Genomic DNA, 72,089 nt, shown 5'->3' on the forward strand with positions numbered 1-72,089 from the left:
TTTTCCTGGCAGTGGGCACCACTGATAATACTATGGCTCTTTGCAACTTTCCTTTGCATATTAAGAATTATAAAATGCTCTCCCCATAGTACTTACAATCTTTCTTGTGTAGTACTTAGGATCTGATCATCCTTTTGAAGATAACATTTCACTTAGGCTAAAATTTTTGTTTGTTTGCTTTCTTTATATATATCCATGTGTACTGGGTCTGGCTGGGATGAAGTTAACTTTCCCTCCAGCAGCCCATACAGTGCTGTGTTCTGCACTTGTAGCATTGGTATCACACCAGTGTTTTTTCTATTGCTGAGCAATACTGGAATAGCATCAGGACTCCCTCCAAGAGCCAGCAGGCTGGGTGTGGGCAAGAGGTGAGAAGGGGACATCAACATGGCAGTTGACCTAAACCTTACCAAATGGTGTCACACTCAGCAATTGTTGTGGTTTAACCTGGCTGGCAGACAAGCGCCACACAGGCATTTGCTCATCCTCCCCACTCCCTCTCTGGGATGGGGGAGAGAATCAGAAAAAATGAAGCCTGTGGATTGAGACAGAGACAGTTTATTAGGACAGAAAAGAAATACTACTACTACTACTACTACTACTACTACTAATAGCACTACTACTAATAATGTGTACAACACAAATGATGTACAATGCATTTGCTCACCACCTGCTGACCGATGCCCAGCATATCCCCAAGAAGCTGGTCCCCCCACCCTGGATAGCCACCTTATATTAATTGTTCAGCATGACACCATGTGGTATGGAATACCCCTTTGGCCAGTTTGGGCCAGCTGTCCTGGGTCTGTTCCCTCCCAGCTTCTGCTGCACCCTCAGCTTGCTTTCTGACAGGACAGAGTGAGAAGCTGAAAAGTCCTTGGCTTAGCACTGTTCTGCAACAACTAAAACATAGTATCAACATTATTCACATCCTAAATCCCAAACACAGCACCATACCAGATAGTAGGAGGAAAATTAGCTCTATTCTATCTGCAGTCAGGACAGCAATAAAAGGTGGGAAAGGGGAAGGAGAGGGGGAGCTCTTGTTATGATGATATCTGTCCTCACAAACCACTGCTACATGTATTGAAGCCCTGCTTCTTGGGACATGGCTGAATGTCGCTCATTGATGGGAAGTAGAGAGCAATGTCTTTTCTCTCTATTCTTGTGTGTGTCTTTTTTTTTTTTTTTTCTTCCCCTCTTCTTTTCTTCCTTCTCCCTTTAATGGAATTATCCTTCACCTTCCCAGTAAGGTAAAACCACCACAGTCCTTGTCCTTTTTGGCACCCAACGTGGGGATCAAGGGTTAAAGAACTGGTGTGGTTTATTCATCTGGGACTCTGAGCTCTTCCACAACCTCTCTCTCACTCCCCCTCCTTAGAAGTAGAGGGGAAGAAGAAAGTATTTTGGGGGGGAGGGGGGGAAAGGAGAGAGAGAAAACCTCACAGGCTGAGATAGGGATATTTAATTAAAAGGAAAAGCAGGGCTTCAATACACATAGTGGTTGTTTGGAAGGACAGATAACTTCATAACGAGACACACACACACACCCTTCTCTTTTCCCACCTTTTATTGCTGAGTGTGACATCATATGGTATGGAATAGCCCTTTGGTTGGTTTAGGTCAGTTGCCATGGTGAAGTCCCTTCCTTACCTCTTACCCACATCCAGCCTGCTGGTTCTTGGGGTTTTGGAGGGAGTCCTGATGTTCTGCCAGTATTGCTCACCAGTAGATACACAACACTGGTGCAATACCAAGTGGTTGACATGCCAGAAGGCTGTACTGCCATCCAACACAACCTCGACTGGTCAGGGAGAAATTTAATGAAAAGGCAAGTATAGAGTCCTGCATTGCAACACTGGTGCAATACCAGTGTTGTTCCAATGTACGGAACCAATGTGTTCTTCCAATGTGTGTTCCAATATGTGATACCAATGTTCTAGCTGCAAGTGCAGAGCACAGCACTGTATGGGCTGCTGCAGGGAAAGTTAACTCCATCCCAGCCAGACCCAGTACACCATGTTATATTATATATGATTACATAATTATATATATATATTATCTATTACATAATATATATATATTATAATATATTATATACTATATAATATTATATATTTTTATATAATATATATACAATATATATAATATATAATATATAATATATACGTATTATATATGTCAGGGAATATTCTTTGTTACTAGACCATTTCATTGTTAAACTGGATCATTGCAGTTAAACTGTAAGAGCTATTGTGATACAGTTTTGGCCACTGCTAATTGTCATTCAGCAGTTTCTGTGTATGTTTCTAAGGCTCACAGAGGCGAAGGATGATTTCCAAAAGGCGCTTGCTAAGTAATCACCCTGTTTTGTGCGTAAAAAGATCCAATATTACTATCACAGCTCCTTCTGCATCAGCTAGACTTAGTGCTATGGAACAGTTACAATATGCTAAATTTATTAATAAGGATTCTGGATTCAGTAGAATCCTTGGAACCTGGATTCAACCAAACTCATATGAAAGATGTATCCGTTTCATAAAATATATATAGAAATATCTGTATATATCTATATATATATAGATAGATATATTTTGGCATCATCTGGTATCACCAGGTAAGGTGATGGAACAGCTTATCCTTGGCATTATCTCTAGTAATATCAAAGATAAGAGGGTCATTAGGGGCAGTCAACCCCAAGGGAAAGTCGTGCTTGACCAACCTGATAACCTTTTATGAGGAAATAATGGAGGAAAAGAGTGGATAGATGCAGTGGATAGAAGGCAGTAGACATATATTGATTCTGACAGATGCTTCTGACACCTTCTCCCATAGCATCCTTGCAGCTAAAATTAGGAAGTGTGGTTTGGACGATTGGGTAGAGACATGGACTATAAACTGGCTGAAAGGAAGAAGCCAGAAGGTTGTGGTCAATGGCACTGAGTTGAGTTGGAGTCCTAGTGGAGTCCCTCAAGGGTCAGTACTAGGACCAGTGTTGTTCAGTGTATTCATCAATGACTTGGATGAGGGAATGGAGTGCACTGTCAGCAAGTTTGCTGGTGACACTAAACTGGGAGGAGTGGTTGACATGCCAGAAGGCTGTACTGCCATCCAACACAACCTCGACTGGTCAGGGAGAAATTTAATGAAAAGGCAAGTATAGAGTCCTGCATCTGGGCAAGAACAACTCCAGACACCAGTATAAGTTGGGGACTGCCCTGCTGGAGAGCAGTGAAGGGGAGAGGGACCTGAGGGTCTTGGTGAACAACAGGGTGACCATGAGCCAGCACTGTGCCCTTATGGCCAAGAAGGCCAATGGCACCCTGGGGTGTATCAGAAGGGGTGTGGTTAGTAGGTCGAGAGAGGTTCTCCTCCCTCTTTACTCTGCCCTGGTGAGACCACATCCAAAATATTGCATCCAGTTCTGGGACCCTCAGTTCAGGAAGGACGGAGAACTGCCTGAGATTGCTCTATGCAGAGCCAAGAGGGTGACTGAGGGAGTGGAACATCTCCCTTATGAGGAAAGGCTGAGGGAGCCGGGTCTCTAGCTTGGAGGAGACTGATGGGTGACCTTATTAATGTTTATAAATATGTAAAGAGCGAGTGTCAGGAGGAAGGAGCCAGCCTCTTCTCAGTAATACCCAATGACAGGACAAGGGGCAATGGGTGCAAGTTGGAACACAGAACGTTCCACTTAAATATGAGACAAAACTTTTTCATGGAGAGGGTGACAGAATATTGGAACAGGTTGCCCAGTGAGGTTGTGGGGTCTCCTTCTCTGGAGACATTCAAAACCGGTCTGTACGCATTCCTGTGTGATATGATTTAGGTATTCCTGCTCCAGCAGGGGGATTGGACTAGATGATCTTTCAAGGTTTTTTTCCAATCCTTAACATTCTTTCATTCTGTGATTCTGTGATATATATATGTATGTATATATATATATATATATGTATATGTAAATATACATATATACATATTCATATCCAGGACAATGTGATGTTTCTGATGACTGCTAATATAAAACCCAGCGAAGCAGAAATGATCAGAGATTTCAAAATCTATCCTGTGAGGCAAGTCTGAAAGATTTGGGTTAATTTAACAGAAGGAGGAGAGAGTCTAAAAAATCTTACCTATAAGCCTTTGTTGCAAAGAGAGAGGAAATTCATCTTTCAAGCCCAACAAGGTTAAGACAAGTAATGGACTTATACAACATTGAGGGAGATTTATATTAGATATTTGGAAAGCAACTGAATTAGATATGTGGAAAAGAAAATACTTACATGGAAGGATTTCAGCAGCACTTAAAATATATCCCTTAGGTTGCTGAGTATTGTAAGTTGTTAGGAAATGCTGCAGAAAACATTAAGAATGATTTAATTGATAGAAGCAATGTGTATGGCACTGAAAGTGCTTTCTAACTTGTTTTCATTAGAGTTCTATTATCACAATAATTTAATGTAACAGAAAATATATATATATATTAAATATCTGACAGTCTTTTTTTTTTTTTTTGTCTTTTTTTTTTTTTTCCTGAAAAGATACAACAGAATCAAAACACACTTATTGTCACTTACTATCTGTAAGTATACTTTTGTTCTTGTATTAGACCATGGTTGATGAGGTATGTAGAATTAAAAGCAATTAATTATTTAAATTATTTCTTATACCGCATTGTAGCACATAATTAAAATGTGAGCATTTATGATGTTTTTTTACAAGTAGGATAAAAATTATATATATATTTTTTATTCCCTTCCTTCTGAATACTGGGTAGTTTAAACGTGTTCTGTCATTATTGGTCTAATTACTTTCAAATGAATTTCTTTTCCATATCTTAATACGCGAAGAAAAGGTCTCCTCTTTCATTACTGTATTTTCTTGCATGATTTCTTCAGTTATGTGACTACTTCAGGGAGAAGGGCTAGAAATTCCACAGCTTGCAGCTTCTTGTTCCCTTAATTCCATAAGCATTTAAAGAGATTATTATATCACATGATGTCTGTTGTCATATAAGGGAAAGCTACCTTATTTTTTCCCTCTCTGTCTAGATTTTTACTTCATTACACTAAATATGTCATGGCTGTTTATAACAGCTTTTCTTCAAGTACTGCAATCTATAAAGCTTCATTCTAGGCTCTTAATGAAGTCAATCATTTAGCTAATAAAAGAAAGAAGACTGATGCTTCATATAGGTAGTCGTGACAGTATAACAGGATTACTAAAAGATGTCTGAACAAACAACTGGAATACCTGGAATCAGATATATTTCAGTAGAAGACACTAGGACACATACAGGAAAAGAACCACAACAATATGAAAAAAAGCAAGAAGTTTTGCCTCAGGCTATGTCGGGGCATTTGAAGTAATGTAGTTCTACCAGGACTAACATGGTGAAGTGTGTATTGCAAAATTAACTGCGAATAAAATAGCTGTAGAGATGGAATGTCTTCTAAATACTTAAATCTAATTGGAATGAGATTAGCCTAAAGTCATAAAAGTATGCCTAATGTTTTTTTTAATTTATTTTAATAGTTTAATAAATACAGAAAATACAGAATAAATACAGAAAATATTTAATGAGAATTTCATAATAACATTTAAAGAGTTAACTTATTTTTTTCCTGTAGTAAAAAAGCTACTGTACTGAAGTTATGACTGAAGGTAGTATAAAAATTAGTTTTAATTCACTAACTCACACTTGATTGAAGCTGAATGCTGAAGGTATAGATTCAAATGAATATTTTGGTATAAATACAGAATATTTGCCAAACAAAATAGATGTAATGTCAAATAGTGGCAAATATATATACATAACATACATGTATCTATAGTTGAGAGAATATTCTCTTTTCAATTACATGGATAGATATGATTTCTTAATAGAACACTATCTGAATAAATGGACTTTAATTATTTAAGAAATAACTCCCCCTCTCCTCTTCCCCATCCCACCAACAAATAAATAAATAAATTGGTTCTATAGTTCTTATCTTTGAAAGAAAAAAAAAAAAAAAAAGTAGAATACCACTTTTGTCTTCCCAGTAATAAATGAGCCACGGTGACCTAAGCACTAAAGTAAGCTCTTGCGCTGTCGTTTTTTTTGGATTTCCTTGCATGTTTTACATAAGCTATGTAATTCACATGACATCATAAACCAAAAACAATCAAGATGGAACAACTAGCTTTATAAATTAAGATTTAATTTATTAATACATATATAACATATATATATTTTTCTCATCTCTAATATCAATATAGACTTTAGTACTTTGTCTGGCGTGTACTTGTGAAACTCTTGATACACATGAAGATTCTATTTTTCAGACAGTTTGTCTGTGATAATATTAAACTCAAAGATTGAAACCATGTGCTGTGTGCAACTAGAGGAACATTCTATGTTCTTTCCACACAGTATACAACCAGGCCTAGTCTGGTTTCTAAAAAATAATATGCAGTTGTGATTGCTATCTAGAAATATTACATGAATTCATGCAGAGCCATGAAAATTTACTCTTTATGCTTTTTTCTTGAAAACGCAGTTCCTGTTCCTCAAAACAGACTCTCTAGTTGTTAGGCCAATTTCTATCTAATGGACAGAAATAAAGAAGAGAGTAAAATGGTTCTTGTTTTAGAACAGTAATTATCACAACAAATATGCCTTTACGTTGTTTTTTTTTCTTTCTTTCTTTTAGGGAAGTAAGGGACTTAATTGTTAATTTTTCTTTAATGGTTGAAACCTTTGTGGATCTGAAATATCAGCATAACATGGACTAAGGTTCCATGACAACCTTCACCCCTAATGGTTTTCTTTGAGAATTCATCAACAAGTTCCTTCTTCAGTCTTTCAGTCTAGTCTTCTTCCTTCCTTCCTTCCTTCCTTCCTTCCTTCCTTCCTTCCTTCCTTCCTTCCTTCCTTCCTTCCTTCCTTCCTTCCTTCCTTCCTTTCTTTCTTTTTCATTTTTTATTTTTTTATTGTTGGTTAGTTGATTACTGTTATTGCTGTTATTTTTGTTTATTTTTGTTTGTTTTGGACATATATGCTTGAATTTATTTCTAGTCCCCTCTGAATACACAGACATATTTTAATGTAAACAGACTGTGAGTTCACTTAACTTCATTTCACACCTGTGCTATCACTAATTACTGTTTTACCTCCCTGGCTGTAAACAGAGTCTACAATTACTCTGTGCACTAATTATCTTGAATAGCTGGTTTGGGGCAAGGGAAGAAGTCAATGGGAATACATATATTCTCATTTTCTAGCATTGAAAATAAAGAAACTTCTAGTGATACCGAGAATTTTTATTTATTTATTTATTTATCTATTTATTTATTTTTGCCTTCTTAGACTTATCTTTTTTGTTGGTTGGTTGGTTATTTTTAAGCTAGCCCATGCAGGTAAGCAAGGTCTTGCATGAAAGATATTTTGTTTGTAATTTGCATAGCCTATAATAGTGAAAATTTAACAGAAATCAGTACAAAATTTTTATTAGAATTCCCCAAACTAGAAATTCTAATCCTTGACTGAACTAAGTGGCAGAGTGGGAGAGTTTCAGCTATGAAGTTCAATAAGGTTTTCAAAACTATTGCTTCAATTGTAATTGTAAAATATTAATATCTCTGTAATTGACATTAAGACTAAGATATACTCTTATGGATCTTAAAACCTCCTCTGATTTGAGAAAGAGGATATTTAAGCTTCTGTAACTTTACCTTGGACTCATTTATCTTTGTTTCATTTTATTCCTTAAACTACTTAAAATAAATCAATCAATCAATCAATCCTTCAGTCACCCTAGACATGTTGGAACGCCTGTTCAGACTGTCAATGTGATGCTGTTTTGGTAAGATGCCTGAAGTAGAACCTGAAGGTAATGGCTTGAAATCTCTGTCATATGCTCCATACTGTAAGGATCAAACCTGCATCTTCCTTGCATTTTTTTTTTTTTTCAGACTGCTTATTAAGTTTAATAAGCTGTAAAGATCATGACTTACTCTGTAGATTGTACTAAACTAACCTTAGTTTGATAAACTCTCCAGTTTTATTCTTCTCCATGCTTTTTCTCCTGATTTTTTATTTTTCTTTCTTTCCTTTTTCTCCAAGCAGCAACAGAATGTAAGAATTAAATGCACTGAAAACTGAAACAACAGCTCCATAGATTTTATGTGAAGTCCTGTTATTATTTGGAAATGATATGAATATATTTGCTAGGAGGAAAGCTTTTTTTTTTTTTTTTTTTAAATCTGAATTTATTCCTAGTGTAGACTTCATTTTTTAACTCACCTCTTTAATAACGCAGTGAACTTTTTGTGATGTTTTTATTCAAATTATATTCTGTGCTTTTTTCTGGATGACTTTGTCCACACCATTTGTTCTATTGTTCTTCTATCATAGCACCCAAATTTGTTCTTCTTTAACATTTCCTCCTATATTTTTCATTCATGAATTGTGCCTTTCTGGCATTTCTAAATAGATCTGTGGAAACTTTTAGAAGGGATTGGTGATCAAATAAGGATTCATTACATCATGAAATTTCCTGAAACTCATTTTTTACAAAGAATTTACTTTCTTCTCCTGCGTACCCAGTTGGGTTGTAATACATGATGGATATGCCTACCTATGCAAACTTGTGCTTTATTTGGGATTAGCAATTTTTTTTTTTTTTTTTTTTTTTTGTGTAATAGTTTATGTAACATAATTATTTGTAAGTGTAACTTTTACCACTTTGGACTTAATCAACATTTTCTCTATGGTTATAACAAAATATTATAAATCTTTCTACAGACAGAAAAAACATAGTAAGTTAGTGTGATATTGACCAAAAATTATTTCAGGCATGTTTGCAAAAACATGAATTCAGTCATGAACAGCCATTAAAATACAAATCTACAATTAGTGGAAACAATAATAAACAGAAAAGCACTTGCAAAATAATCAAATGTTTAATATTCTCTTTTTCAGTTTCTGCAGTTTTCACCTCTCACAAGTATCTATGTATCCTTCAAACTTGGCTAAATTTGTTAAAGACAAAGCATCTCTGTTTTGTTAGTATTCTTTATTGTATTGAAGGATTTCAAGTTAATTTACATTGTAAAATAAATATGACTAGTGGTTCCACTTCATGAGACATAAATATTGGCACAAATGTTTACATTTTGCTTGGATACCCAGATCAGCCACTAAGGAATTAAAAATATATTAATCTTATAGCATGCTTTCACTAGATAACTTTTCAGAGCAAACTACCCTTAGCTCTATATTGTTATTACCTATTTAGATGTAGTATTTTTATTACAATCAATTGTAAAATACATACAAATAAATGGTTTTTTTCTTTGTAACATTGAATTTTTTGGCAGATGAAAAATTAAAATACATCAAAGTGTTTAATGGTGCTGTATCACATAAAGTATTTTTTTTTCTTAGCTGTAAAGGACAAAAGAAATATCATTATAGTTTAAAAATAAATAAATAAAATAATCTAAGCTAAATCTAAAAATAAAAGAATCTAAATAAATAAAACAATTTAGAGCTGCTAAAATGAAATAACTACAAATATTTTTTGACAATGAATTTTCATGTTCTTTAGTGTGACACTTTATTTCCATTAAATGGAATAAGAAAACACTGAGACAATAATTACCTTGATACCATCAGATCTTTAAAAATTTTACTGTACTCCTGCACGATCCTGTACAATATTGAACGGGTAATCTAACTGAATAAAAAAGTAAGTTTTTTTTCTTTTTTTTTTTTTTTTTCCCCTCAACATTAATTACCCAGAAAATTTCTATTCCTGTGAGGATTCTTTTTTTGTTTCAAAAAGGGGAAAAAAAAAAAAAAAAGACTAAGTTATCTTGACCATGATGAACAACAACATAAGCATTACATGAACTATGCAGGAATTCAGGAATGATTAGGAAATTGAGGAATGATTAGGAAAGTTCAGAGGAAATGTAAAAATGAGAGTTTCAACAGAGTTGCAACACAAAACCATTGTTTATTTATGTTTATTTAGGTTCAGATGATACATAAACGAAGTCCTGAACCTGAACTGTAACAGTTGCTGTTATTGAGGATATTTAGTATGAAATTTTGCACTAACCAGAATAGTATTTTTTGTACTAACCAATACGAAATCATTTAGTATAATCTAGCAAAATGCCAAATGCAGTTAGTGATTACTGTTAATACACGTGGTTCATTAAGATTTATGGGATTCATATGTGCCTATTCAAGGCTTAGAAAAAACAAACAAAAACAATGCTGGGGATCAACAGCACCCTGGTCATATGTCTGTGTTAGCACTGTAAAGGTACAATTCATACTAAAGATTCATCTTAGTAGTATTCTTGTTATTTTATTTCTTCCTGATTTGCTGGGAGTATCTGCAGTACATGTTATAGATTTGGTAATTTGAGATTAAAAATATATTTTTAGTCATGTTTTTCAAAAAGAATAACAAGAATTACTGAATGTGATGTTCATCTGCCTAACTTTACATCAGAGAAAGAAACCAGGAAACCTGCATACATCCTAAACTACATAGCCAGTTATTGTTTTAATAATATGTCACTTCTTCTGCAGTTTTTAGCTCATCAGCTATCGCATTATTGATAGAAATGTCACACAGTTTATTCAAAATTTGAAAGAAACAATACTTAAAGTGATATTTTTCTCTGTTAACAAAACTGTTCTCAGCACTGAAGAGATGGATGATAATTGCAACAATTTATTAAGAAATTAAACCATTGATAATTCAAGGTCATGAAAGTTCACTCCAATTTGTAAATAATATAAAAATAACATTTTTTAAAAAAATATAGATTCATATGTGTATTAAGATGTGATTATATTTCTGAATATTTACTCATATATATATATATATATGAGCACATATTACTTTAGCCAGCTTCCATTTATTATTAAAAGTGGTTTGGAATTGAAAGTTCTCTTTTTCTTTGTTCTGAGTTCTATAGTGCCTTCAATTGATTAGGTAGAAAATATATAATATTGCTAATTATATTTCACCTGGAGTACTGCATTCACCTCTGTGCTCCCTAGCAAAAGAAGCACATGGACCTACTATAGCAAATCCAGAGGAGGGTGATGAGAATGATCTGGAATGAGGCTGGAACACCTCTCCTATGAAGACAGGCTGAAAGACTTCAGGTTGTCTTTCTTCTGGAGGATGGAAGGCTCCGGGAAGACCTTAGCAGACTTCCAGTAACTAAAAGGGGCCTACAGAAAAGCTAGGGAGGGACTTTTTGTCGGGGAGTGTAGTGACAAGACAAGGGGGTGATGGCTTAAAGATTAACTAAAAGATTAACTAAAGTTAATTAACTTAAAATTAACTAAAAGAGTATAGATTTGCATAAAATATAAGGGGGACAAAAATATTTGAGGCACTGGAATAGGTTGCCCAGAGAAGCTGTGGATGCCTAGAAGTCTTTGAGGTCAGATGGGGCTTTGGGCAACCTGATCTAGTAGAAGGTGTCCCTGCCCATGGCAGGGGAGTTGGAACTAGATGGTCTTTAATGTCCTTTCCAACCCAAACCATGCTATGATTTTATGATTCTATGGTTCCATGATTGATTACATCAATAGGAATAGAAAACAAGTAATTGATAATTTATTAGACCAAGACCAAAAATTTTGAAAATATTATTGTTGTCACCAGATAAAACTGCACATGATATATAAATCTATGGCAGAAGGCACAGAGTTCTGTTGTTATTATACCACAGCTGTTATTTCTTTTGCAGCTCTTTCACTTGCATCATTACCCTTGGGTTCCAGGACCTTCATGGTCCATTTTGTGTTGATGCTTAACACTACTTAAAGAAATTGGAAAGATGAAGAGACATTCAGAAGAGATCAACAAGCAGGCAGAAGCAAGTAAATTCTTTATGATGTAAGTAACTTGAAAAGATTTATGGCAATGTGTTTTATATTATATTAGAAAACCTCACTCAGCTCTGCCTAGAGTTTCATTTCATATATTTTACAAGGCTTGCAGTTTATCTGTTCATATCAGTAGAAACTTTTATTTAATTTTCTTGGACACTTTGACAGTTAATAGAACTGAATAACGAGAGCTTCCCACAATGGATATCCTGTGGTTATTCTCTGTAAATACAGAGTATTAGCTATTAAAATATTCTTCGAAGCAACCTCAACGTGCATGACAGGCATCCACAATTATGGTTTTCTTCACCTTTAATTAATTAATTAATTTATATATTTATTTGTCCTGATCTGAATTACAAGGAGACTGTTCTTCTTTTAAGAATGGCCAAATCCCATTCTCAGCCAGATTTTCAAGAATTGTAATGAAATGCTAATACTCCTGTAATTTTCTTTACAAATCTTCATCAGTTTTAAATGTGTAGGATTCTCATGAAATTTCCATTGACATAATAAAGCCTTCTCCACCACCAAATTTTTCAAAGCAGTGTTCTACACAACTATTAAATAGCCAAATATCATTAGTGACCCAAAAAATATAGCAGGATATTCATTTAACATCAGTAATTTACTGCCAAAGCTTTACAATAGTAAACACTTGAAAACACTGGTGTGTGTATATATATGTACATGAGCATATATAAATATATGGAAAGGTATATCTCTCTACATAGTTATATTTATATATACACAGATGTCTTTGTGTGTGTCTGTGCATGTAAATAAATCATACAAATCAATATATATATATACATATATATATAATTGTCAAAATAATCAACTATAGTCTTAGTTAAAATTTACAAGGGCAAATGGTGATAGGACAATAGGGAGTATTCATAAAAAAATGGAGAATATTTTTAAACTAAAAGAGGGGAGATTTAGATTACATGTTAGGAAGAAATTCTTTACTTAGAGGGTGCTAAGTCACTGGAACAGGTTGCCCAGTGAAGCTGTGGATGCCTTCATCCCTAGAGGTGTTCAAGGACAAGCTGGATGGGAATTTGAGTAACTCGGTCCTGTGGAAGGTGCCCCTGTCCATGGCATGAGCGTTAAAGCTAGATAATATTTATGGACATGATTTTCCTCGCCTAGACCTCACCTCGCCTCCCCCAAAAACAAACACACACCAAAAAAAATAATAAAATAAAATAAAAAATATTTCAACTATCTACTATGGGTTAAGTTTTGCTATTCAAATACCATTAAATGCTTTTCTCACTAAAATGTGTTTTCATAGAGCAGAGATGCTATTAATCACATGTAAGTATAATACTGTCTATGCTTATGACAGATTAACATTAATCAAGCTTAGAGTTTAGGTTTCTGAACTCATTTAATGTTGTTTATGTAGTACCTAATTCTCCAAAATCTAGTACTTTGTAAAGTTTCTCTTTGAGATTTTGAATTTAATCGTATGTGTATTCAAAAGGTAATTATATGCAGCTACCTGATTAAATGTTCATTCACAAAATGATTAAAAGTGTGTTATAATGACAGTTGTAGTATGTCAGGTTCAGGACTGAATGATTATCACCTGCTGATTCTACAAGTGAATGTCTGTAATGGGAGTAATTTTACAGCAACACTGATAAACTAATACTGATCATATATTACAGTGATTATTTTGTTGTGTCAGATACCTATTTGAAAAGAAAAAGAATCACTTTGAAAGCTATATAAAGAGATCCTATTAAAGCTTTAACAATGGGAACGGGTTATGTAGGATTCTTGCTACTACAGAGAAACAGCAACCGAAAAGATCAATTCCCCTAGAATCCCTATATATTTTTATATATTTAAAGACTAAAAATTCTAGTTTGCCCCCAAGACTTCCTAACTAGTCAGGGAGAATTAGGGCCCTTTAAAAAAGACTTTAAAATTCGAGTCAGTTGACAAAAAACATATGTAATCCAGGAAAGAAATACAATTATAAAACATTGTGTTATGTTTTAAATAAGCATTATAAGAAAATAGATGATAATTTATTTTGTTCCACATGGATCCAAATTAAATCTGGGAAAACAGAACAAAAATAAAATAAACAAAACCATCATACTGGAATCCTTGTTTTTCAGACAGCTTTGAATGTAACCACTTTATTTCAGATTACGGTTCCCAATTATTACATATTTGTGCATGGTGACCGTGGCTGCATAAATTATTCATCAAATTTTGTCAGAAGTCAATGTGACATTTGCTGAAACATAATTATGTTTCTAAAACCATACTTTCAGGATGTATCAATTTATAAGATAATAGGTGATAAGCTTCCTGGCATTTCAACATCAAATGCCTTGTCTGAAGAGCAGTGAAAAGTCATTTGATACTGCAATATTGCTAAGGTTATATAAAAATATTTCTAAATATTTCCTTCCTTCCTTCCTTCCTTTCTTCCTTCCTTCCTTCCTTCCTTCCTTCCTTCCTTCCTTCCTTCCTTCCTTCCTTCCTTCCTTCCTTCCTTCCTTCCTTCCTTCCTTCCTTCCTTCCTTCCTTCCTTTGTTGTAGAACTTGAGATGAACTGTGTTTTTTGTTGTTTTTAGGTGTTTTTTTTTCTTTTTTTCAGAAAAATAATATCTGCACTCTAGACAATTGTGTATTTTTTGTTTTGTTTTCAAATTAAGGACTCACACTTCATATCAAATAATATCTAAAATGTTCAGACTTCCTTTATGAAAAATTTAACATATTTTCAAAGTAACATATCGCAAATGGACTGTGCTGGGTCATATTTTTTTAATGTATTGAAATGTTATATTATAGATTTTAAAATGGATAAAATGTTTCCTATCAGTTTGAATAGTGCTTAATCACCTAAAATGTTCAGCATTTCTCTGAATTAGAATTAACGACACATTTCTGAAAGAAAAGTTTTTCCCTGTTTTCTAGTTAAAGATTAATAAGGACTTTTTGCAAAAGCATTTAACTTTTGTTTTTATATACTGCTTGTTATTATAAGATACAAAAATTCTGAAATCATTTCCATTAATGATTCATCTGTCATCAGAAAATAGGAGTCATTTGCTACAGGAACTTAAAAATAAAATTTTGATAAAATGCTTTTGAGACAGCTGTGAGTGAATTTGTTGACTGAACAAATATTTAATAGGGTAAAATTCCTACTGGAAATCAAACTGCAGACATTGTCCAACTTAAACTGAGACTCTACATTCTATACTCTGTGCAGACAGAAGAGTTTTATTTTTGTTTGGAACACGTAGTTTAGTATACAATAATTGAAAATGAAATGTCCACAGAGGAAAAAATACGTAAAAACACGTACAATATATTAGATATGAGAGACTGCAAAGTACATTATTCTGTCTTGATATTGCTGTATTAATTTATAGCAGAAAGTTCAGATAAGGAAGAAAGATGAAGTGATCAGGTGTCTAGTGATCAGATGTCTAGTAGTCATTAATGGGAGCTATAGGGAAGCGACCACTTGTGAGCAGCTGCAAGTTGCTAACTGAAGGGTTTGGGTGAGTGAGAAGAACAATGAACAGCAATGGAATACAGATTAGAGGAATACATGTACATGTATAACGTTAGTACTTTTGGGCTAATTTTACTTTAACATAAGGCTATCTGGAACCTTTTCAAAACACCTGTTAAATAATCTAATGACCTGGAAATACAGAATGAATTATCAAGTTCATGTTATGAGCCTAAGTCTGTTTCAATACATTCCGTACCCTGAATATACTGTTATAAGTATGGGAGAATGTAAAGAGTTTCTCTAAAATGGGCTTGACATTTCTGAAATATGATTGAGAAAAACAAACTTTTATGAATATTATAACATGCATTCTTACACTGCTTGTATGGAAACATGTTATTTTCAAATTGAAGAGAAATTGTAGTTATTCAATGAGGTGTGACAGTGTAACAATATAATAAAATGTATAATTATACTTTCAATTTTCTGCATAACCATTTTCTACTGTTGCTTTTCCGCATTGGTATTGTCACTTTAGAAACAGATAAAACTAGCATTTTCAAAGCAATATTTATTTAATTTCTTACATGTATATCTTCCTGTACTATGTGCATGTATACATAAATCCATAAAGAGAGAAATTTGAAGAAATAAAAATATCTACATCTATTTCTAAATACATCTATTAATGTGTTCTGCTCCTGATTTTGCTTATTGTGTTAAAGATCTTACAGATTTTGATGAAAAGCTGCAGAAGCAGGATGACAGAATAAGGAGAGTATGACATGATCCAGAACAACATCCATACATTGCTTATTGTGCATAATTTACTGGATTTGTAATGTATTAAAAAAAAAAAATAATATTTAAAAACAAAAACAAACAAAGAAACAAACCAAAAAAAAACATTGTATGTGTCTTTTCATCCTTTTTAGACACATCTTTATACAAATATCAAATAAAAGCAGAAAAAGATATGATATTTTTATCTCACCTCTACCTTGGGTGGCTCTACATGTATATAGGTCATTCTTGTTGTTATGGTTTAATTTGGCAGACAGCTGTGCATCACAGAACCATTTACTCACCCTCCCCCCACAGTGGGATGGGGGAGAGAATAGAGGAAAAAAAAAAGACAGGTTATTAGGACAGAAAAGAAATAATAATAATAATAATAGTAATGTGTACAAAGCAAGTAATGCACAATGCGATTGCTCACCACCTGCTGACTGATGTCAAGCCCAGCCCTGAGCAGTGGTGTCCTTCACCCTGGCCAGTCATTAATTGTTCAACATGACATCATATGCTATGGAATATCCCTTTGGCATATTCTCATCCTAAATTCAAAACCAACACTATACCAGCTAAGAGGGGGAACATTAGTTCTATCCTAGCTGAAACCAGGACACTTGTACCAAACATAAGTTAGATAATAACTGATTCTTCTATAGAGAAATGAGAAGATTAAATAATTTTTTAGGGAGCATCATCAGCAACAATATTGCTAGTTCTTATAAATATCACATTAAATACCATAGTTCTGTTATCTAAAAACACTTTGATCATACAGAACTTAAGCTGGGTCACATTGTCTTACTTGCTAACAGATAATTGTGCCCCCTGTACAAGAAAATAGTATGTACTCTAAATACCACTTAGAGTGTTGAATACTTCAATATAACTTTGAAAAATGAAAGGGTAAAAATATTTTTCTGATTGCATATTGCTTCCCCCAGAAATCACAGAAATAGACAAATAAGGTGGTAGACCACCTTACTTCCATTAACAATGTAGAATTTCTTAATGAAAACTGAAAGCTTTACTAAACTTTAAAGACAGCTTGAAATACAAGGATCCAGTCTGCATCCTTACGCACAGTTTAGAATCCAACTACAAAAAAATCAGTTCAGCAATAATAAAGATAATAAAGAAACAAAACAAAACAAAACAAAACAAAACAAAACAAAACAAAAAAAAAACACACACACACTACCACCAACCATCTAACCAACCGAACAACAACATCTGTATTTCTGTTGTTCACATAATTAATTATACAAATATTGAATGATTAGAAAGCTGCCTGGCAGAGAAGGATCTGGGAGTATTGGTTGATAGTCAGCTGAATATGAGCCAGCAGTGCGCTCAGGTGGCCAGGAAGGCCAAGAGCATCTTGGCTTGTATCAGAAACAGTGTGGCCAGCAGAACTAGGGAAGTGATTGTCCCCCTGTACGCGGCTCTGGTGAGGCCACACCTCGAGTACTGTGTTCAGTTTTGGGCCCCTCGCTACAAGAAGGACATCGAGGTGCTGGAACATGTCCAGAGAAGGGCCAGAGAGCTGGTGAGGGGTCTGGAGAACAGGTCTTATGAGGAGCAGCTGAGGGAGCTGAGGTTGTTCAGCCTGGCTCAGGGGCAACCTTATCACACTCTATAGATACCTTAAAGGAAGCTATAGTGAGGTGGGGGTTGGTTTATTCTCCCACGTGCCTGGTGACAGGACAAGGGAGAATGGGATAAAGTTGCGCCAGGGGAGGTTTAGGTTGGATATTAGGAAGAACTTCTTTACTGAAAGGGTTGTTAGGCATTGGAATGAGCTGCCCAGGGAAGTGGTGGAGTCACCATCCCTGGAGGCCTTTAAAAGATGTTTAGATGTAGAGCTTAGTGATATGGTTTAATGGAGGACTTGTTAGTGTTAGGTCAGAGGTTGGATTAGGTGATCTTGAGGTCTCTTCCAACCTGGATGATTCTGTGATTCTGATCTCAGAATCACAAAACTGATATTTTGGCATTATATTTCCATTTGTAATTGGAACTCAGCCAAGTTTGGATGCTAGCTGTATAAACCAACATATTATTTCATAATTAGTCATGAGTATGTGTCTTCAAAGATAAAGCTTGTTAGAGGTAGAGTCATCAACAACACAGACTGCTAACCCAATGCTTTCTGTTCTAGTATCCCTTTGCAACTACTAGACATATATCAAAAATTCTAAGGTACGAAGCATCTCTGTACTATACCAGGGAGACAGTATGTAATTTTAATTTTATTTTATTTTTTCCTCAAACAACTTCTCTGGCTTTCCCCCCCCCAAAAAAAAAAAACACATGAGGACATGAAGATAAAGTGCTAACTCTTAATTTTTTTTCAGGCACTCAGATTGTGTCTAAAATACAGGTAGCATCACATTATATTCAACTATACCCTTCATGTGATCTTCTGGCATGCTTGAAACCAGTATGATTTAGCTTATACAGAGAGAAACTTTTTTTTTTTTTTTTTTGTCCTGGCAAAACCATGTGTTAACCATGTTGGCCTGTCAACACCTAGTATGCTAAAATAGTATGCTAGTTTTATTCTAAAGCATTCTGGTGTAACCTGGGCAACTTTCCCAAGCTGCCAGGTGGAAGAGGTGGAGAAATGTAGGTGTTGGAAGACTATAAGCCAAATACTGTATTTTTATTTTTATTTTTATTTTATTTTTATCTTACTGTATTTTTATTTTTATTTATTTATTTATTTATTTACTTTAACTGAGGAACTGTAACATTGAAATGGAACTTTCTTGTTTTAAAAATAAATAAAGAGATGTTCAACACTTTTTTTTTCTCTCAGGAAGTGTAGGTGAAGAAATTTAAACCTACCAAATGTCCTGTCAGGGAACTGAGAACAGATATAGCAGTTCCTGGTGTTTAAACAGTTTTTTATTGTTTTTTGTTTGTTTGTTTGTTTGTTTTTTTAAGTGACGAGTAGCAAAATCTTGGTACTTCTCTTTCCTCCATCTAATTCTCAGTCATCACAAAGTTCTAGTTCATCTGTATTACTTTTACATATATTACTTTTCTATCCGATATTCAAAACAGAAAAATGAAAAAGATTGTTGTGATAGTATTTCTGTGTTAGCTTTATTTGTGCAGCATTACAGTCATTCTAGCTTCTGGCCAAAGAGAGGCTGATATTAGAGGGCATATGTGAAAGTTATCAACCCCTTTGGAATTTCAAGTATCTCCCTAGATCATTTCTCTAGAGATGAATTAAACTTCTCTATTGATTCTAATAATTCTATAGTTCTATATTTGTTAAAAAATATTTTAACTGCCGTGTAATTTTTACTAAGCAATTAACAAAGTGGAAGATGTACAGCAGACAGAAAAATCATAGTGTAATATTCTAATAATCTCTTTTATCTAATATTTCACTGTGGTATTACATAAGAAAAAAAAAAAAGAATTTGTTCAATAAAATATATATATATATAAAAAAAAAAATAAGCAAAGTAATAAATGTAACAAGATTAAAAGTACAATGTAATAAAATAAATTTGTCAGTCCCTAGCTGGAGAGATGAAACAGACAGTAAAAAGAATATCTACGATTATAATACATTTAGTGTCCTAAATATAATAGTGAATGTCTATGCAGTATGGTTTTGTCAGAGTCTAGACCTACAGCCTCTTTATTAAATCATGTTATGCATCCTGAAGTACACACCCACTCACATATAATCTTGTTTTACATCATATTCAGAAGAGATCTTAACAAAACAAAACAAAACAAAACAAAACAAAAAAGGTAAAAAGTACATTAACAAAAACATTAGTATTGAAAGTAAATCTTGATTAGACAGAAAAGTTCAAACATTAATAAAAATCCTTATATGAAGAATGCATTACAACAGACTAACATGGACATAAACCATGCTAGTCTAGGAAATACACGTTGGAGTTAATGACATGGATATTGTGGAGGTGTAATTTCAAGGTTACTGTGATTCATAACACCTTCATTCATCAGAACATTTTGACAGTTGAATATATTCCTTTGGACCATGTAAATTTTGGTTTAAAATCCCTAAAAGAAATGAGATCTGTATTCATGAGAACAGTATTCAATGAAAACAGTGCTGACTACTCAGAGAATAAGTGGGACATCTCTTTAAACTATTATCAGCCTTGTGAACATCTCCTGTACATTTCTAGGCAAAGTCAAATTCATTAACTTAAACCACCCTCAATAATATTATTTAGTTTATTTTACTTTTTTGATAATGGGCTACTGTTTTTCAAGTTATTGCTTCTGTACCTGTAGGATAAACTGATAGCTGAGTACATGTCAGTCTCATCTATTCCCTTGTATTACTTAAAACATACCATAATGTGTGATGTTGGGATGCATAGTCTGAGGTTGTGGGGGCAACTGAGACCACATAACTGAATAAATGATAACTAAAGCAAACACGTCTATAAATATAATTTATATAAATATAATTTCTAATTCATTGGGGGAGGAGGGGTAGGAATGATTAACCATGTTGCTCTATAATGCTCACTAAATCTCTGACCTATTGAAGTCTAGGACCACGAGTCCTTTGACTTGAAATATTTTGCATTACACTGAAGAATATTTGTAGTGTTTTTGTTTTTGTTTGTTTGTTTGTTTTAATTTGCAGATCCCAAAAGGAGGTTTTAACATAAGTATAAAAATCCATCATTAGTTCCTAATTTCTAGGATAACATTAATTATTGCAGTTGAAACCCTTACATTAAATTCCATTGTTACCAGTGTGACATTTCCTGGCTTTAATAATTAATTCAAACAGCATAATCCTTATTATTTAAATTTCGTTTTAATACAAGAAGTATAATCCTTTTATTGTAATACAATAACCACTTATTCACACTTTTATGAGTTCATCTAATGAAATACTCTGAAGCTTTTTACGCAAATAAGACTTTTATATATTGATCAGTTTTAGAGCTTTTTGCCTTTCTTACAATTCTGCATGAATAAATTGCATTTTGTGGAAGGTTTCCATAAATGTGCTCTTATTTCATGAACAGTAAAATGATGAGTATACATATCTGTATTAATCACCAATTATTTATGTTTTATGGTTTTAATTATAAGGAGCAGTTTTTGTAGTGACTGTAATATAATATTCATACGTAGAATAGACTAAAAAGAATTAATGTACTTTTAAATTAGACTACAAATTAAAAGATATTTATCTAGAATTAATTTTAGGTATCACTTAGGGGAGCTGAGATATATTTTTATTGCGGAATAGACCAGAAAGTAGAAGTTACATTTCTCTGTTAACCAACTGTTACATGACAAGTAAACAAGTTTAATTGTGTTATTCACCTCACTGACTGTAATGATTCAGTAATAAGGGTAATAGACACCTCAGGACCAGATGGCTTAGGGAAAAAAAAAGTCCCTGTGAACTACTACTTTTTCATCTCAAGTATCCGATAAATATGTTAAGTCCCTGCACTGTGATGACAGTCTGAATTTCCCACCAGCTGGCCAGTTGCTCTGCACAGTGGGTGCTATCATCCTCAGCTGATTGTTGAATTATCAGCTCCATAGTGAGGTCAGGACTTTTTTTTTTTTTTTTTTTTTTTTTTGAGTGATTTCATATAAGCATTATAATAATTGACAAATATGATAAGTTGATAAGGTTTTCTCAGTAATGTTGGGTCATGAGTTACTATTGAATTCAGTATGATCTCTGCTCATAAAAGTGCTTGTCAACCACATGCATAAGCAGGATAGGTTGATTGTGTAAAGAGAGATTGGGGATACAGTTACCTCTCATCAAGTTGTTTTACTACTCCAGCCTTTTGCTCAGTACCGTGGTACCTCAAGCAGAGTCTGCATATGATCCTGTATGCCAGACATTTCAAGCATAAAAGCACTGTCTATTTCTAGCTGTCATCTGTTTTACTGCAAGAAGATTGCTGAAGAACCCCACCCCTTTCCCAGAAATGTCAACAAAATGGACAGGTTGATTATCTACAGCCTGTATCAGCCAACACTGTTCAGATCTGAGGCAGTATACAGCCTACTGTCTGCCACTATTCCTTGTTTTTGGCCATGATGTTTTTCTAGCACTCCTATTCTTCTCTACTTAAATATTACATTTGTTTCTGCCTCTGGCTGTTCAAAATCTGATTGTAGTAGAGCCTAACAAGACAAAAAGGGTTCTTTTTTCTTGTTTGTTTGTTTGTTTTTAATGTGTGTGTCTATGTGTTTCTTCACAGCACATTATTTGCTTTCTGTTACCTGAGTTCTGATTTGTCTTTGTAAACAAGACAGTACTTGGTCCTGCATCCAAAAGAAATTCTTTCCAAAGTTTGAAAGGGAAGCTGAAAATTGTGTAATCAAAAGAGAAAGGAGAAAAAAATAAAACAGGTGTATTTGTCAATTCATCAGTGGAAAAGTAATTCTGAAACACAAGACAATTCTGAAAACCTGTGGTAATCTAATTTCATTATTATTCAAATGCATTTATTAAACCAAACTGGAATTCCTCAACAACTTTAGTGACATCCAAGTTACATTAAAGTGCTAGAAATCCAAAATAAAAGACTTCAAATAGCACTATAAAACTTTATCTCAATGTATTTGTTACATTCTATTTACACCACCTAAAGGCACAGTAAGTTTTTCAGATGCTATCAAAACAACAAAGAGTATTCTCTTTCCCTGTCATAATAATGAATATGTTCCCATGACTGTGCATAATGCAACTTATTCACATTACTTTTTTTTTTTTTTTTTTTTTTTTTTTGCGATTCATTCACACATAGCCTTATAAGAGGATGCTACTGTTCTTCAGTATAAAAATCCCTTGTTTAAATACAGAGAAACTGACAACAGTCATTTGGGGTTCTTAATCACAGACATGTCTCTATTCACATACCTTTTTATGAAGTATATGTGAAGCTAAAAAAAATACATTTGAGAAATAAAATTTTGCTTATAAAAAAAATATAACAGGAGCATACAGAAAAAAAAAAAAAAAAAAAAAAAAGCAATATAAGGAAATATATAAATACATAAAAATTAATATTCTCAACATAATAAAAAAATCAGTCCAAAGGCACACCTCCTGTAGCAAGTGAAGTGTTAAAAAAAAAAAAAAAAAAGTGAGAATACAAAGACCAGTAATTTTAAATCATGAAAGAAACAGAAATAAATTTCTCACTTATGCTATGATCAAAAAGTCTGTGAATATTGGATTACTTATTTACTTGGGTATCAGAAGCTGAAACAACTGGTTAAGATGTTCAGAAGAGAGTCAATCTTCTGTATGAACCTTCATCAAAAGAACAAAAATGATCTCTACTCAAGTATTTGAATTAAGGTACGATGTATAAAAATTGTGATGGAACTAACTGATGAACTGATACCAGGACATACTGAGAGTTTATTCTTCAGCACTTTACAACTGGGTGCAAGCCACACAAGCTAAATGGTGCAGAACAGTCCACTTCTCCATAGAGGACTAATATTTTCTACAGTAGTTTTCAGTTAGTACTGGAATTTCTTCAGTGCTATGTGTTTCTATGACCCCCCACATTCTATATTTGTAGGTTTCTTTGTTTGTTTTCCAGTTCAGTGTGCTTTACAGTAGGCAAAGTCTGAACAAACCAGATGGTTGCATAAATATGAAAATAAAGTCCTTACTGAATGAAATAGTTATATGCATTTTATGCTTGTGAATCCTTTTGGAGCATGCAGAGATGATGGATCTACAGGGAAAATGTTGGAAAACCTTAGAATAAAAATCCAGAGAACCACATCTAGGCTTTGCTTTATAGGATTCAGTTCATTCACTCCAATAGTCAGCTAAAAGGAAATTAACATTTACACAGAGTGAATGACTGGACAACCAGGACATAGAAGCAAATTAGACATCTACATTGTCTTGCAATGTAAACTGATACAAAAGCCAATGATAACAATATATTCAGATTAGAATTTCATACATCCTTTCTGTAAACAAAGGATTAATCCAAAGAAATGAATGGAGTGAACTTTTTATATTGGTAAATCACAAAAATGTATTGTTAGTTTTGAATTTGGACAGATTTGGTAGGGAAAGACTTTGGGATTGACAAATGGAAAGGATTCATCCCAACAAAGTCCCAAACAAAGTGAGAGGATCAGAAACACTCTTTATTTAGGAACTCAGTAGTTTAAATAACTCTCCAGAATGATATTCTGAAGAGTAATACCTCCTCTGAAGTTTCCCATCTTTTCTACTGTCTTTTATACTAGAATTAAACATGTTCTTTGACAAGCTTCATCTTCACTTATACTAAAATGCAAAAGTACTCTATGGTGCGCCCTATATTCTAGTCTCCCAAGTACCTTGACTAGGCATCACACAGAAATGCACTGTAACTCTTTTTTTGAAAACCACCTGTTTTAAACTCTCTCTTCTGATGCTCACATGGAATTTCATTTACAGGAAACCAAGGCATGAACTGCAGAAATCAATGTCTTATTCTGATGTGGGATCTCTATATGTACCTACATTCTGGAATGCTCTTAAGGACCACATTAGACATCTTTGTCAACCAAACTCATTTCATAAACAACTTCCACTATGGCTCTGATGCTCAAGGCATCAGATTTTCTCCCACCACAGCTGTCCCATTCTCACTTTTTTTTTTTTTTTTTTTTTTTTTTCCCAGGATATTCACCTGGTCCCAGCTGGGTTGGGAAACTGGCTTGAGTTGAAGCTGACTTTGTGTGCTTTAACCTGAGTGATCATGAAGTTGAAGGCTCAAGGAGTATGCTTCAAGCCCCTTCCATTACGAAAGCTTAATCATTTATTCAAAGTGCAACAGCAAACTTTTGGTTTGGTGCTTATTCTTTCTCACATAAAGTTTAATAATTTTTTAACTTTAAAGAGCCCTGGTAAATGCTTTAAGATATTAAAAATGACTGTCATTTTTATTCCATTCTCGTTCATGCATTCTTTTGTTTCTTTGCAAGTGTTTGATATTAAAACTTCACTCTCCACTCTCAAGTACTCTTCAATGTCACAGTTCAGAGAAAGGTAATTTCTTTTCAGGAAAAATCAAATCAATCAATCTGAACTTTTTTTCCAGCTATTGCATCAAAGATGACTTTTAGAAATGCCTTTGCCACAACTCTTGATAAGTAAAGATAACTGTACCTAGATGAGTAACTAATGGAATACCATGTATGCTATGACTAGATGAATTAACCTAATATCTAAAATGTCAAAGTTTTCCTTGTTCAGACTTTTAGAGTTATCATGTGCATGCATGTGTACGTGTCCTATGCACCCAATACTGCCTATGTAGTATTTTAAAAAATCTGTTTTTGTTGTTGTTGTTGTTGTTGTTGATAATTTTGTTGCTCAAAGACAGATGTTAATTGCTCAGTTGTTTTTGGAGATTCTGATGGGGAATGTTAAAGCCAGTGAACAACCAGAAAGTATAAAACAACAACTCTCCAGAGTCAATAAAGGGAACTTCTGTGAATGTTTTCCAACATTTATTTGACAGAATATTAATTTTCTCCTTTTACAAATGCATTCCAAAAAAAAAAAATAAACAGGTTACTATTTCAAATATTGTAAGTTTACATGAATATGTAATATTTCTAGATATCTATGACATAACCTCTCTTTTTTTTCTTTTTTCTTTTTACTGTTTCTTATAGTATTTATATTTAAAAGAAGAGTTTGTTTAAACTCTTGTGAATATCTTCTCCTTTATCTGTCTCTTTTCACAAGAAATTCTTGTGAATCTCTGAGAGATTTTAATTTGTTTTTAGTGATGGAAAAGCTTTTTAAAAACACATAGTTCTGGGTGGCCAAGTATACTCAATATGGCATTTAATGGTACTATTACTGTTATAACAAAAAACTGATCAGATTTAACAGATGATATCCAGAAAATCAGAATCAGATAATAGCTTATCTTATAAACTGTTGGCATTATATTTTCTAAGTGGTAATAGGCATGCCTATGTAACATGAACAGAAATAAATAGGAAACAGCTGAATCTTTTCTTCCAAGGGGGTATTTTTTTTTTTTTTTTTTTTTTTTTTCCATGAACTAAGTTAGATTTAGAGGAGGACTTTGTTGCCATTCATGAGTGGACTGAAGGTCCAGATTTAGACTTAAAGTCTTTATATCACCTACTTGTAGGCACTAGCTCTTTTTTATGACCTGCTATTCAAATGAGATTTTCAACAACTGACAGAATTTTCTTTACATAAATGGACAGAAAGGTAGTGAAACTGCCCCAAGAACCTGACATAATTAGTTTTAGTACCTATTATAACATTGCTGTTTTTAATACAGGCTGCATTTTCCCAAACCAATTTTCCATATTCATGTCCTTACATCTTGCTGTGATTTTACAGAAAGCTGCTAATTAGTAAGAGATTAATTTGATATTGTCTATTCCAATCGTATTTTATGGTAGCCAACAGACCTAATAATGTTGCTAAAGCGAGTCATCAGAGAATTCAATTTTATGATTATAGTTAATAATAAAAGCACTTTATCCCAAAACTTTGAATTTTGAGGCATATCCACAACATGTAGAAAAAATATATTAACCTACACTACTGAATTCAAAACCTAGAAAGCCAGGAGATTTTATTCTGAATAAGAATACTTCCTATACTGAAAGTAAAGTAGGTAATACATACAATGTGCAATGTTACCTCCACTTAAGCTGGTGAGACTGTGATTTTCATCATGATATTTGGCAGTGGAATCCTGATATTTGGAATAGCAAGGGATGATAATAGACATAGGCTGCAGTTACCCGTGAATTCTCCCTCATGTTTCCCTGAAGACAAGCTATCATATTCCTGTCCCATTTTCCCCAAATCATTCCCTCTGACCTAGGCTGAAACTCAGAAAATTAACTCAGTGTGTGGCTGAGAATCCATAAACTGGCCCTATCTTTATCATGTGTCATGGTTTAACCTGGCCGGCAGCTAAACACCACGCAGCTGTTCGCTCACCCTCCCCCCTCCCTCTCTGGAACGGGGAAGAGAAATGGAAAGTGAAGCCCGTGAGTTGAGATAAAGACAGTTTAATAAGACAGGAAAATTATTATTATTATTATTATTATTATTATTATTATTATTATTATTATTATTATTATTATTATTATTATTATTAACTTATTAATATTAATATTAATAATAATACAATGATGATAATAGTACTACTACTAATAATGTGTACAAACAAGTGATGCACAATGCAATTGCTCACCACCTGCTGACCGATGCCCAGCCTAACCCCGAGCAGTCCCGCCCCCTCCCCCGGCTAGCCACCCCTATATATTGTTTAGCATGACGTCAGATGGTATGGAACACTCCTTTGGCTAGTTTGGGTCAGCTGTTCTGGGTCTGTCCCCTCCCAGCTCTTACTGCACCCCCAGCCTGCCTGTTGGCAGGACAGAGCAAGAAGCTGAGATGTCCTTGGCTTGGTATAAGCACTGCTCTGCAACAATTAAAACATCGGGGTGTTATCAGCACTCTTCTCATCCTAAGCCAAAACATAGCATTCTACCTGCTACTAGAAAGAAAATTAACTCTGTTTTAACTGAAACCAGGACATCATGTTAGATGAAGACTTCATCTACCAGTTTAGTTAATACTAGTTTCATTCAAGAAACTTTTCCAGGTGCAGTTTTCTTCTCCTGTATATAGTATGTTTCCACCAAAATGTCATTTTCTAAACTGATCTAGCTGCAAAGGGCAACATAATCTAGAGCTTTCATTACACGCTCATCTGTACCTTGGTTCTGAGACATACTTACCACATGCACAGATTAATACTGTGATTATCAAATCATACAAAAATTATACACAGTAAACAGCTGGCAGAAAACCACCAATAGAAATAAATATACATGTATAGTATAGTATGTATATATATATATATAATACATATACATAATAAATATAAACACTATATATATACAAGTCTGTGGGGCCTGATGATATTCATCCCAGGGTGTTGGGAATTGGCACAAAGGGCGTGGACATGAGTCGGTAGAACAGTTGTTTGATCAGAGCAACCAGGAGAAGGCCTCAGTTAGCATAACCGAGGAGTGGAAAAGTACCAAGAGAAGTGAAAAAGTACTACGCGACAAAGAAAGAATGTCCTTATCTCGGAGAGGTAGTTTCTATGAAGAAACTGCTGCCAGAAATGTGAGGAAGCTATGTCCGTATGTAACCGCAAGTAGGGGGAACATTAACTAAAATAACCTTTAGTGTTAGCCAATCAGTAAGTGACTAATAGACATAATTATAACAAACTGTATAAATATGCGCTATCCAGGTAATAAAGAAGAACTATGCTTTACCACTCGTATTGAGTCGGCTGCATGTGTTCCGTCAGCTGTGGATTAACACCAGGGTCTTGAAGGAATTGGTTGATGTAGTTGCCAAACTTCTCTACATCATATTTGAAAAGTCCTGGCAGTCAGGCAAAGTCCCTGATGACTGGAAAAAAATAAAAAATAATCAAAAACAAACAAACACACACACACACACTTTCCTTTTTAAAAAGGATAGAAAGGAGGATCTGGGGAACTACAGACCAGTGAGGCTCATCTCTGTGCCTGGCTAGATCATGGAAAAGAAACAATGTCAAGGCACTTGTAAGACAAGGAGTTGATCCAAGACAACCAGCATGGCTTCACCAAGGGTAGATCATGCCTGACCAATCTGGTGGCTTTCTACAATGGAGTGACTGCATTAGTTGACCGATTGATGTCTTCTACCTGAACTTCTGTAAGGCCTTTGACACAATCCCACATGACATTCTAGTCTTCAAATTGGAGAGATATGTATTTGATGGGTGGGCTATTCAGTGGATAAGGAGTTCATAGAATCATAGAATATCCCGAGTTGGGAGGGACCCATAAGGATCATCGAGTCCAAATTTGTTGTCTTGAAGGCCACACACAGACAGTGGTGGTCAATGGTTCTCTGTCCAAGTGCAGGCTGGTGATGAATGGTGTTCCTCAGGGGTCTGTCCTCAGACTGGTGCTATTTGATATCTTTATCAATAACACAGACAGTGGGATCAAATGCACCCTTAACAAGTTTGGCGATGACACCAAGCTGAGTGGTGCAGTTGATACTGTTATATATGAAGTGGTAATTCATGTCGAGAAAATGGTTGATATTAATAAAGAAGGGGGAGATCTGGGAGTGTGTCCATGGGGGTCAGAAAGCCCCGTGGTTAATGATAACATTAAACTCTTAACGATGAGGTCATCAGGGATGTAAAAGAGTTTACAGGGAACAAAGAAGGGTGATTCAGGAGACTCCGTGCAGTCTCCAGTTGCTTGTTCTCCAGACCTTAAGGCATGGAAGTTGATCGGTGTTTGCTGTTGCTGTTATATGCAAAGTTGTTTGAGCAATGAAAAGTTGTTTTGAAAAGAACTGCTGTGGGGTGAAGAGTATAAGAGGGGAGACTGTCCTCAAGTTTAAAAAAAAAAAAAAAAGGGCAACATGATGAAGTTATGTCATCAATAAAGAAGCAGAAAGAAGGAATGGAAAGGAACAGACTAGCAGAACAGAGACCAGGACAGGAACAGGCACATTGATCACCTCATGAAGATAGGTTCGGCCAAACTCAGCAAACTGCTCAGAGAAGCTCGTACTGAAAGTCAGCAGAAATGGGCGCACCGGAGCTCAAAAGAAGCTCAAGCTGAGAGAAGCGGACCCGCGCACACAACTGTCCCTCGCTGGTAAGCAGTTGCACATTACGGGGAATCATACATCCTTAGAAACAAAGACTGTCCTGGTAACCTTACAGCTTATTCTCCTTATTAATAATCAGACAGTTTATGATCCTGAAATATGGGACCAAACTGCGGTCAAGGTGTGGGCTTCTGCAACTCCTGACAACTTAAATCAAGACATATTGTTCAAAAGGAGTGGAAAATGGAGACTTGTCTCTGATCAAGAAAAGAAATGGAAAATGGAGACTGTTAAGTCATGAAACTTAAAGGATTGTTTGTTACCTTTTCTGATTGTACATACATATAGGTGTACTCGGGTTTAGTATGTAAAAGTGATGGTCTATATATTTAGAATGTTTGATGTTCTATATATTTAGAATGTTTGATGTTCATGTGTGCGTGTTGGTGGAGCATAGACTCCCCTCACACCCAGCGCTGTTTACTTGCCTTTTATACCTTTTATAAATATTTCTTTTATAAATATTACTAAATTCAGATTGAGTTGAGACTTCATTTATAACAATGCTATAGAAGGAAGTGATGCTATCCAAAGGGACCTGGACAGGCTTGAGAAGTGGGCCCGCATGAATGTAATGAGGTTCAACAAGTCTAAATGCAGGGTGCTGCACATGTCTGGAGAAATCTTGGAGAGACTAGGAGAAGAACTCATTGAGAACAGCCCTGCAGAGAAGGATTTGGGGGTTCTGATGGATGAAAAGCTCAAAATGAGATGGCAGTGCACACTTGCAGTCCAGAAGGCCATTTGCATTAAAAAAAAATAAAATAAAATAAAATAGAGTGGCCAGCAGTTCGAGGAATGTGATTGTCCCCCTTTACTCAGCCCTCAGTGGGGTGAGGCCCTGCTTCGAGTACTGTGCCCATGTCTGGAGCTCCCAGCACAAGAAGGATGTTGATCTGTTAGAGTGAGTCTAGAGAGGAGGGGCACAAAAATGTTCAAGGGGATGGAGAAACTATACTATGAAAATAGGCTGAGAGAGCTGGGGCTGTTCAGCCTACTGAAGAGAAGGATCTGTGGTGACCTCATCACAGCCTTTCAATACTTAAAGGAGTCTTATAAAAAAGATGGCGAAGGCCTCTTTATTCGGGTAGATAATGACAAGACAAGAACGGTTTTCCACTAAAAGAGGGGAGATTTAGAGTAGAGGTTAGAAGGAAGTTTTTAACTCAGAGGGTAGTGAAACACTGGAACAGGTTGCCCAGAGTAGTTGTGGATGCCCCATCCCTGGAGGTGTTCAAAACCAGGTTAGATGAGGCCCTGAGCAACCTGATCTAGTGGGTAGCGTCCCTACCTACGGCAGGGGTAGTGGAACTGGATGATTCTTGAGGTCTCTTCCAACCAAGGCCATTCTATGATTCTGTGATATTTAAAAATAAAATAAGTGGAAGATTGGAAAAAAAAAAAAAAAATATATATATATATATAAATATATATATATTTGATGAGCAGATGAGCAGTATTCTCAACGTGATGAAATACTTGCAAAGAACTGCTGTAGTATTATTTTTAATTATTGCAAGCTTACTTGCAATGACCGTGTTCATATTAACTGTTACCTATGTGTTCATATTCTACAATTACTTTTGCAATTAATATATAATTCACTGGAGAAGATGTAAACTCATTTCATTTTTTAGATTCTACTGCTTGGGTGGAAGTTAATAAATATTCTCCTGCAAATGTTGACATTGAACTATTGCATCTATAGAATGAGAATGATAGGGTTTTTGCTATTATTAATAGTATTTTTAATTTCAAAATATAATGGAAATAAACACGTGGGAATAAAAATCTGGTGTATATATTTAGGCATATAAAGATAGGTGTACTATATATGTATAAAATACCATGGAGGCATAAATGAGTATTTCTTAAGAATTGCTGGGAATATAAGGAGTGCTGGAAATGCAGACCATCCCCATGTGCTCAAAGTTGAGCCAGCATGGAAGAAATCTGGCCTGGCTGACAGAGAGATGTGGCTAGAGTTCAGGAAGAAAAAGGGCTTTGTTGACCTTTGGGAAAGAGAGCGGGCCACTCAGGAGGACTATAAGGATGTTGAGAGGCTGTGCAGGGACAAAATTAGAAAGGCCAAAGTTCATCTGGAGCTCAGTCTGGCAAAAATGTTGTTATAAATACATAAACATCAAAAGGAGGACTAAGGAGAATCTCCATCCTTAACTGGATGCAGGGGGGAAAAGAGTGACAAGGCTGAGGTGCTTAATGCTTTTTTTGCCTCAGGCTTTAGTGGCAAGAGCAGTTGTTCTCTGGGTACCCATCCCCCCAAGCTGGTGGAAGGCGACAGGAAGCAGAATGTGGCCCTCATAATCCATGAGGAAATGGTTGGTGACCTGCTACAGCACTTGAATGTATGCAAGTCAATGGGACCAGATGAGATGCACCCAAAGATACTGAGAGAACTGGTGGAGGAGCTGGCCAAGCTGCTTTCCATCATTTATCAGCAGTCCTGGCTATCAGGGGAGGTCTCAGTCAACTGGTGGCTAGCAAACGTGACGCCCATCTACAAGAGGGGCCAGAGAGTGGACCCGGGAAACTATACTGTTTCTTTGACTTCAGTTACAGGAAGTCCATGGAGCAGATTATCCTGAGTGTCATCACATGGCACTTGCAGGGCAAGCAGATGATCAGGCCCTGTCAGCATGGGTTTATGAAAGGCAGGTCATGCTTGATGAACCTGATCTCCTTCTATGATAAAGTGACGCGCTGGGTAGATGAGGGAAAGGCTGTGGATGTGGTTTACCTCGACTTCAGCAAGGCTTTTGACACTGTTTCCCACTGCATTCTCCTCAAGAAAATGGCTGCTCATGGCCTGGACTGGTGTACACTTCGTTGGGTTAAAAATTGACTGGTTAGCCAGGCCCAAAGAGTCGTGGTGAATGGAGTTAAATCCAATTGGTGGCCGGTCACTAGTGGTGCCCCCCAAGGCTCAGTATTAGAGACAGTTCTCTTCAGCACTTTTATCTGGATCTGGATCAGGGGATTGAGTGCATCCTCAGTAAGTCTGCAGATGACACCAAGTTAGGTATGTGTGTCGACCTGCTCGAGGATAGGAAGGCTCTGCAGGACGATCTAGATAGGCTGGACCAATGGGATGAAGCCAACTGTATGAAATTCAAGGCCAAGTGCCAGGTCCTGCACCTGGGGCACAACAACCCCAAGCAGAGCTACAGGCTGGGAGATGAGTGGTTGGAAAGCTGCCTGGCAGAGAAGGACCTGGGAGTATTGGTTGAGAGTTGGCTGAATATGAGCCAGCAGTGTGCTCAGATGGCCAAGAAGGCCAACAGCATCCTGGCTTGTATCAGAAACAATGTGGCCAGCAGGTCTAGGGAAGTGATTGTCCCACCGTACTCAGTTCTGGTGAGGCTGCACCTCAGGTAGCATATTCAGTTTTGGGCCCCTCACTACAAGAAGGACATCAAGGTGCTGGAACATGTCCTGGAACATGTCCAGAGAAGAATAATGGAGCTGGTGAGGGGTCTGGAGAACAAGTCTTACAAGGAGCAGCTGAGGGAGCTGGGTTTGTTCAGCCTGGAAAAAAGGAGGCTCGGGGCAACCTTATCACACTCTATAGATACCATAAAGCTATAGTGAGGTGGGGATTGGTCTATTCTCCCATGTGTCCAGTGATAGGACAAGGGGGAATTGGCTAAAGTTACACCAGGGAAGGTTTAGGTTGGATATTACAAAGGAATTCTTTACTGAAATGGTTGTTAGGCATTAGAATGGGCTGCCCAGGGAAATGGTTGAGTCACCATCCCTGGGGGTCTTTAAAAGACGTTTAAATGTAGAGCTTAGTGATATGGTTTAGTGGAGGACTGATTAGTGTTAGGACAGAGGTTGGACTTGGTGATCTTGGAGGTCTCTTCCAACCTAGACAATTCTGTGATTCTGAGATGCTCTGACAATATTTTAAACAGAGACAGGAAGACTTTATAAAATATACTGTGATAAATCTAAATAATGAAGTTCCTTTAGAGAAAAATTTAAGTGGCAATAGAAATAAATTATATTGGGAGACTTAAGGTCACTTTTCAGATGCAAACCGGTTATATTTATTTCTTTATTGAGCACAGACAGCTAGTATAACTTGTCCATTTGACAAGGAAGCATAGGCTGTTATAGACTTGCAAATAGCCATTTTTCCACCATGTATGCAAGAAGTCTAATACTTCTGCCTTGTAACTGGCTTAGTGAACATTTCTAGACAAATTTGGAAATGCTTCACAATTTGCTGTCTTTCTGGAAAATGTCAGGAAATCCAAACAAGTGATTAATAGTAGAAAGGTGCCATGTCTCAGAAACTACTACAAAGAGAATGGGTTATTACATTAATGTTATAATTCTTTGGGTTCAGTTCGTGCAACTTCCAAAGAAGAAATGCTACAAAGAAAAATAAATTTGTATGGTGGCATGTGTTATGCAACTTTGTTCTACTGTAAGCCAGTGAAATATATACAGTATTTCTTCTATAAACATCTATTTTTTTTCAAACACAAAGACCTATTTTGATGCTTACCTTCCCCTAACTTTTAAGTGTCAGAGTTCAAACTTTCATATAACACAAACATTTATTGTCTGCATTTCATTATCTATTTATTTTACTGCATTTTATCATATAATATATTACCATAAGAAAATCTATATACAATATTTAATGCTGTAAATTATTTTAAATAGAACAACACATCACAAAGTGATGTTGAAAATGTAAATCATTCATATTTCCTAGTTCCCAGACAAATGTTCTTTTCCTTGAGCTCATGATATCAGAAGACTTTATTTATTTATTTATTTATAATTCACATAACTGGACTTAAATTACCCTGTTGTTTAAAACCAACATGTACACATGAACACACACAATGAAATATGCATGTGGATATATACGTAAGCTATCATTTTTGAATTGAATGAAAAGAGGTTTTGAATTGGTGGAAGTAAATCAAAAAGCATACATCGTTCTTTACTTAAATTGTTCAAGGCCATGGCATAAACTAATGAAGAAGGACATATGAGTAGTTTTGATAGGTTTTAAATACTTATCCTGTGCAACATCATTAAGCTGAGCTGCTATTATTACCTTTTCTGTAATAACATCATTATATAAGATTTAAGCACTTCTCCAGCGATGTCAAAATTGTTAAATCTTTCTAAGGTTTCCTGTTCTGTGGCACTAGATTGAGACTAAAGTTATACTTTTTTTTTTTTTTTTTTTTTCCCCTGCTTTCTATTGTAATTTGTCACCAAAAATAAACAATTTGACTTTACAAAATTCTTTAAAAAATGTTCCAGATTTCAGTTGATCTAAGCATGTTCCCCTATATTCCTTGTGGCAACACTGTTGACTTTAAGTCCATGTCTTCAATGCACTATTGTAGTCAGGAGCTGACAGCCCTGCAAAGAGGCAGAGGTTTTGTGCAGAGCTGCTAATCAACTCTGTTCAACTACAGATATTAGTTAGGGAACAGGTAGATTAGAGCAACATATTTGCACAATGTCAGATCTGTTTGTGTTGAGACAGGAAGAGCTACTTCTGACGGAGATTAAAGATTAGCAGAGGTTCTACGAAGGAAAAGAAACAGATAATTCAGTAAAGACTGTGCACTAGAAACATAGAGCAAAATATAATAAAAGCAGCATCTCAAAGCATCTTAGTTTAAGACAAAAAATCAGAAACTGCTTAAGTCAGGAGAGCAAGGAATATACCAACTTACAGTATACCAGCAAAGGATTTGGACTACAAAATCTATATTGTATATGAATCACAGAATCACAGAATCACAGAATTTCTAGGTTGGAAGAGACCTCAAGGTCATCGAGTCCAACCTCCAACCTAACGCTAACAGTCCCCACTAAACCATATCCCTAAGCTCTACATCTAAACGTCTTTTGAAGACTTCCAGGGATGGTGACTCCACCACTTCCCTGGGCAGCCTGTTCCAGTGCCTCACAACCCTTTCAGTGAAGAAGTTCTTCCTAACATCTAACCTAAAACTCCCCTGGCTCAACTTAAGCCCATTCCCCCTCGTCCTGTCACCAGGCACGTGGGAGAACAGGCCAACCCCCACCTCGCTACAGCCTCCCTTGAGGTACCTAAAAAGAGCGATAAGGTCACCCCTTAGCCTCCTCTTCTCCAGGCTGAACAAGCCCAGCTCCCTCAGCCGCTCCTCGTAGGACTTGTTCTCCAGACCCCTCACCAGCTTCGTCGCCCTTCTCTGCACCCGCTCAAGCACCTCGATGTCCTTCTTGTAGCGAGGGGCCCAAAACTGAACACAGTACTCGAGGTGCGGCCTCACCAGAGCTGAGTACAGGGGGACGATCACCTCCCTAGCCCTGCTGGTCACGCTGTTCCTGATACAAGCCAGGATGCCGTTGGCCTTCTTGGCCACCTGAGCACACTGCTGGCTCATATTCAGCCGACTATCCACCATCACTCCCAGGTCCTTCTCTGCCTGGCAGCTCTCCAACCATTCCTCTCCCAGCCTGTAGCTCTGCTTGGGGTTATTGCGCCCCAGGTGCAGGACCCGGCACTTGGCCTTGTTAAACTTCATGCAGTTGACCTCAGCCCATCGGTGCAGCCTATCCAGATCCTCCTGCAGAGCCTTCCTACCCTCAAGCAGATCGACACACGCACCTAACTTGGTGTCATCTGCGAACTTACTGAGGGTGCACTCGATGCCCTCATCCAGATCATCAATAAAGATATTAAAGAGGACCGGCCCCAGCACCGAGCCCTGGGGGACGCCACTAGTGACTGGCCTCCAACTGGACTTGGCTCCATTCACCACAACTCTTTGGGCCCGGCTATCCAGCCAGTTTCTAACCCAACGAAGCGTGCGCCAGTCCAAGCCAAGAGCAGCCAGTTTCTTGAGGAGAATGCTGTGGGAGACGGTGTCAAAAGCCTTGCTGAAGTCAAGGTAGACCACATCCACAGCCTTTCCCTCATCCACCCAGCGCGTCACTCTGTCATAGAAGGAGATCAGGTTCGTCAGGCATGACCTGCCTTTCATAAAGCCATGCTGACTGGGCCTGATCGCTTGCTTCTCCTGCAAGTGCTGCATGAAGTTGCAGATTGATTGAATGTTGCTTTATAAACAGACTAGATTATTTATTTATTTATTTATTTATTTATTTATTTATAGTAAAAGGAAACCCAGCATGTGCACTTCAAATGGAGTATGAATAATATATATCTTAGAATGAAAAACATTTTTGCATGTACAAATCAGATTAACTATCTTTTAATTGTTTAAAAAGCTAAGAAGATAAATGACTAAACTGTCCCAGCACTAACACATATTTTATATTGAGTGTTGAGTTGAAAGCTATAGCTCAGCTACTAATTGTGCTTATGAAATAACTGTGTTGAACCCACAGGCATATGGACCTGGAGCAGAGGCGAGAGCTGGTAGCTGGCTGAAAAATATGAGGTGGATGTGTTTCCTTCAGCTCTCACCGATCACCAAGAGAACCGGTCTAAAGGAAATGAGGTAGATTTCCCAGGGTGGAGTGGGAACTCAGTGAGATAGTATTAAGTCCTTAGACCAAAGATTTTTTTCTTTTTTAATTTAGACTTGAAGAGGAATATAACTCTGCCCTTTTGAATTGGTTAATGCTGCTCTAACCTACAGATTAAGTGAAAGGCTGTTAGATTCTCAGACTACAGAGGAAGCCTTAATAGCAAGGCACCTAATTTTTAAGGGCTAAGCATAGGCAGGTAAGTCTGAACCTTTACATTTGTCTGATTTTGGACTTCACTTCTAAACAAATATTTGGACCAATGTGACAGAGTCTAGAATAGTCTATACAATTCTATAAGAAATATAGAATATTGCTTATAAGGTATATCTGAAGAATTCAGATTATATATATCTTCAGATATATCTGAAGAATTGTTTAATCTGAAGAGCAGAAAACTAAAGGGAAACAAAACAACAGCCTTCAAAATGTAGAGAACTATTGAAAATAAAGAAGAAATAAACTCTCCTTCAAGGGGAGAGGAAAAAGGAAATAGTTTAAATTGCATTGAAAGGGATCTAGGTTAGACATGAAAATCAAACAAACAAACCAAAAAAAACTTTTTGGTCATAAGGATATCAAGCAATGGAATTGATTGCTATGGCAGGATGTGGAATCTCTATTTTCAGATGCTTTTAATAACAGGTTAGATAAATATGTGCCAGGAACAGTTTAGATACAGCGACCCACTTTTCAACAAGGAATGTAACAGATGAATTTCTGAAGTGTTTGGGACGTTTTTCAGCCTTATTGTTAATGACTTCCTCCTCCTCCTCCTCCTCCTCCTCCTCCTAATAACAATACTAGTAATAATAATGATATATGAATTAATCAACAGAGAAATAAACATAAATCTATCATTCAGTCATGACTTGCATTCTTTTTAGTGTTGTTTTTTTTTCTTCATTTTTTTTTCCTCTTTTTATTTATATTTTCAAATAACTCTTCTCTTGTTTACCAAATACCATCTTTAAGAGGTGCAGAGCAAAGCTGCACATAACTGTTAAGACTGACTCTTTAATTTATGAACAATAATTCTTAATGTATTATATAGTTGTTTCACTTTGGCAGGGGGAAAGGATATTGTTTACACCATCAAATTCACACTAATCCAATAAATAGAGTAGTTGAAATTTATACAATATGAAGCCTTTTAAGAATAAGTGAAATAATTTATATTTTTTAGTTGTAATACTACATGTTCCAAGTTTATCCCTGTAATAAAAGCTTGGAATACCACCTTTGCAAATGTTTTCTAGTTAATTTATATTCTGTTTAAATGCATGATTATTCTAGAACGTTGGATAAAGAAGCTATAGTTTCCTTTATGATTAATTTTAACTCAGAACACATACAAAACCATTTATCAACAGACGCATTTTGACACCTGATAAAGTCTGTTCATCCACATTTTTTCTTCCAACATACTTGTATAAACACTCTCTAATGTACAAAACATGGCAGTTCTGCATAGCCTTGAAAGTGAATAAGGTATTTTATTCAGCTGATGAGATATGTTTTATTTTCCAAAAGAGAATGACCACATAAATTATGTTATTCATGCAGAACAATTCTGAAAGTCCACATTTCAGTATTCAAAAGAAAAATGAAAAAACAAACAAACAAACAAACAAAAAACATAGAGGTGGTTTCTTGATGCTCAAGTGTTCACAGAATAAATATATATGCATACATGTACGTTTAATTTAAATATGATTTTGTCAGTAAGTTGTACTCATAAAAGTACATTATAAAAAATTATCACCAACACAGGAAAGCAAAAGACAAAACTATCTTTCACACAGTAGAGTCTATTATTCTCTTTGCAATAAATATACCATACAGTAAAACCCCTAGATATTATTCTTAAAGAGTGTTGTATTAATCACTTCAAATAAACCCGTCAAAGTGATTTCAAAATTCTTTCTCAGCCTAAAAGAATGATTCAGGACAGATGTTTATAATCATCATTTCTTCTTATTAATTTTTTTCCAAATGTATTTTCCAAATGAGGTACTTAAGATTCTTTGGGTTTAGTTAAAGGAAGTTCAAGTCATAATGATGTTCCAGACTTTACAAAACACTTCTATAGGAAACCTCCTCTGACAGAAAGTTTAAAATTTGGAAAAAAAAAGAAAAAAGGCAGTTCTATATGGAAAAAAGCAACATTTAACAGTCACAATGATGGTTAGATTAGGGTTCAGTACTGTTTTATTTGGAAAGTAAAACAAATTTGAGGAGTAATTTATGCATAGGAAAACTGATAGCAGAGACTGATTGCCACTCACTGGTAGTAAAGTGCTTAAAGTTTGCAATTACATGTTACAGATTTCCAAGACTAACTATTATATTAATCAGCACTTGTCCTATGATTTTCCAGACATTTAATAATAATCATAATAATAATAATAATAATAATAATAAAAGTAAGAAGTCCACAGAAGTGAATTTTAATATAATGGTGAAACTTATTGTGTCAGTTATTTAGATTTGTGATTATAGTCCTTGACAAAATCAAAACCAATATATTATATCTGGATACCAAACTTTTCATTTTAATTTCAAAATAAACTTCTAATTGATTTTTTCCAGTTGAATAAAACAGTTAACTCCAAAATTTGCCACTTTAAAACTTAAGTAAACTGAAAACAATAAATAAGTCTTTAAAAATGTAAGCATTTCAGCAATTTGTCTTTTATTTCTGAAGGTATACTATAAAAATTTTAAGACAATGATTCATCATATATTGTTCACTTTATAGTTGAAAGTTAATTAGCAACTCATTTGGGCAGGTGAAACTGTTGGAGATATGGTTATTGTTGACAAGACTACATGTATATCTGGATACTTGTATTACAGTATTATATAGTAAAACAATGATGTTAAAAACAACAACAAAACAGAAAAAATAATAAAAAAAAAAGGATGTACATTATTCTGATTGTGAGACAGAGTACAAGTCTAAGAGACATGATCAGTTGCTAGTGACGACTGTCCTTACTCTTAATGAAGTATAATGCAATGAAATTGCTTCATATATGTATACGGCATACACAGCAAAGAACCCTATGATGGAAACTTCCAGTAGAAGACCTGGGCTGGTCAATCCCAGATGCTGACAGCTATCTGTGGTCTAGATTCCTTCTCTCAGCTTCTCCATGTTCATTTTAAATGTAAGTATTATCTGCTCTTTGCAACACCTGTCTGCTACTGTTTTCATTGTCAGAATGTGCTTGTGTACCTTGGTCTCTTTGTTTTCAAAATCTGAAGTAGAAGTGAAAGTTTGTATTGATCTACAGTTTATGTAGTTACATGTACCAACCATCTACCACTGTTAAATTACTCTGTTAATGTAATACAAAACTACCTGTGGGGGATGGAAAACGAATCAGTTTTCAGTAAAATATCATCACTATAAATCAGTGTGCATAGAATTCTTTTTTTCCTTTTTTTTTTTTTTTTTTCTTCTTTTCTTCTTGTGTGTTAGCTATGCTAAGAAAGTAAGTTATCTATTTTGTTCGGTACAAAATATCCCACAAAATATTTTTACAGAATAATAGATTTCAGTCAGTCTGTCTATCCACAATATCACCACCACCCACCCCCCAAATCTGAAGTGCATAGGCTTCCTACAGCAAGTGTTAACTCTGTTAAAGATGAAAATATTCCATTTTAAAAAGGCACATTTCCATCAAGAAATTTTGGATTTTTCATTAATATTATAGCTTCCTGTTACTATAACAGTAAAAATGAAAGTGGTGCTTTTTTTACAATGATTAATTTTATCTATTAGAATGTAATAGCAATCTGTTTATCTAATCAGAATTCTTATTGTGGTACCTGAACCACTTATGTGTTCTAATTTTACAGAAATATGTCAGAATATTCATGTGAACTTATTCTGAACTAGTCAAGCTCAATGCATTCCAAGCATGTAAGATACAATATGTGGGTTTCTGTTCTCTAACCTTATGAACACTTGCACATGTTCAGGAAAGTCCACTGGATAAAATTTATGTATTGCTAATGATTTTTATTGGCCCCAAGGTCCAGAATGATGGCAAAATGCCCAAGAATTTGAAAGAATCCTGTTTTTATTTAGAATGCAGAACCATAAAAATAGAGAGCTCTTGGTAGAAGTCTGAGTGCATTCTAACTAGACAGAACTGATATTGCCTGTACTGTGTAGCCTTTTTTCATCCCCTCTAAGGCATTTTTCAAGGGTTATCTTAACATATTAAACAATTATGTAAAGACAGAGTGATATCCTTGAGTTCAAATCCTTCCACAGGAAGGATTCCTTCCTTCTTAGAGGACCTGAAAAGGTCCTCCATAATATCCATATATCCATATTATCCATAATAATAATCCATATTAGCATAAATTGACAGGGAAGTAGAAAAATATGAGATCCACCATACCTATTTCTTCATGTGGCACCATTTGAAAATCTCACCATTGGAACTCAGTATCTTAAGGATGCTGTCAAAATTTGTGTGGACAGAAAACATATTATTGGAATTGAGGAGAGACAGCTTTTTACAGCAGTCACCAGTGGCTAACCCTGAGGGTGTTAATTCAAATGTTTGTTCAAAAGTTAATATTGTTTCAAAGAGCAGTAAAGTTTGTCATTTCTTTTCTGCAGCTGCAATTGCTTCTGTAAACCAAATAAGGTTTAACAAAAGCAAGTGTAGAGTCCTGCACCTGGGAAGGAACAACCCGAAGTATCAGTACAGGCTGGGAGATGACCTACTGGAAAGGAGCTCTGTGGAGAAGGACCTGGGGGTCCTGGTGGATGACAGGTTGACCATGAGCCAGCAGTGTGCCCTCATGGCCAAGAGGGCCAATGGGATCCTGGCATGCATTAAAAGGAGCGTGGCCAGCAGGTCAAGGGAGGTGATCCTCCCCCTCTACTCTGCCCTGGTCAGGCCTCACTTGGAGGACACAGTAGTGTCCAGCTCTGGGCTCCTCAGTACGAAAAAGACAGGGACCTCCTGGAAAGAGTCCAGTGGAGGGCCACAAATAGGATACAGGGCCTGGAGCATCCCCCTATGAGGAAAGGTTGAGAGACCTAGGTCTGTTCAGCATTGAGAAAAGAAGACTGAGTGGGGATCTTATTAATGTTTATCAATACCTGAGGTGAGGGGGACAAAGGGATATGGCCAATCTCTTTTCAGTGGTTTGTGGGGATAGGACAAGGGGCAATGACCACAAAATAGAGCACAGGAAATTCTGCACCAGTATGTGAAAGAACTTCACGGTGAAGGTAATGGAGCATTGGAACAGGCTGCCCAGTGAGGTTGTAGAGTCTCTGTCTTCTCTGGAGACATTCAAGACCCATCTGGACACCCACCTGTACAACTTGCTCTAAGGAACCTGTTTTGGTGGGGGGGTTGGACCTGATGATCTTTCAAGGTCCTTCTAACCCCTACAATTCTGTGATTCTTTAACTGTATAGCTAAGAGGGAGGAGTCAACTAATGACATCCTGCTTTCTATAAGACAGAAAGTAGAGTCTAGTAGCTATGTATGGGCACTGGAAAACCTTCCTAGTCTCTAAAGCCACATAGATGTCATTATGTCTCACAGACTTCCAAAACTACTGAGGATAAGGAAAATGCTGAGGTTCTCAATGTCTTCTTTGTATCTGTCTTTAATAGTCAGACAAGCTGTCCTTAGGGTACTCAGCCTCCCAGCCTGGAAGTCTTGGACAGGAAGCAGAATAATACCCCCCACAATTCAGGTGGAAACAGTCAGGTGGAAACCTGCTACTCCACCTGGACTGCTGCAAGTCCGTGGGACCGGATGGGATCCCCCTCGGGGTGCTGAGGGATTTGTGTTTATGATGGCCAAGCCACTTTCCATAATCTATGATCATGTTCAGCCAGAGAGGTCCTAGATGACTGGAGACTGACTAATGTGACACCCATCTGTAAAAAGGGTTGTAAGGAGGATCCTGGGAACCACTGGCATGTCTGCCTGACCTCAGTGCCAGGGAAGGTTAAGGAACATATCATCTTGAGTGCAATCACAGAATATGTATAAGACAAACAGGGGATCAAACCCAGCCTATATAAGTTCATGAAAGGCCTGATCAACTTCATCTCCTTCTATGACTGGGTGACCCACCTGGTAGATGAGGGAAAGGCTGTTGACATCATCTAACTAGACTTCAGCAAAGCCTTTGACTGTCTCCTACAGTATTCTTCTGGAGAAGCTGGCAGACAATAGCTTGGACACATACAATCTTTGCTGGGTTAAAAACTGGCTAGATGGATGAGCCCAAAAAATTCTGGTGAAATGAGTGAAATCCAGCTGGTGGCCTTTCATTAGTGGTGTTCACCAGGGGTTGGTGTCAGGGCCCATCCCATTTAATATCTTTATTGATGGTTTGGATGAGGGAATTGAATGCACCCACAATAAATTTGCAGGCAACCTGACACCAAGCTGGGGGGAAGTGTTGATCTACCAGAGGGTAGGAAGGCACTGCAGAGAGACCTGGACAGGTTAGATTGATGAACAGAGTCCAATGGGATGAGGTTCAACATGGCTAAGTGACAGCTCCTGCACTTTGGCCACAACAACCCCATGCAACAATAAAGGCTTGGGGCAGAGTGGCTGGAAAGCTGTACAGAGGAAAAGGATCTGGGGGTGTTGGTCAATGCTTACCCAGACATGAGCTGTCAGTGTGCCCAAGTGGCCAAGAAGGCCAACAGAATCCTGGCTAATATCAGCAATAGTGTGGACAGCAGAACCAGGGAAGTGACCGTCCCCCTGTACTCTGCTCAGGTCAGGCTGCACCTCAGGTACTGTGTTCAGTTTTGGGCCCCTCACTACAAGAAAGATATCAAGGTCCTGGAGCATGTCCAGAGAATGGCTACAAAACTGGTGAAGGGCCTGGAACACAAGTCTTACGAGGAGTGGCTGAGGGAACTGGAGTTGACTACTCTAGAGAAGAGAAGGATCAGGGGAGACCTTATTGTTCTCTACAACTACCTGAAAAAAAGTTGTGGGGAGTTGGGGGTTGGCCTCTTCTCACAGATAACTAGTGATAGAACCAGAGGAAATGGCCTCAAGTTGCTCCAAAAGAGGTTTAGGTTGGAAATGAAGAGAAATTTCTTCTCAGAAGGAGTGGTTAGGCATTGGAACGGGTTGCCAGAGAGGTGGTGAAATCACCATCCCTGAGGGTGTTAGAGCTTTAATGTGATACTTAAGGACATGGTTTAGTGGGTAATGTAGGTGGTAGAGGTACAGTTGGACCAGATGATCTTGGATGTCTTTTCTAACTTTAATGATTCTATAGATATGAAGAGGCAGTCATCTTTCACCCTATTTGATGGATTCTATCACAGTTTTGCTCAGAAAATTTCCTGGCCTTCCAACGAAGTGTAAGGAGAAGGGTAGGTAGAATCACAGAATCATAGAATCATCTAGATTGGAAAAGACTTTCAGGATCATCAAGTACAGCCATCAAGCTGACCTATGAAATCTCATCACCGAACTATGTCCGTTAGTATCACATCCACCCTTCTCGTAAATTCTTCCAGGGATGGCACCTCCTCCACTTCCCTGGGCAGCCCATTTCAATAATTGACCACCCTCTTCATGAAGGAATGCTTCCCTACGTGTAATCTAACCCCTCTCCCCACTCCCTGGCACAGCATAAGACCCTTTTCTTGCTTCTTATCTCCTGTCACCTAAGGAAAGAGACTGACATCCTCCTTCCTGCAGTCTCCTTTCAGGTGGTTGCAGAGTGATGAGATCCTCCTTCATCATCCTCTTGTCCAAACTAAACCCTAAATCCTTCAGACACACCTCATAAGTCTTGTTTTCTAGTCCCTTCATTAGCTTTCTCTTTGAAAGAAAAGAAGATTTCACTTTTATGTGAAATCACTCAACTCAATATTTTTCTTGTAAGGAGGGTCCCAAAACTTTATCCAGTGTTTGAGGTGTGGTCTCACCAGTGCCGTATACAAAGGGACAATCACTCAATCACTTCCCTAGTCCTGCTGGTCATATTTCTAACGCAGACCAGGATGCCATTGGGCTTTTCAGCCACCTGAGCATGTTGCTGACTCATGCACAGGATAATTCAAAACACATGCAGACAAAATAAGTAAATAAATAAATAGATAAAATACAAGGAAAGTTACTGAGCCATGTGGCAAAGCATAACTACAGGAAAAGAGATGAACAATCATTTTCTCAGGAAAATCTATACAACTATTAAAATCACACAGACTGAAGCCAGTTTGATGTATTTAAAAGAGGATTTTGCATACTCTGTGGGGGATTACTTATTACTGAGATGGACTAGAAGATTGTCATGAAGAACAAGATAAAAAATCTGAGTTAGTTGATATCTATCTATCAGATAGTTGATACCTATCTCTAACCTTACATTATATAGAACCATTTTTTTCCTATTTATTTATCAGTCCAAATTTGACCTTAAATGTAAAATTATATGCATCCTAAACTTTCTAAGTATGAATTGCCCCATAAAAGACAACACTGAACAGAAACATAGTGTTCATTTTTCCTATACTAGCATTGAAATTGCCTGGTCACAAAAATTAGAGGATTATTGCATTCATAAACATTTTGTGACTTCATTATGTGAAGCAAACCACTAGAAAACAAACAAACAAACAAACAAACAAAACAAACAAACAAACAAAAAAAACATAAATAAAAATTCAAAACTCTAAAGATTCTTTATATTTGAAAGTCTTTAGCAGAACTGTGCTTTTTCCTCTACTGGAATCTAAGCTTTCATGTTTAAGCAATAACTCTAAGCTAGAGCACAAAAACTTATTTTGTTATTAGCAAATCATGCCATTCATTGTGACTAAAAATGTAACATATTTCACAGTAATTTAAATTTAGGAAAAAAAAAAAAGAATGGGAAAGATTAGAAACATTAAAGAAAATATTTGTTAGTTCTCCTGAAGTCTGTCCCATTTACAATAGGATTAACAAAACAAGAATAGAATGATATAAAGGAATAATTATTCATTATCGTAATTATTGGTATGATTGCTATTAATGTAATTATTATAAGTAGAGGCAAATAATTCACAAATATCTGTAAAAGCTTTTGTTTTAATTGTATTTAAAGGATGAAAAATCTTAAAAATCACGTGACATCTATGTTAACTAAATATATCAAAAAAAAAAGGAAAAAAGAAATTTGGGAATTCAGGATGACTTGAGATAAAATAAGGAAGAATAGTAAAGGAGTCACATTCTTGCTTCACAATGAAACTACTGCAAAAAGTTATACAAACTGAAATTGCATACACTTAGAAGTTTTTCCTATTTTCTAATACTGAGAGTGAAATTAAAATATATTTTTTATTATTATCACTAATTACAGAAGTAGTGGTGGGATTCATTACTGCAGAAATTCTGTGAACATACACTGCTCAGTCCTTAGTATTAAGGACATATTAGCTTAATTCTTCTTTAATTATTCTCTAATTATTATTAGCTTAATTCATATTTAAAAAGAATGAAAATAATAATCCTTTTAAAATGAAACAATTGTGTTTTCTGATATATTATTCTGAAATTAAGGTAAAAAAAGTAATTCTTTACCACTAAAGGAAAAATAAATCTTGGATGATCTTTCTCTTAGTAATTAAGTTTAGCCCAGTGCCATTTCACTCAGAACTTTGATGGTGCAATATTGTTGGTCCAAGTGCTTGGTTGGTACAAGTGCAAAATTGTGTACCAAGTGCAAGGCCTTGCATTTAGAATGGGGAAATCCCAAGCACACATACAGGCTGAATAGAGAATGGACTGAAAGGATCCCTGAAGAGAAGGACCTGTGGGTGTTGGTTCCCAAGAAGCTCAACATCAGCCTGCAATGTACACTTGCAGCCCAGAAAGCCAACTGTATCCTTGGGAAAATCAGAAGAACCATGGACAGCAGGTGTCGTGGTTCCGCTCGAGTGGGCAGCCGAGCTCCACCACAGCCGCTCTCTCACTCCCCCTCCTCAAAGAGGAATGGGGAGAAAATATGTGAAAAGGACTCAAGGATAAAGGACTCAAGGATTGAGATAAGGACGAGAAAATCACGCAATAATTATTGTAACGGGCAAAACAGACTCGGCATAAGGAGATAGTAAGATTTATTGCCTACAACTAACAAGCGAGAGAAGTGAGAAAACAAAGAAAAAAAAAAACAAAAGCACCTTCCCCCCATCCACCCTCTTCCACCTCCTCCCCCCGAGCGGCGCAGGGGAATGGGGAATGGGGGTTATGGTCAGTCTACAGCACTTCTTCTCTGCCGCTCCTTCTCGGTCACTCTCATCCCCTGTGCTGTGGGGTCCCACCCACGGGATGCAGTCCTTGATGAACTGATCCGGCGTGGGCTTCCCACAGGCAGCAGCTCTTTCAGAACTGCTCCAGATATGGGTCTGTACCACGGGGTCCATCCCTCAGGAGAAAACTGCTCCAACCTGGCTCCCCTACGGGCAGCAGCTCCTGCCAGATCACCTGCTCCTGCGTGGGCTCCTCTCCACGGGCTACAGGTCCGGCCCAGAATCTGCTCCGGCAGGGGTCTTCCACAGGCGGCAGCCTCCATCGGTGCAGGGCCACCTGCTCCACCGTGGTCTCCTCCACGGGCTGCAGCGTGGAACCCTGCTCCACCGTGGTACTCCATGGGCTGCAGGGGGACATCCTGCTTCACCATGGTCCTCACCACAGGCCGCAGGGGACTTCTGCTCCGGCGCCTGGAGCACCTCTCCCCCTCCTTCTACACTGACCTTGGCGCAAGGCTGTTCCTCGCTCCTCTCACTCTCCCGGCTGCTGTGTGGCGCAGCGTTTTTTCCCTGTCTTAAATATGCTCTCACAGAGGCGCAAAACAACATCGCTTATTGGCTCGGATCTGGAAAACAATGGGGCCCTTCCCAAACATGGGGCAGCTTCTAGATCTTTCTCACAGAAACCACCCCTATGGCTCCCTGCTACCAAAACCTTGCCACGTAAACCCACTACATTCCACCCCTCGCCTCTGTTAAAAGCATATTTAAGACTACTCACAACATACTCTTACTTTACAATTATCACAACAACCTTCACAAAATTCACTCAAATCGAAACGAAAAAGAATTCACCACACCAAAGTAAACATAACATCATCACAGCACCGACAAGGTGGACATTTTACACACACACCACCCCTCGTCCCTTCACCACACTAACATATCACAGTTACTGCTTTCTTAAATTCTTCACAACTTGTACATTCCTAACAATCATCCTGCACATATTTTTGCCCGTTACTTCTACTAACTATCATCCTTATCTCAAATTCCTTGAGCCCCACGTTGGGCGCCAAAAAAGACTGTCGTGGTTCCGCTCGAGTGGGCAGCCGAGCTCCACCACAGCCGCTCTCTCACTCCCCCTCCTCAAAGAGGAATGGGGAGAAAATATGTGAAAAGGACTCAAGGATTGAGATAAGGACGAGAAAATCACGCAATAATTATTGTAACGGGCAAAACAGACTCGGCATAAGGAGATAGTAAGATTTATTGCCTACAACTAACAAGCGAGAGAAGTGAGAAAACAAAGAAAAAAAAAAACAAAAGCACCTTCCCCCCATCCACCCTCTTCCACCTCCTCCCCCCGAGCGGCGCAGGGGAATGGGGAATGGGGGTTATGGTCAGTCTACAGCACTTCTTCTCTGCCGCTCCTTCTCGGTCACTCTCATCCCCTGTGCTGTGGGGTCCCACCCACGGGATGCAGTCCTTGATGAACTGATCCGGCGTGGGCTTCCCACAGGCAGCAGCTCTTTCAGAACTGCTCCAGATATGGGTCTGTACCACGGGGTCCATCCCTCAGGAGAAAACTGCTCCAACCTGGCTCCCCTACGGGCAGCAGCTCCTGCCAGATCACCTGCTCCTGCGTGGGCTCCTCTCCACGGGCTACAGGTCCGGCCCAGAATCTGCTCCGGCAGGGGTCTTCCACAGGCGGCAGCCTCCATCGGTGCAGGGCCACCTGCTCCACCGTGGTCTCCTCCACGGGCTGCAGCGTGGAACCCTGCTCCACCGTGGTACTCCATGGGCTGCAGGGGGACATCCTGCTTCACCATGGTCCTCACCACAGGCCGCAGGGGACTTCTGCTCCGGCGCCTGGAGCACCTCTCCCCCTCCTTCTACACTGACCTTGGCGCAAGGCTGTTCCTCGCTCCTCTCACTCTCCCGGCTGCTGTGTGGCGCAGCGTTTTTTCCCTGTCTTAAATATGCTCTCACAGAGGCGCAAAACAACATCGCTTATTGGCTCGGATCTGGAAAACAATGGGGCCCTTCCCAAACATGGGGCAGCTTCTAGATCTTTCTCACAGAAACCACCCCTATGGCTCCCTGCTACCAAAACCTTGCCACGTAAACCCACTACAGCAGGTCAAGGGAAGTGATTGTCCCCTTCTACTCTGCCCTCATGGGACCCCCCCTGGAGTAATGTGTTCAGCTCCGGAGCCCCCAGCACAAGAAGGACGTGGAAGTATTAGAATGACTCCAGAGGAAGGCCACAAAGATACTCAAGGGGCTGGAGCACCTCTCCTATGAAGACAGGCTGAGAGAGTTGGGGTTGTTCAGCCCGGAGAAGAGAAGGCTGTGGGGGGACAGTATAGTAGCATTCCAATACCTAAAGAGGGCCTGCAGGAAAGCTGGGGAGGGACTCTTTATCAGGGGATGCAGTGATAGAACAAGGAGTAATGGCTTTAACCTAAATGAGTGAAGATTTAGGTTAGATATAAAGAAGAAATTATTTACTGTGTGAATGGTGAGGCACTGGAACAAGTTGCCCTTAGAAGTTGTGGATGCCTGTAGTGTATTTACGTGGCAAGGTTTTGGTAGCAGGGGGCTATAGGGGTGGCTTCTGTGAGAAGAATCTAGAAGCTGCCCCATGTTAGGTAAGGGCCCCACTGCCAACCAGAGACAAGCCAATAAGAGATGTTGTTTGCACCTCTGTGAGAGCATATTTAAGACAAGAAAGAAAAGGGAAGGGAAGGGAAGGGAAGGGAAGGGAAGGGAAGGGAAGGGAAGGGAAGGGAAGGGAAGGGAAGGGAAGGGAAGGGAAGGGAAGGGAAGGGAAGGGAAGGGAAGGGAAGGGAAGGGAAGGGAAGGGAAGGGAAGGGAAGGGAAGGGAAGGGAAGGGAAGGGAAGGGAAGGGAAGGGAAGGGAAGGGAAGGGAAGGGAAGGGACGGGACGGGACGGGACGGGACGAGACGAGACGAGACGAGACGAGACGAGACGAGACGAGACGAGACGAGACGAGACGAGACGAGACGAGACGAGACGAGACGAGACGAGACGAGACGAGAAGAGAAGAGAAGAGAAGAGAAGAGAAGAGAAGAGAAGAGAAGAGAAGAGAAGAGAAGAGAAGAGAAGAGAAGAGAAGAGAAGAGAAGAGAAGAGAAGAGAAGAGAAGAGAAGAGAAGAGAAGAGAAGAGAAGAGAAGAGAAAAAAGCTGGGTGAGTGAAAGGAGTGGGAAACAGCCTTACAGGTGCCAAGGTCAGTGAAGAAGGAGGAGGAGAGGTGCTCCAGGCACTGGAGAAGAAGCTCCCCAGTGGCCTGTAGTGAGGACCATGGAGAAGCAGGATGTCCCCCTGCAGCCCATGGAGTACCACAGTGGAGAAGGATTCCACACTGCAGCCCATGGAGGAGACCATGGTAGAGTAGGTGGACCTGCGCTGATGGAGGTTGCGGCCTGTGGAAGACCCCTGCCAGAGCAGATTCCAGGCCGGACCTGTAGCCCGTGGAGAGGAGACCACGCAGGAGCAGGTGACCTGGCAGGAGCTGCTGCCAATGGGGATCCCAGGTTGGAGCAGTTTGCTCCTGAGGGATTGACCCCATGGTACGGACCCATATCTGGAGGAGTTTTTGAAGAGCTGCTGCCTGTGGGAAGCCCATGCCAGATTAGTTCAGCAAGGACTGCATCCCATGGGACAGAACCCACAGCACAGGGAACAAGAGGGACAGAGAAGGAGAGGCTGAGAAGAAGCGCTATAGACTGACCATAACCCTTGTTCCCCTGTTCCCCTACACTGTTTGGGGGCAGGAGGTGGAAGAGGGTAGATGGGGGGGGGAAGCACTTCTGGTTTCTTTCCTTTGTTTCTCACTTCTCTAGCTTGTTAGTAATAAGCAATAAATCTTACTGTCTCCCAATGCTGAGTCTGTTTTGCCCATCACGATAATGACTGTGCAGTCTCTTCATCCTTATCTCAACCCTTGAGCCCTTTTCATTGTATTTTCTCCCCATTCCTCTTTGAGGAGGGGGAGTGAGAAAGTGGTTGTGGTGAGGTTCAGCCACCCACCTGAGTAAAACCACCACAATGCCTCATCCATGCTTCCAACCTGGAAGTGATTAAGGCCAGGCTGAATGGGGCTTTGAGCAACCTGGTCTAGTGGGAGGTATTCCTGCCCATGGCAGGGGGTGTTGGAGCTAGATGTCTTTAAGGTCCCTTCCAACCCAAAGCATTCTATGATTCTGAGATTCTGTGGAAAGGAAGGAATGAAAGAAGGATATTCTCAGAAATGTATTTCTTTTGAAAATTTTCTCTAGTGTATTAAAAAGCCATGTTTAGCAGAGATCATGCTTGGACAAAGAGTAATTACAGCAAATTAATATCTAAGAAAATAGGAGTAATCAAAATGGTTCTTTAGAGTAAAGAAAGATCTTAAACTTCTCATATAAAAGGTTTATATAATAAGCTCCAGCTAAAATGTAATGGTAATAATAATAGGTCTTATAAGAATGTTAGATTCTGTTTCTTCTAAACTTTTAAAAGGTAACAATTTAATTTTAGCTTAAAATAAAAATCACAATGGGTGGCAAGATGAGTATTATTTAGCCCTTCAAATAGTTCTCAGAACCTAGGTTTGTGAAATCACTTCAATTTTTAGTATGTCACTTTATTCCTAGATTATAATTGTGGCTACTTGCTGGCTAAAAACATTTATTTTACAGTATGTTTTGACAGATTTATTTTATACCTCTCATCATGTCACTGGACACAACTGCAGAAATTGGCTCCATTCTCTTTACACCCTTCCCTCAGATATTTATACACATTGATGAGGTGTCCCCTCAGTTTTCTCCTTTCCAGGCTAAACAGGCCCAGTTCTCTCAGCCTGCTCTCATACTTCAGGTGCTCCAGTCCTTTAATTATCTTTGTAACCCTCCTTTGGACTCACTCCAGTAGTTCTATGTCCCTCTTGTATGGAGGAGATCAGAACTGGACACACTCCAGTTATGGCTTCATCAGGGCCGAGTAGAGGGGAAGGATCACCTCACTTGACGTGTTGATGGCAACACTCTTCTGAATGCAGCCCAGGATACCGTTGGCATTCTTGTCCACAAGGGCACATTGCTGACTCATGGTGAGCCTGCCGTCCACCAGGATTCCAGGTCCCTCTATACAGAACTGTACTCCAGCAGGTCAGCCCCCAGCCTGTACTGGTGCTTGGGATTATTTCTCTCTATACGCAGGACCCTGCACTTATCCTTATTGAACTTCATGAGGTTCTTCTTGGCCCAACCCTCCAGCCTGTTGAGGTCCCTCTGAATGACAGCACAACCGTCTGGAGTATCAGACACTCCTCTGGAGCTTTGTGTCATTAGCAAAACTCCTGAGGGCACACTGCATTCCATCATACAGGTTACTGATGAATAAATTAAACACTGGACCCAATACTGCCCCTGGGGGACACCGCTAGCTACGGGCCTCGAACTAAAAAACATAACGCTCTGAGCTCTGTCATCTAGCCAATTATCAATCCATCTCTCTGTTCACTCATCTAGGTCACAATTCCTGAGCTTGTCTATGAGGATGTTATGGAAGATAGTGTCAAAAGCTTTGCTGAAGTCAAGGTAAACCACATCTGCTGCTCTCCCCTCATCTACTCAGCTAGTCATCTCATCATAGAAGGCTGTAAGATTGATTAAGCATGATTTCCCTTGGTGAATCCATGCTGACTATTTCTGATCACCTTCTTACCTTCCACATGCTTGGAGATGACCTCCAAGATGAGCTGTTCCATCACCTTTCCAGGGATGGAGGTGATGGAGGGAGGAGGTGAGGCCTGTAGTTGCCTGCGTCCTTCTTCTTTCCCTTTTTAAAGACTAGTGTGACATTGGATTTCTTCCAGTCCTCCGGCACTTCTCCTGTTCTCCATGACCTTTCAAGATGATGGAGAGTGGCCTAGCAATAACATCATCCAGCTCCCTCAGCACCTGTGGGTTCATTCCATCATGTCCCATAGATTTATGGACGTCAAGTTTGCTTATATGATCTCTGATCTCTTCTACCAAGGAAAAGTCCTTTCTCAGGACTTTTCGTATCTCTAAGGTCTGTGATTCCTGAAGGTTGATCTTAGCAGTAAAGTTTAAAGCAAAAAAGACATTCAATAACTCTGCCTTCTCCGTATTCTTTGTCACCAAGGCACCCCATTCAGCAGCAGGCTAACATTTTCCCCAGACTTCCTTTTCCCTTTCCTTTTCCTTTTCTTTTAATTTTCCCTTTCCTTTTTCTCTTTTCTTTTTCCTTTTCCTCTTTTCCTTTTCCTTCATGGTCTTTTGTCTGATTGTGACATAATTTCTAGTGGCTTAGCAACAAGACTTTCCCTGCACTTTTATTCATATAACAAATGATCACTGACAGATACAGTGAAGAAAATAGGTATGGCATTTATTCCTGTAGAAAAATGTATTCCCAAGAACTGGAAAAGACCTATTCACTCTGCATGTCACAGAGAGACATATAAAGCAGTCATGATCTGAATACAGCTTAAGGAAATGTCTTTTGACTTGTTTCAACAAAACAACAGTTATTCAAGAAATAAAACATCTTAACACAAATTGGTTTCTTTCAGAATTAGGAGGTATACAATCTGCTTATGACAGATACTGTATTTTTATTACTAGCCTCAGACAAATTTATCTAAAGGGTATACTTAGCAAATGTTTTTTAATGCCTTTTTTTCAATTGAAAAAGAAGGATGGGGCTCTACTCAAACAATGAAAAGTTCTCACAATTAAGTCATGACAATGTAATGATAAAAGTTCATATTACAGAGTCATTGTTAGTTTCATCAGTCCTTCCTGGTAAATCTACAACACAACAGAAAAGAAAGTAAAATGTTAAAAATTATAAACACTATAGATTATTGAAATTTTGCTTCTTATAGAATCATTTTAAAAGCAAGAAAATTATTTTCAGATTTTTTTTTGTAAGATAAATTAGGAAGGAAGGAAGGAAGGAAGGAAGGAAGGAAGGAAGGAAGGAAGGAAGGAAGGAAGGAAGGAAGGAAGGGAGGGAGGGAGGGAGGGAGGGAGGGAGGGAGGGAGGGAGGGAGGGGGGGAGGGGGGGAGGGGAGGGAGGGGGGGAGGGAGGGAGGGGGGGAGGGAGGAAAGGATGGAAAAGTTTGTCTATATTTTCTCTTCTTAAATTTCTGTATAATGAAGTTAAATGGGTTTCCAGTTTGTGTATTTAACGCTGGTCAAAAAAACAACAACAACAACAACAAAACACACACACAAAAAAAAAAAACAAACAGAAAACATAATGGTAATCAGCAATGTAGAAATGCTTGACAAATAGTTAAGTTTGCACTTTGGAAACAAATTATTTCTAACTTCTTACAATGCCATGTACAAAATAATAATTTCTTGGATAAAAAGATCACTTAAAAATAATCACTAATCCTGGTCAACTTTAAATAGCATGCTCTGCTAAAAAAAATACCCTACAGGTTGTTGCTAATTAAAAACACAGCACCTAATGATTGTTTCTAGTTAGCCAATTACTGACATAGACTTTTTTTTTTTTTTTTTTTTTTTGGAAGTTTTGGCTCAACAGCTCTGGAATTCATGTCAGCTGCTGTTAGCTGAGCTTTCCTTCTACATAACTGAAGCAGATGGCAACTACTTTGAGCTGAGGAAGCAAGACAGTGTCAAAAATTCCTTGCACATTTTCTCATATGTTGAAAATTTTTGAGTAGATTCTCATGGGCAAGCTGTAAAAATGCTGTGCTGGATTGACAGTCTGAAGGGACAGGACACAGACAATGCTGCCTACATTGAGTAAAGAGATTTGTTAAGAGTCTAGTATATATGCATATCTGACCACCTTCTAAGAAAACACAGTAACTGATAATTCGCCGTTCATGTTGGGTGTTCCTGCAAGACAGCTTTATCCTGTTGATATTATTCCCATTTTGGGTAATAAGATCTGAAATAATTTATATATTTTTACACTGATGCATTATGTACATGTCACGCTCACTGAGCAGAAAGTTCTCATAAAACTGTTGGTTCAGTCATCATACGCTGTCTTCAGCTACCAGCAGCAACACATTTTAAATGTTGTAGAGAATTTTGGTAAAATCATCATATGGTAAAATGATGACCAGACCTAGAATTAACAATATACTAATGTTTCTTAGTCTGTGTGGGACATATACAGAAACAGAATTGGATTATTAAGTAAGGGGCCCCCAAAAATGAGGAAACTAAATCACACTAAGGTATTTCACTCTTCAAGTTCTGGGGAAATAAATAAATAAATAAATAAATAAATAAATAAATAAATAAATAAATAAATAAATAAAATAAATAAAATAAAGAGATACTCCATTCATTTAAATGAAAATATTCATTGTATCACTGGTTTGACAAGCTTTTATTCAGAAGGTCACCTTGTCAGGCTGCTTTCTACATTTTCTAATAGCTCTAGTACTGATGAAACACAAGCAGGCAGTTGACCAATCATAGTGACATGAAAAGAAACCTTGCTCACACAAAAATCACATATTGAGGTAATATAGTCTTAAAGAAAGGTGGTTTTAATAAAGATTTCTCTTTATACTGAAAGCATTTTTTTTTTTAGATTTATGTCCTGCAGACTATGATGACAACTCAATAATGATTGCACCCGACCCCTATATTAATAAGATTTAATATGGAAACGTTTCCAGAAATGTGTTTTTTGAAATATTATGAGTCAAAATCTGTTCCTCTGAAGCTGAATCTCATCAACAGTTTTTATGAGTTTGAATTCAAAGAATTATACATAGTATGCAAAATAAATAAATAAATAAATTAGTTAACTAGTTCTTACACATACAGCAGATATATGGTTACTATGCCATACTCTTGTTACAGAAGCAGATTACTGCAATAAATTTATTTTCTAAACCTTTTGAAGTTTGCGTTTTTGGTGTTAAGAATATAACAAAATCCATTCAGTCTGCAGATACATTACATTGTAAATGCTTTTTTTTTTTTTTTTCCCTTGAAGTACCATCTATGTTGAAAAGTTTTGCAAAGATAGAAATTTCTAAATCAGTATTTACATGACTGCATTAAAGCAAAAGTTTACCAAATAGTAACAATTTAGCAATAAGTCAACAAATTAAACTTTTGTTTACTCCCCAAATCAATATGCATAAATCTCCTAAATAGTCTAAATATTGTAATGCTCTAAGAAAGTACATTTACAATCAAATTATTAAATCACTCCCTTAACTGCATTTTTATGTGGGTTTCATTCAAGGCAAGACATGGAGTCAAATTTGTTATTATATCTTCAAACTGTAGACTTATGCTTTTGACTTGTATTTTTCTATAATTGTTTTCTTCCTATGTATGTTGTATAATGTTTTATCTCAACTTAGAGCAATATAAGGACAAACACTAAGGGTTGTACACTGTGTCTTCGCATTAGGACACTGTCTGGGTGGTAAGCTTATTTTGGGTTCTACATTTAACTATATAAGACTTAATCTTATGTCCTCATTATTGTGACAGATTGTTTCTAATCTGAGGTTAATGATTTTGTAGGATTTCTTTCAGTTTTGTTCAGGAGGTAAAATCAACTCTGTAATTGTAAATTAAACTAGTTTTAGCTTCTCTAATAGTCACCCTATGATTGTCAACAAAGGAAAAGATAATTATAATTTAAAAATCTCAAAGGAGATAGTAACTTTTTTTTTTTTTTAAAGAGAGAGAATAAAGTCAGAATTAATGTTTTTTAGGCCATGTCCATTAAAAAAACTTCCAAAATAGTTTGAAAATTTTAGACAACAAATGAAAATTTGCTGTATTAGGACTTTCTTATGAGCAATAAACTCATCAGAAATTAAGACAGGATGCCCTGAGATCCTTTCAGTTAGATTGGTGTGGCAGAGATGTGAAACCAATGAATATGTATATATGTTTTTTTTTTTTTTTTTTTTTTTTGCTAAAACCTAAGTTTCCCATCTCCTTTTTATCCCTGAATAAAAATTGCAAACAATAACACCCCGCCCCCCAAAAAAAGCAAATTTATTTTGTATTATATTCATTTATACTTAAAATCAGTTCTTAAACATAGGATGTATAAAAATCTTTGTTTATTTATATATGTATATATATAGAGTGCTATTTATATATAAATAAATACCATCATACACCAAAATGAACTCACACAGGTAATTTGGAAGGATACAAGTGTTCTTTTTTATTTTTTATTTTTTTTATTTTTTATTTTTTTTTTTTGTGAAGAGCTACTTCTATAACTTTTAAATGTCAGTCCACAGCTGGAAAAATACAAAAAGTTGGAAAAAAAAAAGCCTGGAAACAAAAACAAAATCTTGGAGTTTTTACAGAACAGAATAGCTTTAAAGAAGACTACTCTTTTTGTCTCTCAAATCCATTTACAGGAGACAAATATCCTACATGAAGTGTCCTGGTTTTAGCTAGGATAGAGTTATTTTTTCTTTTAGCAGTTCGTATGGTGCTGTGTTTTTTATTTAGGATGAGAACAATGTTGATAATACACTGATGTTTCAGTTTTTGCAGAGCAGTGCTTACCAAGGACTTTTTTTCCACGCTACCCTTCCAGTGAGAAGGCTGAATGTGCACAAGGACCTATGAAGGGACAGAACCAGGACAGCTGAGCCAAACTGGCCAAAGGGATATTCCATATCATACGGTGTCATGCTGAGAAATTAATATGGTGTGTCTGGCTGGGGTTCAGGGGACCTCTGCTCAGGAACAGGTTGGGCATCTGTCAGTGAATGTTGAGCAATTGCATTGTGCATCACTTGCCATTCTATTATTATCTTCGTCATCATCATCATTTCTCTTCCTTTTCTGTCCTATTCTATCTTTATCTCAACCCATTAGTTTTCAGTTGTTTTTTTTTTCCTTCCAGCTCTTTCCCTCCACCCTGTATGTGTGTGTCTTTCCCCACAGTGTATGTGTGTGTTTGTGTGAGCAAATTGCTGCATGCAGCTTAGCTGCCTGCTGGGTTAAACCACAACAGGAGGTAACAATCTAACCATTCGTATCTTTGCTAATATTTAATTCTACTCCACTGTAGTTTCTTCTAATTTTGAATTGATTGGCACAAACAAATAAAACTTGAAACCACTATTCTGAATTTGCATTTAGTTAGTAGTTCATCAGTTCCATTTCAAATCTGATAAAAAGCCCTCAAAACTGTGTTTTTCTAGCACCATCAGGATTTCCAGAGATGTTAATTTCTCAAACTTCCATTTTTATTGAAGCACAAATATAGCTCTAAACACTAATAATTTCCCTAAACAGCAGCAGTTATAGAACAACTGTAAGAGTCTTTGTGGGGAAAAAGAAAAAAAAAAAGTCTAGTTGGCACAATAATTTAAAACTCTTTAATGTAGAAATCATAGAATCATAGAATGGTTTGGGTTGGAAGGGACCTTAAAGACCCTAGTTCAAAACCTCCTTGCCATGGGCAGGGACACCTCCCACTAGACCCACTCAAAGCCCCATCCAACCTGGCCTTGAACACTTCCAGGGATGGGGCATCTGTGGCTTTTGTGCACAGCCTGTTCCAGTGCCTCACCACCCCCTGAGTAAATATTTTCTTCCTTATATCTAATCTAAATCCACACACTTATTTTAAAGTCATTATTCCTTGTCCTATCACTACACTTCCTGACAAAGAGTCCCTCCCCATCTTTCCTCTAGGACACCTTTACGTAGTGGAAGATCTCCCCAGAGCCTTCTGTTCTCCAGGCTGAACAACCCCAAGTCCCTCAGCCTGTCTTCATAGGAGAGGTTCTCCAACGCCTCTATCATCTTCGTGGCCCTTCTCTGGACTCTTTGTAATGCTTGCCTGTTCTTCTAGTGCTGGAAGCCCCAGAGCTGAATGCAGTACTCCAGGTACTCTCACAAGGGCAGAGTAGAGGGGGACAGTCGCCTCCCTCACCCTGCTGCCCATGGTTCTTTTGATGCAGCCCAGATGTTGTTGACTTTCTGGGCTGCAGACACACATTCTCTGATTCTTTGATTCTATGATTTTATGTTGAGCTTCTTAGGAAGAAATACCCCCAGGTTCTTCTCCTCAGAGATGACCTCAATCTATTCTCCACTCTGCCTATATTTGTTCTTGGGATTGTCCCAGTCTAGATGCAAGACCTTACACTTGGCCTTGTTGAGCCTCATAAGGTTTCCAAAGGACCACTTCTTGAGCCTGTCAAAGTCCTTCTGAAAGTCATCGCTTCCCTCCAGTGTGTCAACTGCACTACCCTGCTTGGTGTCATCAGCAGTTTCTGAGGGTGCACTCAAATGTAACTGTCCATGTCAGCATCAAGGATGTTGAACAATGTCAGTCCCAATACTGACCCCTGAGAAATACTGACCCCTGATCATTGCTGATCTCCATTGAGCTGTTGACCGCAACTCTTTGAGTGCAACCATCAAGCCAATTCCTTACACACTGAGTGGTCTATACACCAAATTGTGCCTTTCCAATTTAGAGATGAAGATATCATAGGGGACAGCATCAAATCCCTTGCACAATTGATCTTCCCTTATCCACCAATGCTGTAACTCCTTTGTAAGTCACCAGATTTGTCAGGCCCTTAGTGAAGCCATGTTGGCTGTCACAAATCACCTCATTATTTTCCATGTGCCATAGCATATCCCTTGATCTTGCCAGGAACAGAGGTGAGACTGACTGGCCTATAGTTCCCTGGGTCTTACTTTTCTTTCCCTTTTTAAAAATGAGGGTTATGTTTCCCCTCTTCCAGTAAGTGTGGATTATCTGGTCTTCACCAGATTGCTACAACTTCTCAAATATGGAGAGAGGCTTAGCAATTACCTTCACCAGTTCCTTCAGAACCCGTGGATGTATCTCATCAGGTCCCATGGACTTGTACACCTTTAGGTTCCTTAGGTAGTCTTGACCTGATCTTCTCCTACACTGGGTGGTTTATCATTCTTCCAGTTCCTGCCTTTGCCTTCTGGGGCCAAGGCCATGTGACTAGACATTTTGTCATTGAAGACTGAGACAAAATAGTCATTAAATACCTCAGCCTTCTCCATATCTTGAGTGACAAGGTCTCCATTTCCTTCCAGAGCAGGCCCACAATTTCCTCAGTCTTCCTTTTATCACCAATGTACCTATAGAAACTTTTCTTATTGCCCTTGGTATTCCTGGACAAATTTAATTCTAAATAGGCTTTGGCTTTCCTAACCTGATCCCTGGCTGCTTGGACAACGTCTCTGTATCCCTCCCAGGCTATCTGGCCTTGCTTTCACTCTCTGTAGCCTTCTTTTTCTGTTTAAACCTGGTCAGGAGCTCCTTGTTCATCCATGCAGGCCTCCTGGCATTTTTGCTCAACTTCATCTTTGTTTGGATGCATCTTTCCTGAGTTTGAAAGATGTGATCCTTCAATATTAACCATCTTTCTTGATCTCTTCTTCTTTCCAGGGCTTTGTCCCATGATACTCTACCAAGCAGAACACTGAAGAGAGCAAAGTCTGCTCTCCTAAAGTCCAGGGTAACATGCTTGTTGCTTTAGCATAGAGACATTTGAGTTGGGCCCAATGAAGATGAGTTACTGGCTGGCATGACTGGACTTGCTTTGTGCTGCTCTTCAGGTGCTCTCCTTCTGACCCTCAACCCTTCTCCAGGCACTGACATCAAGCTAAGAGGAGCAGGTTGGATTGAGGTTCCCTTCCCCAGCAACTCTAATTTAAGCCCTCTTCAGCAGCTTGGCAAGCCTACAACCAAAGATATTCCTCCCATTCTCTGACAGGTGGATCCCATCAACTCCCAGCAGAACAGGTTTCTCAAACAAGTCCCATGGTCTAAGTAGCTGAACCTGTAGCTGTGGCATGTCTGCAGGTCCTGCATGTCTGTTGATTTGACAGATTCAATAGGTCCTTTTCTTTCTGTCCCGTCCCCTTCCCTTTGACTGGCAAGACTGATGAAAAAACTACCTGCACTCCCAAGTCTTCTACTGTTGTTCAAGGACTCTGTAATCTGTCCTGACACTCCTAAAACCTCAGGATGCATTGTTGGTGCCCACATGAAACAGCAGTAGCAGATAATAGATAATTATATAGATATATTATATATATAATAGATAATAGCAGATAATAGTCAGTAGGTCAGTAGTAGATAATGGCTCTCCCTCATGGTGTACCCTCCGTGCATGTCCTCCCGCATCATCACTCTTTCCTTGGCTTAGTTGCCACACTGTTTGCTACACTCCTGGTCGCTTGCACTCCCCAGGGGCTGCTTGTGGAGGAGTCGGGGGTGGCACGTACTGGTGTAACAGCAATAATATAGAGGTTTATTTAGATGTACATGTGTGTATGTCTTTGTTTCTCTAGAGGGGTTCTTCATTTTCTTAGTAGAGTGTTCAAGATTCTAGAATATGTATCACAAATAACATTTCTCATTACATAACATTTTTCTTACAGAAATACTTTGTATTACTATTAGCTTTGGTCACTTTTATTTTTATTTTTTTTTAATATACTTTGGCTGTTTAGATCTATTCCTTTTATTATTTTTATTTCATCTTTGTTTTTAATCATGTTTCTGATTAATTTGAATTTTTTCTGCTTCGTGTTTTATGCTCTGCTCACATAATAGCCCATGACTTCACATAGACTAGGTAACTGATATCACTTTGCCTTGAATAATATTATAATGCTATGCATTCTAGCTTCGAAAAACATCATGAATTGCATCAAAGTTCTGAAAGAATTCTTTCACACATTCAGAATGCTCACTTCAGTACTCCAGAGTGCTTGGATGAGTTTGTTGAAAGAAGTTTTTAGACAACTATTAACGGAAAAAATCTATCTGGTCAAAGAAAACTAAAAGAAAAGTCCTTGCAAGGAGGTCTTTATTTAAAGAACTGTCGTTTAATAATTTAAAATTTGCCACTATAAAATTTGGGCCTATAAAATTATCATTGATTTTTCCTCTCTTCTCTTACATCCCGACATTTTCACTGATATAAATACTGGGTTTGATTTTTTTCAGCCTAATGGTAAACAGTGATTGTTCTATGTCTCGTTTTTTTTTCTTCTCGGCAAAGCATCAGTCCAGCCCTCATTCTCACCTAGAGAACACAGAAATATTTCATCTGAAAAATCCTCTGAAGTGCACATAGCTGTCAACTGATGGTGTAAGAACAAAAGCAGGGAAGAAAAAAACAAAAACAAAAACAAAACACAAACCAGAGAATTCATAGAGTACTTCGGTATTGTAAATTCACTGCTCTCCCAGGTGAATTTTGCAAACAGTATAGTCTAGAGCGTAAGAAGCTGACAGCTTTTTAGCACAGCTGAAATCGCTTGCAAACAGATTTGCTGAACTTTCAGTTTTTGACTAAATGCTTTGTCATCTCATAATAACAAATTTAGTCTATTTTTCAAGGATCTTTAAGAAATCTTCTTTGTGGATATCTGTGAAATTTTATCTAGAATTCTTGCTTCTTGGGACAGAGAAATGAAGAAGCCCAAGCTGAGGTTTTCTCTTACATGTTTTAAGCTTGTGTTACAAGAGAAAAGCAGACAACCTCAGACAAATATTTATGAAGTGGGATGCTTATACTCTGAGGACCAAAGTCACTGTTATATAATGCAAATGAAGGAGATTTAGTGAATTTAAGATATTCATAGCTGTAAACTGACTATGTCATCAGTCAACACTTCCTTCACCACTCTGTTGCAGATACAGCACCATAAGAATGAAGTGGGATTAAATGTTATTTGCATGACAACTGTGTGTTTTATTTTCTTCAATAACTCTGTGTTTTAATCATGGCTTTTACTTCAAATAATGAGTACGAATCTGCCCAGTAATCTGTGAATGCTCCTACTATGATTAATTCTAATGGATACTTTTTTTTTTTAGCCTTTGGAGAAATAAAGTCTGAGAAACAAAATTAGTGTAAACAAGAATATACATCAAAAAATATTGATGCTGACTTTAGTGCTATTGGATTATTTTATTATTTTATTTTGTCATAAAACACTTTTCTATGTTTTTTTTTTTTCCAAAAAACATTTATAGATAAACAGTGTAGTGTTTAAAATGCTTTTTATAAAATCCAAAAAAACATTCGTAAAATCCTGCTGTTTGTATGTATTCCTTAGTTATTTGCACAATGTGGAATAATAGGACTTTTTTATAGCTTTTGTTGCTGATGTCACTAATATGATTTCTAATCACTGATATAATCACCCTTGCCTATAATTTACTGGGCATGGGAACTAGCTTATTATCTCAAAATTAGAGATTTTTTTTTTCCCCTGTAATTCATCAAATGTTCCTTCTTCTTGAAAAACAATGAGACAGTAAAGATTCCTTTTCTACATTTCTCATTAATTGCTCCTGGTTTGCTTAATGCTTTATGAGATCAATTTACAATCTACTTAAATCTGTCCCTCTGCACACAGTTATGCATCATCACACATATTTTTAATATCACCTTTGTCAACAAAGCAGGTCTTACAAAGTTCAAATCCTTTTGATACCCTTGTGCTCCCTGTGAAGTCCAATTACTTCCATCAGCTTAAGTACTATTAGATTTTTACGTTAGTACTATTCAGATTAAAAAAATAGATTTTAAATATAAATATGTATTTTTTTTGTGTGTGTGCATTATACAGATATGACCTTAATACCAATTTAAAAAATAAATAAATAAATAAAATTATTTTCCTGGCTATCTAGGAAATAAGCTCAGGAAACTTGTTTGGTTAATAACTAGATCAGAATAAACTGCATGATCATGCTGCTTCGTAATACATTTATTACAACAACAAACCTCCCTTCAACTCTAGTTGTGATGATTCTTATTATTTTGATATTATATTGTGATAACTGTGATTAAAAAGTCAGTTTCCAATGCCTTGTTTGAAAAAGGGCTCTACCATGTCAACCCATGGTACATCATTCTCTCCAAAGCTATGACACCTTGTGTTGTGTCTGTCTGGGATGGAGTCACCTTTCCCTGCAGCTGTCCTAACAGTCCCTATAAAAGCTATGATTAACCCTCTAGTAATGAAGGTAATATATGAACTCTATTTCACCAGGGATCAGTTACAATATTTAGACCTTAGGTGACAAATTTTTAGGATTAGTCATGAGTGAGACTGTCATGCACTGAAATGATTCAGTAAACAAGATCATTCTAACCAGACATGAGATAAACCACTAAAGAATCCAAGCTAAAATAATTGGGTCCAGCTGCGATTTACAGATTAGTAGTACTGAGGTGCTAATGTATTATATTGTGTGTATATGTGTGTGGGTTGCAACACAAAAAAAATGTTGATGTAGATTTTTTTTTGCTGTATGTGTGATGTTTTAGTTATTAATATGTATGAGATGTTTGAAGTTCACCAGTGTTAGTTACTCCCAAAGTGAAAAATTTTCTTTGTATGTAGAAGACTATTACTCAATCTGACTACATATGCATTCTACCAGCCTAGTGTTATGGTAGTTAAATAGTTCTTGAACTGGAAGATTTACAATGCATCTGTTAACATAATACAACCTATTATGTTTGTAAGTTGTATACAAACACTTATGCATTACTCGGAGTTAGTAGTGAAATTGCAATGCAACACACCAAGCAAGGCTTAGTGTACACTTTAAAATATAGACATGGATGGCAAAATTAAAATTAAAAAAACAATATGACCACCACCAACAAAACAACAACAACAAAACCACAAATACTACTCTCTTATTTAGTTAGTCAGAAGCCATAAAAAAAAAAAAAAATCATAGTTTCACCCAATTAAAATTACTTGCAGTAGATTAAGGTTGCTTATAATTGGCTTAACCTGATAGCTTAATGAAGAACCAAGAAAGTACTCCAGAAAAGACTAATGGTTTAGACAAAAAAAAGACTGCTTTTGTATTGTATACTCAAAAATTCTAGACAGCATTAAAAGACAGAAGAAAACGAATTTCATTGACTTGGACTTAAATCCTCTTGTTACACTTCAAATACCTGAAAGTAAGCAGTGTAATCTTAGGTGAAAAGAATGAGTCTACTTCTTGGAGAAATTTAATTCTCCACATCAACTATACAGGAAATGTCTATAATGAGGTGGGTCTCACAACATAAAAGAACATTACAGGAACATCCTGCTAAAGTGGTTTTGTGTCATTTTTTTTCCAGTACATACTTCAGTTCTGCAGATGTTCATTTATTTAACTTTGATGGTCACTAATAGATGTTATTACCCACTTCACCTATCAGTTAAAAAAAAAACAAAAAAAAACAAAAAAACAAAAAAAAAAAACATAGCACAGGATACCATAGCTACACTATAGGATTTACATCACATGATGTTTTCTTTGGAGTTTCTCTTGCCCTGAAGCAGGAAACATGCTTGAAAAAAGCCCTAACAGACTTGAATACTTGACCTCCATATATGAAGACACTCAAAGTCAGTAACATTTTTCTTATTTTTATGAGATGTTGGAAGAAATTCCTCAGATTCTTAACATTCTAATATGAATGCTATGCTGCATCTCTGCTATACTGCATGGACTTATTTTTAACTCAGACTAAATAAATTATAAAGTAAATGCTAAATTCAGAGTTTTCAACCCCACACAGCAGAGCATATTGGAAGTAATGTTCACCACTTTACAGATTTTATATAGATCTTAATACCAACAGCAACTGCAAATCAAATAATTAATTAATGTAATAGAAAGTAAATCTGAAATATTTAGATAGCTGAACAGAAATAAGAACCAATTCTTCATGTTTTCTATTTAAAGAAATGAAGATTATTCGAGAAGCCTTTACTCCCACATGTAATTCCCCAGGAAAAAACAAACAAACTAACATAAAAAGCTATAACAGACATAAACAGGCAAATGGGGAGAATTAACTTCAACACCAGCAAAGAAGACACCTAAGACATCATTCAATACCGATGACTTGTCCAGAGAAGGGCGACGAAGCTGGTGAGGGGTCTGGAGAACAAGTCCTACGAGGAGCGGCTGAGGAAGCTGGGCTTGTTCAGCCTGGAGAAAAGGAGGCTCAGGGGCGACCTTATCGCTCTCTACAGGTACCTCAAAGGAGGCTGTAGCGAGGTGGGGGTTGGTCTGTTCTCCCATGTGCCTGGTGACAGGACAAGGGGGAATGGGCTTAAGTTGCACCAGGGGAGTTTTAGGTTGGATCTTAGGAAGAACTTCTTTACCAAAAGGGTTGTTAGACACTGGAACAGGCTGCCCAGGGAAGTGGTGGAGTCACCATCCCTGGAAGTCTTTAAAAGACATTTAGATGTAGAGCTTAGGGATATGGTTTAGTGGGGACTGTTAGTGTTACATCAGAGGTTGGACTTGATGATCTTGAGGTCACTTCCAACCTAGAAATTCTGTGTGATTCTGTGTGTGACATTTATTATAAGGAGGGCAAAATAGCCAAAGGTGCTTTATTCTTCATTGAACATATTTTTATTAAATTTTATTTGGTTTTCCTTTTTCTACTGCACTGCTTCTTTCTGTTTCTGAAATGAAATTTCATATCTTCAAGCCCTTCCTGGTAAATTGTTAAAAAGAATATTTTAAGAAATTAATTTCTATTTGTTTCTTTTATGAAAACGTACTTACCTTAGATTGTGTGGGAGGCACAGGGCAGAGTATTATACTTCCTTTTTGTTAGCACTTGCAATTAAGGACAGATTAACATTTCCATTTGTGGTAGTTTCCCATTGATGGAAAGCTATACTCCATCACACCACTCTATCACTCCCTCTCCAAAACAGAGCAAGGGGAGAAAATAAGATGTAAAAACGGCTCATGGGTTGATATAGGGATGGGAAGATAATTCAGCAATTGTCATCACCTGCAAAACAGATTCAACAGATGAATGTAATTTATTGCTCTTACTAAGAGACTAGAGCAAGGAAAAACTAAAAGCACACCACCACCATCTTCTAACTCCTCCTCCTAAAGTAGCACAGGTGAACAGGGAATGGGGTTGTGATCAGTCCATATTGCTTTATCTCTGCTGCTCCTTAATTGTCACTTTCTTCGCTTGGTCCAGCATGGGATCACTTCCCACAAGCTGCAGTTCTTCAAGAACTGTTCCAATATGGGTCCATGCCATATTGGAACATGGAGGATGGAACATGCAGGATCAGACTTCTCCAGCATGGACCCTTCCCCAAGGGCAGCAACTTTCACCAGACTTTCTGCTCTACTGTGGTGTGCTCTCCATGTGCTGGAGTTCTGGCCAGGAGAACTTGGTGCCTCTGTATGGGCCACAGCCTCCTTCAGGACAGATCCACCTATTCCACCATGGGCTCATCCATGGGCTACAGCATGGTATGCCATGCTCTGCAGGTATATGGTCTATGGTCCATGGTATACCATGGACTGCAGGGGGACAGCCAGCTCCACCATCAGCCTCTCCATAGGCCACAAAGAAGCTCTGGCACCTGGAGCCCCTCTTACTTCACCTTCTTTGCTCACTTGGGTGTCTGTAAGGTTTTTTTCTCTCTCATTTTCTCATTCCTCCCTCTCAGCAGCTGTCACGCATTTTTTTCTCTTTCTTAAATTTGCTGTCCCAGAGAAACAATTAACATTGCTCACTGGCTTGTCTCTGGCCAGCAGCAGGTCCCTTTTAGAGCCAGCTGGAGATGTCTCTGATTTGACACTGGGCAGCTGTTGGGCTCTGCTCACAGAGGCAACCCTTGCAGCTTCCTGCTACCAAAACCTTGCCATGTAAGCCCAATACACCACTATCAGGAGGATATTTTATTTTTTTTCTAGAAGCAGCAGAGAATTCCAGAAAAAAATATAGATGCTGAGCTGTGAAGTATTCTGGAAGTTGGTTATTTTTTTCACAGCTGTCAGGAAAATTCCATGCCTTATGCTGAATTAAATTTACATAATTAAAGAACAGTCCCACAATATAAACTGTCCCTTTATTGTCAAAAGTATGAAATTCATCAAAAAGTTCAAAAGTAAAGACATTTAAAAAAGGTGATCTATATGTGTACTACCTGATATCCTGGTATTACAACTATTCATTGTTTGTCTACACTAAGAAACAAAGGTGGAGACTGCATTGCAGTGTAATGTCAGAATGAAGTTGAACATACAATTATACATGAGAGCTGAAAAGTGCATGAGAGCCTTACTTCACCACCGCATATGCAGTTTTAAGGTCTTAACACTTTCTGCTTACACTTTCATGTGAATTACTCCTCACACTTACCTATGATGCAATTAATTTTTTTTTCTTTTTCTTTTTTTTATTTATAGAGAAAATTATTTCTTTTTATATATCTATATCTATATTTTCCTATATCTTATAGTTGAAGTAGTAGATGCTGGTTATTACTACATAATTATTAATTAGAATTTCAAGTATAAATCTAATTTTGTAATATACAACACATTTTATATGATTCGTTGAAATAACAATTCATTTTTAACAAACGGAAAATTCTATGTCTTAAAAATAATAGATTACACTGCTTCTCAGACCTACCTGCAGTGTTGCTTATGTCTGTTTTTCCTAAAGCTTACCAAGGTCTCTTGATAGGAGACAGTTTATTTTGCTTCTGTTTTTGGAGAAGCCTGTTTAAGGCTGAAACACCAATAGAGAATTACAGTCAGTCTGGTTGGAACAAACTTACTTAAAACTTAATTCAAGCAGTAATATGTTCACTGAGATTAGAGTTTCTGATATTTAGAAATGTAAGGAAAAATAATCATTGTGAGCTCAAATATGATTTTCCAGGGTAGTACTGAAAGTTGGTACTGTTTCCTAGTATTTACTTGGCCAGACTTTTTTTGTTTTGACATTTCAGAAACTGATTTTTAACATTCCACTTTAAGAGAACTGATGGAAGTAGCTCAGGAACACGAAGTGTTGGTCAGAGCTAAGACACTGTTAATCACAGGCTCAGTTCTCTAGTTCTCTTCCTTTTATATTGTTGCAAATGAGAAATGAATCAATAGAATTTTATATATTTTCACTAACATAAAGAGAATAATTTAAATCCTATATCATTGTAAGCCTGAGTTGTGTTTTGTCGTTCGTTCTTTGTTTCTTTCTTTCTTTCTTTCTTTCTTTCTTTCTTTCTTTCTTTCTTTCTTTCTTTCTTTCTTTCTTTCTTTTGTTGCCTTGTGTGGAACAGCATTACCAAAGATGAGGGAAAAACTATTTAAACTGTGCAAGAGTAAAACTTCCTAGTAGCACAAACCAATTTTAATATTAAACACACACACACAAACCCTAAAACAAGACAACCTTAAAGAACCTTAATGAAAAACTTGATGTTGTAAACCTCTGCTGCCTAATATAAACTACTAAAAACTCATATTTAAATTTAATCTAACAAGCATTATTAGATTAACAACATTGTTAGATTAACAATTCTTTTTTTTGACACGGGATTTGAAAATCCCTTTGATGGCCCTTGTTTTAACATTTACTTTGCAAGGCAAGATTACAACAGGCAGCAAGAGCAAAGATATGAAAAGGATGTAAATGGAGGTTGTGAATTCCATTAGGCATCCTCAAATAATAGAATGTGCAAAAAACAAAATTAATTGAATGTCTCCAGAGAAGGAGACTCCACAACCTCACTGGGCAGCCTGTTCCAGTATTCTGTCACCCTCACCATAAAAAAATTTGTCTTATATTTAAGTGGAACATTCCGTGTTCCAGCTTGTACCCATTTCCTCTTGTCCTATCATTAGATGTCACTGAGAAGAGCCTGGCCTTGTCCCCCTGACACTCACCCTCTGTATAACATATCTATAAACGCTAATAAGGTCACCCCTCTGCTTTTCTTCACGCTAAAGAGACACAGCTCCCTTTCCTCATAAGGGAGATGTTCCACTCCCTTAAGCATCCTCATGGCTCTGCACTGGACTCTCTCAAGCAGTTCCCCGTCCTTCCTGAACTGAGGGTCCCAGAACTGGATGCAATATTCCAGATGTGGTCTCACCAGGGCAGAGTAAAGAGGGAGGAGAACCTCTCTCGACCTATTAACCACATACCTTCTAATACACCCCTAGATGCCATTGGCCTTCTTGGCCACAAGGGCACAGTGCTGGCTCATGGTCACCCTGTTGTTCACCAAGACCCTCAGGTCCTTCTCCCCTTCACTGCTCTCCAGCAGGGCAGTCCCCAACTTATACTGGTGTCTGGAGTTGTCCTTGCCCAGACGCAGGACTCTACACTAGTCCTTGTTATATTTCATTAAATTTCCCCCTGACCAATTCTTCAACCTATCGTGTTAGTACTGGATTGCAGCACAGCCTTCCAGTGTGTCAGCCACTTCTCCCAGTTTAGTGTTACCAACAAACTTGCTGACAGCGCACTCCATTCCTTCATTCAAGTCATCGATTAATATACTGAACAACACTGGTCCTAGTACTGACCCTTGAGGGACTCCACTAGATACAGGACTCCAATTTGACTCCATCCCATTGACCACAACCCTCTGGCTTCTTCCCTTCAGCCAGTTTACAGTCCACGTCTCTATCCAATCATCCAGACCACACTTTCTCAGTTTAGCTGTGAGAATGCTGTGAGAGACAGTGTGAAAGGCTTTACTGAAATCAAGATACACCATATCCACTGCCTTACCATCATCTATGCACCTGGTTATGTCCTCATAAAAGGCTATCAGGTTGGTCAACAATGACTTTCCCTTGGTGAAGCCATGTTGACTGCCCCTAATAACCCTCTTATCCTTGATATGACCAGAGACAATGCCTAGAATAAACTGGTTCATCACCTTACCAGGGGTGGAAGTGAGGCTGACCAGTCTATATTTACCCGGGTCCTCCTTCTTGCTGTTTTGAAGACTGCAGTATCATTTGTTTTCCTCCAGTCCTCAGGCACCTCTCCTGATACCCATGACTTACCAAAGATGATGGAGAGTGGCCTAGCAATAAATTCCTCCAGCTCCCTCAGCACCTGTGTGTTCATCCCATCAGGACCCATGGACTTAAGGATGTCCAGCTTGCTTAATCGGTCCTTAACCCAGTTCTCATCAACCTAGCCAAAATCCTCCTTTATTCCAACTTTCTCTACCTAAAGAAACACTTAGGGAAACACCTCCTACTCCTCACCAAGGTACTACTTCAGTCGAACTAGACTCTTCCTCTGCTTTGTAGTCGCAACTTCCATTCATTTTGCCACGCATTATATTCAGTCCCACCCTATCCCTTTGGTGAAGTGACAAGTGGCCAAGAATTTGTGGTCTGCATGTAATAGTTTATTTCTTTTGCTCCTT

Source organism: Netta rufina, assembly GCF_964035555.1.
Source record: "Netta rufina genome assembly, chromosome: 1".
Taxonomy (NCBI): domain Eukaryota; kingdom Metazoa; phylum Chordata; class Aves; order Anseriformes; family Anatidae; genus Netta; species Netta rufina.